Below are 71258 nucleotides of genomic sequence, written 5' to 3'. Positions count from 1 at the left end.
GCCCAAGGACTCAGGACCCTGGCCATGCGAGCACTCCTAGAAAAGAACTGATTTCTGCTTCCTAAAGGGGTGTAGTGGGGTTAATTTGGCATGAGGGACCCTGGAGAGTGGGGTCCAACTGTGCCCCTCTCAAGGCAGCAGAGCTGGGGAAATTCAGCTCTCCGAGTGGGGCTCAGACTGGGGCTACAGGGACATGGGCTTGCTGGGAGATGCTTGTCCCATTTTCAGGCTTGTGTCAACAGTGAGAACTGTTCTTTTTTTGTTGCATAAGATGGATGGGGGGTGGGAGGGGAGGGACAGGCTTCCTCAGGTTTAGTGAGAGCTTTCTTCCCAGGAGCCCCTATACTTTTTGAACAGGTGTCTTCTCTGCACCTCCCAGAAGTCTACCCCAGTGGTTCATCAGGTTTGCACAAAGCAAGCAGGGTGCCTGAGGGACAGATGGGGAGCAGGGCAGGTCAATCCCTTGTAGAATCACAGCATTCCCCCAACTCCAAACCCACTCTGTGCCCAGCACTGCAGCTGACACGCCAATTGCATGCTATCCTCATTTGGGGAAAGAAAAAAAATCACAGCTTGGAGAGGTTAAGAGAAATCACAAAACGTCTCCATATAGCTTGTATTCAGTAAGTGCGTGCGTGTGTTAAGTCACTTCAGTCATGTCTGACTCTTTGCGACCCTATGGACTGTAGCTTACCAGGCTCCTTTGTGCATGAGATTCTCCAGGTAAGAATACTGGAGTGGGTTGCCATGCCCTCCTCCAGGGGATCTTCCCAACCCAGGGATTGAACCCGCATCTCCTGCGACTCCTGTATTGCAGGTGGATTTTTTTTTAATCACTGAGCCATGGGGTGGCGGAGGGAGGGGAACTTTCTCCATTCATAGTGGGACCGAAATCTGAACTCCAGGAGCCTGACTCCACAGCGCCTGTACTTAAGCTCTGTGTTGTGTGCCTCCCTGGTCCTGGAGAAGGAAGGAGGTCAGGATAGGAAAAGAAGCAAGACCTCCTCTGACCACTCAGGGGCCAAGGGACTTGAGTCTGTGTACAGGGGCCATCTGCCCATCTGGGACTGCAGCTCTGTACTAGGGGACTGACTTATCCTTTTTTCTCTCTTCTGAACTATCCACTCCCCACCTCACCCCTACCCCCAGGAAGAGAACCGTCTACAAGAGCGTGTGCCTGTCCCTGGCCTTGCTCGTGGCCGTAACAGTATTCCAGCGCAGTCTGACTCCCAGCCAGTTTCTGCAGGAGCCCCCGCCAGCCTCCCTCAGGCAACAGAAGGCCCAGAAACCCAGCGGACTCCTGGTGAACCCTGACAGCTTCTGGAAGAGCGCGAAGGAGGTGGTCACCCCCACTCCCGTGGTTTCACGGAGGCCCCAGGCCTGGGACGTGAACACCACTAACTGCTCGGCCAATGTAAACTTAACCCACCAATCCTGGTTCCAGGGCCTGGAGCCACACTTCCAGCAGTTTCTATTGTATCGCCACTGCCGCTACTTTCCCATGCTGCTCAACCATCCGGAGAAGTGCAGTGGTGATGTGTACCTGCTGGTGGTCGTCAAGTCTATCATTGCGCAGCATGACCGCCGCGAGGCCATCCGCCAGACCTGGGGCCGCGAGCAGGAGTCGGCGGGCAGGGGCCGCGGCGCGGTGCGCACTCTCTTCCTGCTGGGCAAAGCCTCCAAGCCGGAGGAGCAATCCCACTACCAGCAGCTGCTAGCCTACGAGGACCGCATCTACGGGGACATCCTGCAATGGGACTTCCTCGACAGCTTCTTCAACCTGACCCTCAAGGAGATCCACTTCCTCAAGTGGCTCGACATCTACTGCCCTGATGTCCGCTTTGTCTTCAAGGGCGATGACGATGTCTTCGTCAACCCCACCAACCTGCTGGAATTTCTGGCCGACCGGCGGCCCCAGGAAGACCTGTTTGTGGGCGACATTCTGCATCACGCCCGACCCATCCGCCGGAAGGATAGCAAGTACTACATCCCCGGAATCTTGTACAACCAGAACAGTTACCCACCCTACGCAGGTGGAGGGGGCTTCCTTATGGCCGGGGGACTGGCCCAGCGCCTACACCACAGCTGCGATACCCTGGAGCTTTACCCCATCGACGATGTCTTCCTGGGCATGTGCCTGGAGGTGCTGGGCGTGCGGCCCATGGCCCACGAGGGCTTCAAGACTTTCGGCATCTCCAGGAATCGCAACAGCCGCATGAACAAGGAGCCCTGCTTCTTCCGCTCCATGCTTGTCGTGCACAAGCTGCTGCCCACCGAGCTGCTGGCCATGTGGGAGCTGGTGCATGGCAACCTCACCTGCTCCCGCAAGCTCCAGGTGCTCTGACCTGGCTCGGGCCATCAGGATTGACGAGAAACATGTGCCCCAGAGTCTCTGCAAGTCATGAGGCTGCAGCTGCAAGGCCAGGGCACTGCCTCTGGTCCCTGCAGGGAGGTGGAGGGGTGGGCCTTACGTGCCCCTGGGTGTGGTGGGGTGTGGGTGACCAAGACTGAGGCCTGGCCACGTTCCAAACGGCCCAGACTGGAGACTGGTTCTCTGGCAGCCCTCCTAGCCTGGGTCTGTGGTCTGGCTCCCTCTGACCGGGCGGGAGGCCCTGATGACCTCTGAAGGAACCCTGTGCTCAGGTACCCCGGCTCGACCTGCCCTCGAGGGGTCCAGGGCTGCCCTCTTGTCTTCACAGAGAAGATCCTCCGGCTTCTGTGAAATGCCTCAGTCTCCCCACAGGCTGCTTGGGCAGCCCTTTCAGGAGAAGCTCAACCCTGTGCAGGCTCACAGGCCTCCTCCTGTCAACACCTCCAGGGGCTCCTGGAGACCGAGCCTCAGAAGGCCCTCAGCATCCCCCTGCCCTCCGGCCCCTGACCTTCCTGGGGTTTGACTGCACAGTCTCTGCTTCCAGGTGGCTTCACTCCTGGCTGCGTCCGGCGCTGCTCCGTCCGGCTCCCGTCTGTCCGGAAGCTGGAGCAGCCGCTCTGACTACCTCAGTGATCCTCAGAACCTCTGGATGGGCTGCAGCCCCACCTCACCGCACGCCCCTGCCCCGCGACTCCTCTGCCCCCAGACGCAGGGCCAGAGAGCCGTGCTCCGGTCCCAGCAGTTCCCATGTTGCTCCGCAAGGCCTGGCTCCCTCATTGGGAAACCAGCTGGTCTGACCCTGGAAGGATATGCCTCCATTACTGTGAAGTTTTATTTATGAAGAATTCGGAGGGAGAAGGCGCCAGGCCTCAGAGGGTGGGGTGGGGTGGGGGGGGAGGTGGTATTCTTCCCTTCCCTTATTTCAGCAAGACACCGCCTGCCTCCACCACTCTTGCCCCTCAGCCCCGCCCCCACCCCAGACACCCCTGCCAACGCCCATCACAGCCCCCCCAACCCCCGCGCCTCCAGAGCCATGCCCACCTGCACGCCTACTTCTCCAGGCCCTGAGCAGACCAGCATTGGCCCCTGTGAAGGGATGGAGTGGACTTGGTGCCCACCCCACTCGGATTCAGGGGGTCCTGGGGGGTGGCTGAAGAAGATGTCACCTTGCATCAGGGTCAAGTCCCCTGGGAAAAGTGAGGGATTAACTCTTATTTTCTTAATAAAAGGGGATTGGTTTTTTTTCCCCCTCCCCGGTGTGAAAGTTCCTGTCGCCATTACTATTGGAGGGCCTGTCTGGGGCCAAGGTGGCTGGAGGTTTTTTGAAGACGCAGCTTGTTCCTTGTTGTTGGCTGGTGGGTACACAAGGACCTTCTGAAGGGCCTCTTCATCTCCAGGAGGGAAGCAGAGGCCACATGGGCCCCTGGGTGGGGGGTGGGGTGCAAGAGAGACCTGTAGCTCAGAGAGCATTTTCTGGTAAGGGCCGGGCCAGAGCTGCCCCTGAGGCTGGGGTGACAGTGAGCGGGATGCGGTGGGCGCCTGCAGGGGCTGGTGGGCTTCCTGACATTCCTGCAGTCAGCCTCGAGCCTAGATCAGGTTGATAAGCAGCACTGAAACAGTGGCTCCGTGGGGTCCAGTGATAGGGGGACTGCACTGCGCAGGGAACCTTGGCCGAAACTGCTTACCTCCAGGCTGGGAGGGCAGGCACCCCCAGGAGGAGGGACACTGGGACTGCAGTGGGCAAGCCAGCAGCCCCTGCCTGTGCTCAATGGGCCAGATGCCCTGAGAGAGTCACTTGCTTATTAATGTCCACACCAGGCCTCTCCCACAGATGAGTGAGAGCAAGGGCTGGGTCCTAATATAAAGCACCATCTTCGAATGTTAAGAATGTCACCACCAATCACAGGGCCCTTCTGAGGTGGGACCTGGTGACTGCACACGTCACCAGCTCTCTCTGTCTTTCACGCACCCTCTGAGGCTGGGGGCTGCAGACAGCAGGGTGGGGCTCTAGGGTCTCTGCCTTTCCAGAGCTCAGTCCAGCCAGGGCAGGAGCCATGGAGAGACAGCCAGGAGACAGAGGTGGAAGGGCCACTGGTCCCTGCGCGCAGGTTGGGGCCCAGAGACAGCATTTTTGCTCAGAAATGACCTGAAGGATGCTGAGCAGGTGCGTGTTGAAGCAGATAGCTGCTCCTCAACAGTGGGAGGATGGAGTGGGGGGATGGGGGGAGCTGGAGTGTGAGAAGGGGATCTCAGGGCCTCCTGGGTTGCAGGGGGGTGTTCAGACTTGATCCTGAGAGGCAGGGACCGGGAGTGGGGCCCTGGGTACACACCCCTGCCTCTAGGTTTGCCCTGTCTCCAGCTGAGCCGCAGGGACTCAGTGGAAGCAGCAAGTTTCCAGCATGGGAACGCCCTCAGCCTCCGCCCCAGGGGGACCCTTGTGTCTGACCCCGTTTCAGACCTCAGAGGCCCAGGCTGAGCTTGCAGAGAGGGCTGGGTAAGGGGTGGGGCGCCAGCGTTAGCACAGCAGGAGGAAGGGCAGGCAGCCCACCTGTGAGGGGACCAGTGGAATAGGAGCCCCCCAGCACAGGGTGGGGAGCGGGCTTCATCACCGGGCCTGCCAGTGCACCTGTGTCTTGAAGAAGGAGTAGGCCCTTGCCTGTGGTCGAAGGGGAAGGACAGTCCAGACAGGGGACACATGCAACAGCCCAGCAGTGCAAAAAAAGTGGGACATTGGAGCTGCCGGCTGCCCGGTGTGGACAGTGTTGGAGATGAGGCTGGATGGGGTGTGCTGGTGCTCCCCCCACCACAACATCTTGGCTGGAGGTGGTATTTAAGCTGGTGGCTTGGCCATTTTGGAGAGTTCCCTGATATCCTCCATGCATACAATAGGTATACATATCATTCTGTTTGTTTTTCTCTTCTTAACCGGTCTTTTATTATATAGAGAAGGGTCTCCACCAAGAACCTAGAAGGCTAGAGGGGGAAATTATCATTCCTCCTCACCAAATCCTACCTCTCCCTTTCGGAGCCCACTCAGTCCTTAATTGTCTGGAACCTCAAGGGCTTCCTTAGTCCTGAGTGTGTGTCCAGGAAAAGTCTGAGCCGCCCTCTGCAGCTGCTGCCTCTCATCCCACACGGTGACACCCTGGCCCATAGGCCCCCACAGTCCTGTGGACTCTGAGGCACAGTCTTCCTGACAGAGGCTGTAGTGGGCCCCACGATTCAGAGACAGAATGATTCTCTTAGTCACCCTCGCTTGCTCTTCTCCAAAGAGCAGAAGCAGCCAGCTAGGAGCGCTGGGTCCTGAGACTCCCAGTCAGTGACACAGAGTTTGGGGGGACCCTACAAATTCACTCAGGTTCTGTCACTGGGAAGCAACTTTCCAGGGCTGCTGGTAAATTTTAGTCAGTCTCAATCAAATCCTGGGGAACAGGTTGGGGGGAAGGGGAAGTAGGTCTCAAACGCTTTCCTCCCCAAAGACCCCCAGCTTGAAAGGCAAGACGCTTCCCCCCTGCTTTCCTGCCTCCAGTCCTGCATTCCTAAGGGGTCTGCGGAAGAGGTGGCTTTGTCAGGCCACAGAAGGTCTCCTGCCAGGCAATGGGTGCTGCTTGGCCACATTTACATAACTAAAGGAGACCACTCAAAGAACTCTACCCTTAACAAAGAAAGCCTGTTCTGGGGAGACTCGCTCTGTCCACCTCAGCAGGGAGGGAAGCTTCTGTGGAACCGGTTATAGACGAAGACGACTGTCAAGTGAAGAAATGGAGGCTCCCCAGAGTAGGGTCCCATGGCACTTGTGTGACCAAGCACTGTCTGAACGCAGTCTCTGCACCTAACCCCCCACCCTTTTGTCTCCCAGGAACCTCCATGTGTATTTGTGGGGTTTTGCCTGACAGTCCCCAAAGTAGAAAAATGTAGTGTCCCGTGAGTGACTGGAAATTGGGTATTTGGGGTTTGAGGAAGCCCAGCAGAACTAGCACTATAGGAGACCTTTCTTTCCACATAGTTTAAAAAAATATTGTGAAGACGAGCTTCTCTGTTTAGTGGAACACTATACATTGTTTAATACACAACCCCCAAGCTGTCTGCTTCTAGCCCAGTTCATGGTCTTGGAGCTATTCTGCACCTTTTTTAAAACCACAGAAAATAGGGGAGGGATAAATTGGGAGTTTTGGATTCATATACACACACTACTATATATAAAATAGATAAACAACAAGCACCTACTATATAGCACAGGGAAGTATATTCAATATCTTGCAATAATCAATAATGGAAAAGAATCTGAAAGAGAAGATTTATATTCAAAACTAAATCACTCGACTGTACACCTAAAACTAACACAGCTTTGTAAATCAACTGTACTTCAATTTTAAATTTTTCTAAAATAAAAAATTTTTAAGAAATATATTGTAAATATAATTTTTAAAAAAAAAAAACACAGAAAGGGAGAGATCCCATCAACTTCTCTCCCCACTGTGGAAAAACCAGTTTTGCCTCCGTTAGCAATTCAATTCCTTCATTCCATACAAATCTGTGCTTTTAGACAAGTCTCCTGTGAACCAGTTATAACATCAGCTTACCCTCTTACGAATAAAATAAATCTTTACCTCCTGTTAATTTTTATACCTGTAGGAGTTAGGCGTTTCTTTTTTCTGAAAAGTATCTTTTACCATCTTTTATATTAAAATGAACACAGACTCATTATGGTTGAGAATGCCATTTTTTGCATATATTTCTGATACCAAACTTGCATCTTGGAATAAATTTTACACCTTCAGGTGAGCCTAGAGCTCAGTCCCTTCCGAAGGGGCTCAGCCCCGCTGCTCGTCTGCAAAGCCCTCACTCCCCCCGGAACTTTGGGGAAAAAAATTGGCGTTCAGGCCCCAACCCAGGCGGGGCACCTCCGAACCTCGGAGGTGGGCGCTAGTCTAGGTATTTCAAACCCCCGCCCAGGTGACTCCGGCCGACGCCCGGGCGGGGATTAACTGACCCTGCAGGTGATGGGTCAGGAATCTGCTCTCGCTCTGTTTTTCTCTGGTGTCGAATCTAACAAGAATGCCCGGAATTCCTGCCCTCGCCCCAGGCAGGACTGAGGGTTCGGGCGCCGGAGGGTGGTCAGCGCAACCAGGAACCCAGAGGCCATCGCTGAACCACCTAGGCTTTGGTGGGGACCATCACGCTCTGCCATCGGAGGTGGGGGAGGCTGGTGGTGGAATCCACTGGACCCCGGGGGCCTGGACTAGAGGTGGAGAGTGCGGCATCTTCTAGTGAGACCTACCTGTTGGCCCACGCCGCGATCGCAGCGAGGCTGGGGGCGCCGGGCGCTGGGCAGACCCCTCTGCGCCGGCTCCGTAGAGGCGGCCCCGGGCAGGGCCCTTGAGAAGATCCAAGGGGCGGGGAGGGGCCGGAGGGCTGGAGTCATCCGCGGAGCCAGAACCATCCCAGGACAGGGCGGAGAGCGCCCCCAGCCGACCACGGTGGGCATAGTGACAAAGAGAAGGACGATTAGAGCTGTTATGTGAAATTGGTTAACTTGGAATCCTTGTACCCCAATTTATCCGCGGTCCCTAAGGGCATGTATGCCTCAAAAATACCAGAAATCTCCACGCCACTATTTAATAGGAATTCTTTCCTTGTAATGGGCTTCCCTAATAGCTAAGTTGGTAAAGAATCCGCCTGCAATGCAGGAGACCCCATTTCGATTCTTGGGTGGGAAAGATCCGCTGGAGAAGGCATAGGCTACTCACTCCAGTATTCTTGGCGTTTGCTTGTGGCTCAGCTGATAAAGAATCCGCCTGCAATGTGGAAGACCTCGGTTCAATCCCTGGGTTGGGAAGATCCCCTGGAGAAGGGAAAGGCTAGCCACTCCAGTATTCTGGCCTGGAGAATTCCATGGGGTCGCAAAGAGTTGGACAGGACTGAGCGATTTTCACTTTCATTGGAATTCCAGGGATTTTATTCTCTTCTTTCTGCCTATTTGTCTAAAGAAGGCTTTGTACCATGAGCAGTTACCACTTAGTAGAGGGATAAAATTTAGAACCTAGACAAGGTATTAAAAAGCAGAGAAGTCACTTTGCCAGCAAAGGTGGGTATAGTCAAACCTGTGGTTTTTCCAGTAGTCATGTAGGGATGTGAGAGTTGGATCATAAAGAAGGTTGAGCGCCAAAGAATTGATGCTTTTGAGCTGTAGTGCTGGAGAAGACTCTTGAGAGTCCCTTGGACAGCAAGGAGATCAAACCAGTCAATCCTAAAGGAAATCAATCCTGAATATTCATTGGAAAGACTGATGCTGAAGCTGAAGCTACCAATACTTTGGCCACCTGATTCGAAGAACTGACTCATTGAAAAAGACTCTGATGCTGGGAAAGATTGAAGGCAGGATGAGAAGGAGGCTACAGAGGATGAGATGGTTGGATGCTATCGTCAACTCAATGGACATGAGTTTGAGCAAACTCTGGGAGATAATGAAGGACAGGGAAGCCTGGCATACTGCAGTTCATGGGATCTCAAAGAGTCAGACATGACTTAGTGACTACACAACAAAAAGTTTAGAAGATAGACATGGGCCAATATTCAGACAGAACGGGTGGCCTTGGAGGGAGTGAAAGTGGCTTTGAGGCCCTCAGGGGGCTTCTTCCAGAAAAAGGAGGAATGATTACCCACCAAGGAGAGGAGTACAGTCTCTTGACAGAAATCACCTTGGCTGGCCCACCCTCAGAGGCCCTCTGAGGTCAGAGGAAGGAAATCTTAGAATCTGAAAACAATCCACTCTCCTTGTAAGAGTTTACTGTGTAAGCACTCCTACACAACCAACGCAACAATCCATTTGTTATAAAAGCTAATATATAACCAACACAAAATTGTAAAGCAATTAGCTTCCAATTAAAAATAAATATATATATTTTTAAAAAGCTATGTATAGCCAGCATTGCTTAGGGTAAGTTTGATTGCAAATGACATAAAATTCAGCTCAGGCTTTTTGAAACTTTAAAAGGGATTGCTGGCTCGCATGAGTGAAAGGTCAAGGGCCTAAGTGATGGATTGAGATCCACACTCAGGTAGCTAGTTTGCAAAACCTGCACATTGACCACCAACCGACCCCAGGCAGATGGCCTGAAAAACTTTGAGGCAGGTCTGAAAACAGCTGACCATCCATTATTCCTGCCTGTAGTTAGCTAGTACCAGCTGCTGGCTAAAAGGCCAGACTCGAATCAGGCAGCCCAATACACCCAGACCTAATCAAAGTTTTCTTGCTAGATTTGTTTTATGTAATTTGATCCAATGTTCTTTGGCACTTAAAAAATAGAGGTTACCGATAAAAATGTATCTTTTATAGTAAAGACTTACGAGCCATTGTTGATCACAGGATATTCATCCCCCAAAGATATCTTCCTTGCTCCCAGGAACTTTCACATTTGATGAGGTGTCATTCTTACAATTACAGTGCATTATGTGTTTCCCTTGACCCCTTGCACGCATGCTCAGTCGCTCAGTCATGTCTGACTCTTTGTGACCCCATGGACTGTAGCCCGCCAGGCTCCTCTATCCATGGAATTTTCCAGGCAAGAATACTGGAGTGGGTTGCCATGTTCTCCTCCAGGTGATCTTCCCGATACAGGGATTGAACCCAAGACTCTTGTGTCTCCTGCATTGGCAGACAGATTCTTTACACTGCCCCACCTGGGAAGCCCATTATATGTTACAATTGACCTAAAAATAGGGAGGTTATCTGCGTGGGCCTGAATGAATCCCAGAAGCCCTTAGAAGTGGAGAGTTTTCTCCTGTCATTTGAAGAAGTCAGAGAGATTCAAAGTAGAAAACAATTCCATATACAACATGGAACTGAAGATGAAGATTGGCCAAGTGATAAAGAGTGAGAGAAGCTTCTATTAATAGAAGCTGAGAGCAAGCCCCGGTTAGCAGCCAGCAAGGAAGTGGGACTGAATCAAAGATTCATATCAAACTCTGTACAATACTCAAGTCAGCACATACATCCTTTCTGCTCCTGAAACTTTTACCACCTATGTATATTAGGAAGAAAATATCAAGGGTCCCTCAAAGTGGAAATTGAGCAGACCAAACTCTGTGTGCATGAGACAGTAAACCAGAAATTACCCACAAAAGTAAACCAAATGACAGGAACAGTGACAACAATCCTAACCGCTTTCTTAAATACCTGTGCCTCAAAGAGAAAGTGAAAGGTACAGAGGCAGATTATTTTGAAATCAAGAATACCACATCATTATATTTATGTTGATAACACAAATTTGCATCATTATGACTTCAGAAGTGTCACATGTTAAACCTTGGGCCTAAAGCAGTTGAATATTGTGAAATTTAACAACTTTCAATGCATTCATTATCTATGAAAAAAAGAATACAAATAATCAAACTCATATTTCTACTCAAAATTTCAGGGAAAGAACTTTAAAACAGACTAACGCTGGAGTTCGTGACATTGTACAGGAGACAGGGAGCCAGACCATCCCGAAGAAAAAGAAATGCAAAAAAGCAAAGTGGCTGTCTGAGGAGGCCTTACAAATAGCTGTGAAAAGAAGAGAGGTGAAAGGCAAAGGAGAAAAGGAAAGATATAAGCATCTGAATGCAGAGTTCCAAAGAATGGCAAGGAGAGATGAGAAAGCCTTCCTCAGTGATCAATGCAAAGAAATAGAGGAAAACAATAGAATGAGAAAGACAAGAGATCTCTTCAAGAAAATTAGATACCAAGGGAACATTTCATGCAAAGATGGGCTCGATAAAGGACAGAAATGGTGTGGACCTAACAGAAGCAGAAGATATTAAGAAGAGGTGGCAAGAATACACAGAAGAACTGTACAAAAAAGATCTTCACGACCCAGATAATCATGATGGTGTGATCACTCACCTAGAGCCAGACATCCTGGGATGTGAAGTCAAGTGGACCTTAGAAAGCATCACTACAAACAAAGCTAGTGGAGGTGATGGAATTCCAGTGGAGCTATTTCAAATCCTAAAAGATGATGCTGTGAAAGTGCTGCACTCAATATGCCAGCGAATTTGGAAAACTCAGCAGTGGCCACAGGACTGGAAAAGGTCAGTTTTCATTCCAGTCTCAAAGAAAGACAATATCAAAGAATACTCAAACTACCACACAATTGTACTCATCTCCCACGCTAGTGAACTAATGCTCAAAATTCTCCAAGCCAGGCTTCAGCAATACATGAACCATGAAATTCCAGATGTTCAAGCTGGTTTTAGAAAAGGCAAAGGAACCAGAGATCAAATTGCCAACATCCGCTGGATCGTGGAAAAAGCAAGAGAGTTCCAGAAGAACATCTATTTCTGCTTTATTGACTATGCCAAAGCCTTTGACTGTGTGGATCACAATAAACTGTGGAAAATTCTGAAAGAAATGGGGATACCAGACCATCTGACCTGCCTCTTGAGAAACCTATATGCAGGTCAGGAAGCAACAGTTAGAACTGGACATGGAACAACAGACTGGTTCCAAATAGGAAAAGGAGTACGTCAAGGCTGTATGTTGTCACCCTGCTTATTTAACTTCTATGCAGAGTACATCATGAGAAACGCTGGGCTGGAAGAAGCACAAGCTGGAATCAAGATTGCTGGGAGAAATATCAATAACCTCAGATATGCAGATGACACCACCCTTATGGCAGAAAGTGAAGAAGAACTAAAGAGCCTCTTGATGAAAGTGAAAGAGGAGAGTGAAAAAGTTGGCTTAAAGCTCAACACTCAGAAAACTAAGATCATGGCGTCCGGTCCCATCACTTTATGGCAAATAGATGGGGAAACAGTGGCTGACTTAATTTTTCTGGGCTCCAAAATCACTGCAGATGGTGATTGTAGCCATGAAATTAAAAGACGCTTACTCCTTGGAAGGAAAGTTATGACCAACCTAGACAGCATATTAAAAAGCAGAGACATTACATTGTCAAGAAAGGTCCGTCTAGTCAAGGCTATGGTTTTCCCAGTGGTCATGTTTGGATGTGAGAGTTGGACTATAAAGAAAGCTGAGCTCCAAAGAATGGATACTTTTGAACTGTGGTGTTGGAGAAGACTCTTCAGAGTCCCTCGAACTGCGAGGAGATCCAACCAGTCCATCCTAAAGGAGATCAGTCCTGAATATTCATTGGAAGGACTGATATTGAAACTGAAACTCCAATACTTTGGCCACCTGATGTGATGAGCTGACTCATTCGAAAAGACCCTGATGCTGGGAAAGATTGAAGGCAGGAGGAGAAGGAGACAACGGAGGATGAGATGGTTGGATGGCATCACCAACACAATGCACATGGGTTTGGGTGGACTCCAGGAGTTGGTGATGGACAGGGAGGCCTGGCGTTCTGTAGGTCATGGGGTCACAAAGAGTCAGACACGACTGAGTGACTGAACTGAACTGAAAGCTGGAATTCCCTGATGGCCTAATGGTTAAGATGTGGTCCTCTCATCACCATGGCCTGGGTTCAATCCCTAGTCAGGGAGCATCCTGTAAGCCACGTGGTGTGGCCATAAATAAATAAAACAGACTAAAGCCAAGCCAGTAAAAAGGAAAGAATAAAGACATAATAAAGATGAAAGCTGAATCAATGAATTTGAAAGCAGTAGAACTGAAAAGAATCCAAAAATTGTTTCTTAAGAAAAAAAATTAACAAATCAAAAGTGGGGAGGGGTCTCAGCAGCCAGAAGAAGAGCAGGCATGGCTGAAGATGGCAGCAGCCAAGGCCTCAAATTGCATCCTGGAGAATTTTGTAGCCACCTTGGCTAATGGGATGAGCCTCCAGCTGCCTCTTGAAGAAGTAACCCCCCCACTTTTGTGCTTCCCTATGTCTGCCCCCACTTCTGCCTTCCCTTCCCTCCCCTCCCCAGCTGTGGGCTGAGCTAGAGACTGGGGCAGAGAGACTGGAGAGGTGGTCTCCTGTGGCTCAGCGAGAAGCCCAATGCTGAGGACGTGATGTCCAAAGATTGCTACTTTGACTACTATGCTCACTTCAGCACCCATGAGGAAGTGCCGAAAGGTCCGCACATTCATGTACAGCAACTCCATGTTTCATGGCCCACACCTTTTCAAAGACAAGATGGTGCTGGACGTTGGCTCAGGCACAAGGGTCCTCTGTATGTTTACTGCCAAGGCCAGGGCCCGCGTGGTCATTGGGATTGAGTGTTTCAGTAGCTCTGATTACTTCATGAAGATTGTGAAAGCTAACAAGTTAGACCATGTGGTGACTATCATCAAGGGGAAGGTGGAGGAGGTGGATTTCATCACCATAGATGGGCTACTACCTCTCCTATGAGTTGATGCTCAACACCGTGGTCTACGCCCGAGACAAGTGGCTGGTGCCCAATGGCCTCATCTTCCCAGACCGAGCCATGCTGGTATGTAAGAGCCATTGAGGACCAGCAGAACAAAGACTACATGGTCCACTGGCGGGAGAACATGTGCAGCTTTGACGTCTTGCATCAAAGATGTGGCCATCAAGGAGCCCCTGGTGGACATGGTGGACCCCAAGCAGCTGGTCATCAACCTGCCTCATAAAGGAAGTGGACATCTACACGGTCAAGGTGGAAGACCTGGCTTTCACTTCCCCCTTCTGCCTGCAAGTGAAGCCGAACGGCTGCATGCATGCTCTGGTGGCCGACTTCAACGTCAAGTTCACCTGCTGCCACAAGAGAACTGGCTTCTGCACAGCCCTGAGTCCCCATCCCCTCCCTGGAAGCAGACGGTGTTCTACCTGGAGGACTATCTGATAATGAAGACAGGCGAGGAGATCTTTGGCCCCACCGGCATGTGGCGCAATGCCAAGAACAACCGTGACCTGGACCTCACCATTGGCCTAGACTTCAGCCTAGAGCTGGCCTAGCCAGCTCTGTGAGCTCTCCTGCTCCACCGACTACTGGATGCACTAAGGCGGTGCCTGGGTTCTCCCACCCCAGTCCGGCTGGTCCTGCAAAGGCCCCAGGGGCTGCGGCGTTCTTAGGCAGTTTCGGGGCTCCTCGTACCCCTCACTCCCTCCCACAAAAGGGGGTTTTATGTGCCGGGGCATGGAGGGCACATCATGACTGTGTTTCATTACTTAGGTTTTTATATGGTTGCATTTATGCCAATAAATTCTCAGTTGGGATGGCAAAAAAAAATAACAAATCAAAACTATAATGAGATATCACCTATCAGAATGGCTCTTATTTAAAAAAAAAAAAGACAACAAATAACAAGTGTTGGGGAGGATGTGAAGAGGAGGGAACTTTTGTGTACTGTTTATGGGAATGTAAATTGAGGCCGTCACCATGAAAAATAGTATAGAGGTTTCTTGAAAAATTACAAATAGAACTACCATATGATCCAGCAATTCCACTTCTGGGTTTTTTCCCAAAGAAACCGATAATACTATATTGGAAAGATATATGTGTCCCTATGTACACTGCAACATTATTTACTATAGCCAAGATATGGAAGTAACCTAAGTGTCCATTGATATGAGTGATGGTGAAATGAGTGGAAAAAGAAGATGCAGTGTGTATACACACACACACACACAGTAGAATGTTACTCAACCATAAATAAGAATGAAATCTTGCCCTTTGCACCAACATGGATGGACCTAGAGGGTATTATGATAGTGAAATAAGGCAGACAGAGAAAGGCAAATACTGTATAATTTTGCTTATATATGGAATCTTACCAAAAAAAATAAATTAATAAACATAACAAAACAGAACAAACTCATTAATACAGAGAACAAACTGATGGTTGCCAGAGGGAGGGGGTTGGGGGAAGGAAAGAATCAGATGAAAAAAGACTAAGAGGTGCAAACTTCAGTTACAATATGCACCCAAAGCATGGGGGTGAGATGTCCAGCATGGGGAGTAGAGTCAATAACCTTGTAATATATTTGTATAATGGCAGACGCTTCCTAGATATATCGATGGTCTATAGCGATCACTTTGTAATGTTCACAAACATTGAATCACTATGTTGTGTACCTGGAACTGACATAGTGTTGTAGGTTAATTATACTTCAATAAAATAAATAAAGGAATTAAATAAAGCATTGAAATAGCTAGACCACGGCCAAATTTATTAAAAGACAAATATAATTAACAAGTTCATGTAATTAATGAAGACTAAAATGTAAGATTAGGACTTCTGTGGTGGTCCAGTAAGGCTAAGACTCTGTTCTCCCAATGCAGGGGGCCCAGATTCAACCCCTGGTCAGTGAACCAGATACTACATGTCACAGCAAAGATCAAAGATCTTGCATACTGCAACTAAGGCCTGGTGCAGCCAAATAAATTAATTAAATAACTAAGTATTTTAAAAATAGTAGAACGTAAAATTATAAGAGAAAGCTGGGAGTGGGAGTGGTAGGAGGGAGAGGAGGAAGAGGCACTTTCTCATTTAACTGAGATGCAATCTCCCCTTCTCATACCATGTTCCCTTACTAGGAGGGCGGATACTGAAGTATAGTTCCTTAGGGGAATCTGTTTCTTTCAATTTTGCCACAAAGCATTCTCCTATTCAGGTTTCAGTCACTGGTAACTGACAGAAACCCTACTCCAAACTAGCTCAGGGGAAAAATAAAGTTTTAGTAGATAAAAACAAATCACTAGGGCTTCAGGTATGGCTGGTCCAGGTGCTTAACATGTGATTGCTCTTCACTGGTTAGCTCTTCTTCATTCTGAGTTGACTTGATTCTCTAACAGGCTTTCTAGAGATGGGAGGAAAAAATGGTCCCAGGCTGCTTTAGATGTAGGTGATCTTTACAGCTCACTCCTAAAAGAAAAAAAAAAAAAAAGAGTGTATTTTCTGATATTTCTAGCAAATACCCAAAAATTAGGTTTGATTGTATCTTATGTCCAAGCTAGAACCAGTGTCTACAGTGAGGAGAATGGAATTCTCTAATCAGGACATCCCTGAGGCCAGGGATTGGCTTCATCCCACTTGATCCACATGACGTGAGCAGGATTACAATGGGAGAGGACCGAGAATTCCCTGGTGGTCCAGTGGTTAGGACTCCGCACTTTTACTGCTGAGGGTGTGACTGAGAAACTAATATCTCTCTCTCTCTCACACACACACTCACACACACAAGCAAACGGAAGACAGCAGTGAGGGGACGGTGTCTTCCCCCAAAGAAAAGGTTATTAGGAGATAAAAATTATGGATTCCGTCTACAAAACCTGAGTCTGGGATGGATGAAGTTGACCCTCACATTCTACTCAAGAGCTGGTGCTTCCTATGCTGGAGTCCCCAGAGAAGCCTTCACCCTCCATCAAACCCCGTCCTTACAAGATTTTTTTCCTCCTGGGTGCTGTTGCTCCTTCTTGCAATCTGGCTTCCATTCCCTACCCACCAAAATCCATCAGAATTGTTCTTTTGTGGCGGATCCCCCAATTTAAATAAAGTTCCCATCACTTTCCATGGGGCTTTCAAGTCTGAGAAGATCTGGCATAGTGGCTTAAAACCCACATTTGAAGTGAAGGAAAGAGGAATCCAAGACAGAAGAGAGGAAGTAGGAATTTCTATTTTCTTTTCTATCACGGGTTCAGGTCTGCTTTCCAGAACTGAACCTGTGAAAGTCACCTATTGCTGCATAACAAATTACACCAAAACGTAACAGTTATACCTAAACAACCTTTTTCAGGGTCAATTTGAAAAAATATATTGGACTTTCTCCCAGTGGTCCAGTGGTTGAGAATCACCTGCCACTGCAGGGAACACAGTTCAATCCCTGGTCCAGGAAGAGTCCACGTGCTGCGCGGCAACTAAGCTTGTGCACCACAACCACTTAGCCTGTGCTGCAGAGCCGTGTTCCACAGCGAGAGAAGCCCCACAATGAGACGCCCGCACACCACAGTTAGAAGGTAGCCCCCACTCACCACAACTAGAGAAAGCGCACGAGCAGCAATGAAGACCCAGTGGAGTCAAAAATAAATAAATTTATGTTTTATAAAAATTAAAACACACATTGGCAGTTTCTTTCCAAATTAAATATGAATCTATGACTCAGCCATTTCGATACTCAGTATTTATCCAAGAAAAAGCATGTTTCTACCTAAAACCTGTACACAAATATTCATGGAGCTTTATTTGTAATAGTCCAAAACTGGAAACTGGACTTCCCTGGTGGTGCAGCGGATAAGAATCTGCATGCCAGTGTAGGGGACATGGGTTCAATCCCTGGTCCGGGAATATTCCATATGCTGTGGAGCAACTATGCCCGTGTGCCACAGCTTCTGAGCCCATGCTCTAGGGCCCTTGAACCACAACTTCTGAGCCTATGTGCTGCAACCACTGAAGCCCGCAGGCCTAGAACCTGTGCTATGCAACAAGAGAAGCCACAAGAAGCCCACACACTTCAAGAGAGTAGCCCCCACTCACGACAGCTAGAGAGAGCCTGCACTCAGCAAGGAAGACCCAGTGCAACCAAAACTGATAATAAAAAAGAAAAACCAGAAACTAACCTGGTGTCCATCAACCAAATGGATGGACATTCGATGAATGGATAAACATCCAATGAATGGATAAACATCCGATGAATGGATAAATGAACCATGGGATATGCATGCCATGAAATGCTACTGAGAAATAAAAAGGATGTTCATACACAAAAGAATCAAAAGATGCAGTTCAACACTGCACAGGTGTGCTGATCATCTCAATATATAATGAAAAGATGCTTGATAAAATTTAATAGCCAGTATGGAATTGAATATTTATTGATATATGTAAAGGAAATTATTTTACAGCCATTTTCAATCATTAATGGACATGTGGGATTTCATTGAATGGCAGACCCTCATTCAGTAGGTCTGGTTATAAACCTGAGAGTCTGAAGTTCTACCAAAATTTCTAGTGATGCTGAGCTGCCAATCTAAGTGTGATTTATAGATCACCAGCTTCAGCATCCCTAGATGGATGTATTTTAATTGGAAAATCAAGGAAAGGAATCAAGTGTTTATTCCACCTATTCTGTATGAATTGTACCTCAAGATAACCAGTTTATGAGGACGTTATTTATAGAAGACTTCCAGCTTTTAAATGAGACAAGAATGCTAGACTTAGAATAGCACCATCTCCTAATGCCCCATGAAATAAAAGATCTAACTTTGGCTGCTTAAACTAGTGAGGAAAAGCTGATGGAAAGCTTGTGATGAATAGATGAAACTGGTAAGAACTGAACCCACTGATCAGCTGTAACATCATAAGAGAGGCAGCCAGAGACTACATGTCTCCCATCCCAGCCACCCCCATGCTCCCCATGTGAAGCAATAAGAAATATTGATTGGAACACCACTGAGGTGCCACCTCCAAGACTTTGGCAGGCATTCCCCCCAGCTGCCAGAGCGGTGTTCCTGCCTGTTGCTGACACTTGGGGTCCCCCCAGGGGTTGCTGCTGCTGCTGCTAAGTTAACAGTTTATTCTCCTGTCCTAAAGACACGCCCACTAGAGGGCACAAGAGCCCCACCCCTTGCCTCCAACCAGAACAATTCTGAAGGACTGTCCCAGCTCCAGAGCTCCCTGTGGTCAGCTGAGGCCTTGGTTTCCACCGCATCACAGGCCAACTACTCCTTCTGCCCCATTCCACCTCCCCCACTCCCCTAGGCCTCAATCCCGAGAGCCCTCCCCAGTAAAAACTTCCTTTGGCAAATCTCTCAGAGTCTAGGGTCCCAGCAACCCACCCCACGGCACCACCCTGACATATACTTGCCAAAAAACTGAGCCTCCATCTGATCAATTCTCTAGAAATACTGGGAGACAGAGGAACAAACACCACCACAAGGATATTCTCAACAAAACCAAGACTATGTAATCCTTGCAGGGCAAATTGCCCAGTGCCTTCAATGAACAGACAGCAAGAAAACTGAAAAGCAGGAAAGAGAATTTATAAATTGAAGGAGACTTCAGACCCATGTGTGGCTCTTCTTTGAATGCAGATTTGAATAAATCAAATGAAAAAAATAACAAGATAATCAGGAAAATAACACTGACAAAATATTTTATGCTATTAGGGAACTGATGTTTAAATTTTAAGATGTGATAATGGCATTACAATTTTCATCATTAACTTTTGTAAAGTATTTATTTATTTATTTGGCTGCATCAAGTCTTAGATGTGACATATGGGATCTAGTTCCCTGACCAGGGATCAAACCCAGGACCCCTGCATTGGGAGCTCAGAGTCTTAGACATTGAACCATCAGGGAAGTTCCTTCTATAAGTTTTAGTTTTAGGTTTTTATTTAGGTGTAATGATCCACTTTGAAGGTTTTTTTTTTTAGTGATTTGAGGTATGAATCTAAGTGTAATTTTTCTAAATCATTGTTTTTATGGCCTCTTCAAGAATAAAAATTCAATTAACTAAAATTTCAATGATTGATTTAAATTTAAACTTAATTTTTTCCTAATGAGAGAAATTAAATACTAAGGAATAAGATTTTTTTTCAGGTAGGGTTGAGCTATGGAGGGCTACAAGCCATTGTTAACAGGTAAGTTTTTTCACTCCCCTTCAGTTCAGTTCAGTCTCTCAGTCGTGTCCGACTCTTTGCGACCCCATGAATCACAGCACGCCAGGCCTCCCTGTCCATCACCAACTCTCAGAGTTCACTCAGACTCACGTCCATCAAGTCAGTGATGCCATCCAGCCATCTCATCCTCTGTCGTCCCCTTCTCCTCCTGCCCCCAATCCCTCCCAGCATCAGAGTCTTTTCCAATGAGTCAACTCTTCGCATGAGGTGGCCAAAGTACTGGAGTTTCAGCTTTAGCATCATTCCTTCCAAAGAAATCCCAGGGCTGATCTCCTTCAGAATGGACTGGTTGGATCTCCTTGCAGTCCAAGGGACTCTCAAGAGTCTTCTCCAACACCACGGTTCAAAAGCATCAACTCTTCGGCGCTCAGCTTTCTTCACAGTCCAACTCTCACATCCATACATGACCACTGGAAAAACCATAGCCTTGACTAGACGGACCTTTGTTGGCAAAGCAATGTCTCTGCTTTTCAATATGCTATCTAGGTTGGTCATAACTTTCCTTCCAAGGAGTAAGCGTCTTTTAATTTCATGGCTGCAGTCACCATTTGCAGTGATTTATAAGAACCCATTTCTGCCTCCTATAGGCAATACCACCTCTCCTGAGAATGCATGATCCAGGTTGAATTTTTAATTTTTCAGTTTTGGGGTTTTTACACATGGTTGTCAATTGTCTCAGTACTGTTTGTTGAAAGATTATGCTTTCTCCACCAAATGCTTTTCATTTTTATGAAAAATTAATTGACCATATGTATGGGAGTCTATTTTTGGACTTTATTCTTTTGATGCATTTGTGTATCTTTACACCAGTATATATTATCTTGACTTCTGTAGTTTTATGATATCAGGTAATATAAATCCTTGAACTTCATTCCTTTTTTTCCAAAGTTGCTTTGGTTTTTCTGAGTTATTTGCATTTCCATATAAACATTAGAATCAGCTTGTCAATTTCCACGGATAAACCTACTGAGATTTTGATTGGGATTACACTGCATGTGTATGTCAGTTTGGGGTAGAATTAACATCTTAATAATATTGAGCCATCTGATCCATCTATGAACACTATATAAATACATGTGCGTGCGTATATCTATTTAAGTTCTCTCAGCAATTTTTTTAGTACAGGTCTTACAAATCTTTTGTCAAATTAATATTTAAGCATTTTTAAATCTTTGATGCTATTGTAAATGGAATGGGGTTTTTTTGACAAGGCTTTTAAAATTGTAATTTCTGATTGTTGGTAGTATATAGAAAGATAACCACAAAAATTGTGACGAATATCCTGATAAATATGAGAGGTGTATGAAGAAACACAAAAATGTTTTCTTTGTAGTAAAGAATATTTAAAGAGCATGTGTTTCAAACTGGAAGTCTAAATATTAATGTTTAACTTTTTTTTTTTTTACTGCACAACATGTGGGATCTTAGTTCTCCCTTCAGGGATTGAACCTATGCCCTCGGCAGTGAAAGTACAGAGTCCTAACTCCTGGATCACCAGAGAATTCCCTAATGTTTAACATTTAACACAACTCCATCCAAAATTCTTTTTTATTTTTATTTTTTTCCCCAGAATTTGACAAAGCTTTTAAAAGTCATCTGAAAAGAGTAATCGAGGCTAGTTAAGAACATTTGAAAGGAAAGAAACTAGCTTTGCCAGATTGAAAACCCATTACAGATTAGCTGCTACAGCAGTTAATATTGTCTGGTACAAGACTACATTGGGCAGATTAATGATACTTAATAGCTCAGAAGCTGACCCTGGGACAGTCAAGATTGTCATATATAACAAAGCAGAGATTTTACTGAGGACGAATTGTTCTTTTAATAAGTGGCTCGAGGACACATAATAATTTGGAAGATAACAAAGAGAACATATAATAAAGTTCAGAGGATTAAAGGACAAAAAGTAAAAGATAATAATGATGTCACAAAAGCAGTGGGAACCGTCCTGAACAAGTCATTGTTTTCTGCATAAAGCAGCAGAGAAAGTTAAAGCAAGACACTAGATAGAGGAGTATCCCCGTTCAGTCTTTCGTGCTGCTGAAGCCTGTGGCCACCGCATAGGGAAGTGATGCGTATGTAGTCAGGGCTAGCTGGTGAGGGCCAGAAAAATCTGAGGAGTCAGAGGTGAGAGAGGTCAAGGGTAGGGTAGGAAGGGAAACTGCCTGTGCCTCCCGCCCCCAGGCCTGTGAGGCCAGGCCCTCCTCCCTGATATCAGGCTGGAGACTCGGAGTCCTTCCAGCCACACAGCGACCCCACGACTCTTGGCCCAGATGAGCAATTCAACATAGGAAACAAGATGGTCAGAAAAATAAAGGATAAATAATAACCAAACTACACAAGTGTTGAAAATATTAAAGGACATGCAAGATTCAACGAAAGAAGAAGATGTAAAAGTGAAATAATAAAGCAATTGGATACCCAAGAAAAAAGATAAACCAATTTAAAAGAAAAAACTCAGGGGAGTTTAGTCACTAAGTCGTGTCCGACGCTTGCAACCCCATGGACTGTACCCCTCCAGGCTCCTCTGTCCATAGAATTTTCCAGGCAAGAATACCAAAGTGGGTTGCCATTTCCTTCCCCAGGGGATCTTCCCAACTCAGCAATCAAACTCAGGTTTCCGGCATTGCTGGCGGATTCTTTACCTACTGAGCCACTTGGTAGACTAGAGGTTAGGATTCAGGGCCTTCATTACCATGGTTGAAGTTCAATTCCAGGTGGGGGAACTGGAATCCCGTAGCTGCACAGTGTGACCCAATAATAACAAGAAAAGAAAAACTCAGAATGATAGGTGTGCTAGACAGGTATGTCTAATCCTGAGACAGCAAAACCGTTTCCAGACTTGTTTTTTAAAATTAAAAAACAAAAGAAAAAAAAACAGGAAGAAGCAAGCCAAGAGTCTGAACCTGTAGAAGGACACTCAGACTGAGGGCCTGGGGTAGAGAGCCGGCCCTGGACTCAACACCCCTGCCGCTGGCCAGGCACTCCTGCCCCAGAGACCAGCAGCCGCCCTGTCAGATAATGGCTGCACGTCTGCACCGCGCTCCTGGGCCAGCAGAGGGCCAGACACACCTCACCTCGCCGGGGTTGCAGGAAAACCTGCAGCCTAGAGCGACCCCAAGCTCCAGCCTGGAACTACTCGCTTCAGACAGAGCTTCCCTGGGGGCTCGATTGGCGAACGCTGACATCTGTGCTCGAGACCCATCCTGGCTTCCTCAGATTCCCTGGGCGTCTTCTCTGGCCACTACTGCTGCTGACGGTCCCTGGGCAAGAAAAGCCACACAACCACACAGAGGGTACATTCATCAGGGGCTGGCTGGGGCTTTCAGGTTCCCATCTGCCCAGGCCTCCACTGTCACCTGGCTCTAGGGAAGCTTTTCAAGGTAATTTATGCAAACATATATGGAACTCTCACCCTCTTTTTATCTTTTACACAAACTGAAGCACATGAGGCTCGCCACATTTTGCTTTTTCGCTTAATAGTGAGCCTAAAAGATCATTCCACATCACCAATCCAGGTAGAATTGTCACAGTGCATTTGAAATGGCTCAGTGTTCCATTCTATGGATGAGCCCTGATGAGGAAAGTGCTAGATCAATTACTGTAATATGGCACCATCTCTGTCCCCTTGTATATATCCACTGCATTCCCAGAATCCCTTTCCAGTATGTTCTAGGCTGGATTCTGCCCAGGAGGGGCACTGTCACCAGATTCCAAAGGCTGAAGGAAGTAGGAGCCATTGCTCTCTACATGCAGCTATGGGTAAAAGCAGCAACAATCATTGCTGGGGTCTTTCTTGGCTTCTGGGGTCCCCCTTGCAAGACCCTCACTTTAGTGCTATGTGCAACTGAGATCCTTGGTGCCAGTTTCCAGAGGCTGCTGGTGTCCTCCTGGGGAACCCCTGCTTTGTCCTGCTGGCACCTGGGGTCACGGGTGGCACTTCCCTGCCACCCCCTCAGTCCCACTGTCTTTCTGTCCTTTCCTCTCCCAGCCCCTCCAGTGCTGCTGCAAGTCTCCACTTCCCTGTATTAACCTCTCTCTACTCGAAATACCTAGAATGGCTTCTGTCTTCCTGATTAAACCTTGAATGATACAAACAGGGCTGCTTGCATATCCTTGTGTGGGCTCATGAACCCACGGGCCGCTCTAACTGGAGCATAAATTCCTACGAGTAAAATTTCCACATCAATTTAAATTTTAGGTGTATTATTCAGCTAGTGCTGCCGTAACAAAATACCACAGACCGAGTGGCTTCAGCAATGGAAATTTATGTCCTTACAGTCTGTAGGCCCAGGGTCTGAGATGGTGTCTGCAGGGGTGGTTTCTTCTGAGGCTTCATAGGTGACCGTCTTCTTCCTGTGTCTTTACGTGTATGTGTGCATGTTCACATTTCCTCCTCTTATAAGGACACCAGTCATAGTGGACAGAGTCCACCCTAATGACCTCTTTTTAATGTTCCTAAATGTTCCTGAAGACCCTCTCTTCAAATACACTCATGTTCTGAAGTACTGGAGTTAGGATTTCAAACATATGAATTTGTGAGGGGGCCCACAACTCAGCCCATAAGAGAAAGCTATTACCAACTCGCTTTCTCCCCAGGATCTACCAACCTACATGCCTTATATCAACGCACAAGGGAGCCCAGTCTCCATACACTTGCCCCAAGAGTCTGAGGCAAACTCAGTGAGCTCTACTATCTAATAGGCAGGAAAGAGCACATGGTGTTGTTTTAACTTGCATTTCTCTTACTCTGAATGAGGTTAACAGCTATTTCATGAGTTTATGAGTAATCTGTGTTTCCTTTTCTGAGAAAGGTTTGTTCACAGTCTTTGTCCAGTTTTTAAAAAAATTTTTTGCAATTAAAAAAAATTTGTCTTTTATTGTATTTTATTTGGGGCCATGACAAGGCCAAGGACATGTGAGATCTTAGTTCCCCAACTAGGAATCCATCCTGCACCCCCTCCAGTGGAATCGAGGTCTTAACTGCTGGACCTGTCCATTTTTCTATTGGCTTATTTGTCTTTTTCTTATTGTTTTGTAGAAGGGCTTCACCAAAGACATTTACTCAATATACTGTGCAAATATTTGTCATTTATCTTTCAACTTTGTTCATAATTTTTCTATAATTCAGTGATATTTTATTTTTATGTAAATTACCCATCTTTTCTTTTATGGCTTCTAGGCTCTATGTCATTCTCAGAAAGTCCTTTCCAACTTTGAGGTTATAAAACAAATTTTCTTGTGTGTTTTCTTTTAGAACTTTATTGTATTTTTTTAGCCACACAGCATGTAGGATAGTTCCCTGACTAGGGGTCAAACCCATGCCCCCTGCAGTAGAAGCTCAGAGTCTTAACCACTGGACCACCAGGGAATTCCCTCTTCTACTTCTTTAGTATTTTACTTTTCACATCAATACCTCTGATGCACTTGAAACTTATTTTAATGTAAGGCATTAGGAACAATGTCTCTTTTGGTAGGTGTTTATCCAGCTGTCCCAACACCAGCCCCTCTTTCTTCCACCAATCTGAAGTGCTATATTTATTACCTACTGAGTTCTTCTGTGCATTTGGGTCTATTTTCATGCTTCCTATATACCAGCCTATTTGAGACCTTCTTCACTCTTCTCAAACCACTGACCACGACAACTACCCACTTCTTATCAGATGACCTTGCGTTTTAGTTCACAAGGAAATGAAAAGATTGATGGGAGATGGAAGACCCCTGGGACCTCCCTGGTGGTCCAGTGGTTAAGATTCTGTGCTTCCATCGCAGGGGGTGTGGGTTGGATCCCTGTTCGGGAAACTATAATCCTGCATGCCTCAAAGTGCAGCAAAATGAAAAAATATATAAAAATGAAATGGAAGGCCCACCCTCCCTCCTCTCTAAGGTAGCCACTCCATCCAAGTCTGAAAGCCTAGCCTCCCAAGCCCCAAAATCTCCCTCTTCTGTGTTCAACATCTATCTGTCGTTTCCCTACCCCTTCTCGATGTTCGTTTAAATGGACTCAAGTTTCTCACACATTAAAAACAAACAAAAAGCCTCCTTCAATTCTGTGATCCTCTGCAGCTACTACTGTCTTTACTCTGGCCTTCAGACCCCAAGCCTCTGAGAACATCATCTACTTCCTGTCTCTCATTCCTGTCTCTGGTGAACTCCTCAGTCCACTGACTCTGCTTCCACCCCCATCAGCCTCTGGTCCGGATGATGCGAAACTGAGCCGTGCTCAGTCCTCTACTCTGTCGTCCCAATTCTAAGCACTGCAGGCTCAGTCAACATGGAGCAGGACTCAGACTGGACAGGACGTGGCTCAGCGTAAGCATGTCCACAGAGTGCCCACAGGGGGAAGGCTAAGAGCAGGAGGTTGTGAAAGTGGCCACCTGTCGCCCTTCCACAGTGACCAGTCAGGATTCTGGGTCTCTTCACAGATGAACCAGAAGGGATGCAGGGGAAGAAATTGGTAGTTACTGGGAGAGAAGCAAATGTCACTTCCCATCAGCGGACCAGACCCTGAGTTCAGCCACCTGCTTCAACACTTCCCCCACTGCAAGCTCACAGCCTGGAGGAGACTTATGGGGTCACTTACCAAGCAGAATGTACAATGAGAATTGAGGCGAGGGGCTTCCCTGGAGGCTCAGTGGATAAGAATTGGCCTGCCAATGCAAGAGACACGGGTTCCATCCCCTGTCTGGGGAGATCCCACATGGTACAGAGCAATTGAGCCCATGTTCCACAACATTGAGCCTACGCTCTTAGAGCCCGAGAACCACAACTACTGAAACCCGTGTGCGCTAAGCCCATGCTCCACGACAAGAGAAGTCATCGCAACGAAGTGTAGCCCCAGCTCTCTGCAAGTAGAGAAAAGCCCACACAGCAATGAAGACCCAGCACAGCCAAAAATAAATAAATTAATTAAAAAATAATAATAATTAAACCACTCCTGGTGGCTCAGATGGTAAAGAATCTGCCCACAGTGCAGGAGACCCAGATTCAATCCTTGGGTCAGGAAGATGCCCTGGAGTAGGAAATGGCAACCCACTCCAGTTTTCTTGCCTGAAGAATTCTGTGGACAGAGGAACCTGGTGGGCCACAGGTCATGGGGTTGCAAAGAGTCAGACATGATTGAGTGATTAACATTTAAGAAAAAGAATTGAGGTGAGCAGCCAACTGAGGTGCAGAAGACTGAGGTCAGGAGCTGTGTGTTAAGAAATTTGGCCTCTCCCATGAGAAAGATCTGGCCTGGGTCCCTTTGTCCTGGATCCTGGGAGGGAAACTCCAAGCTCTTGGAATCTCCTAAGTAACATGAGATTATCTGTCATTCATGGTGGGACTCTGGACCACGGTATATACTTTATTCTAACAAAGTGACTTATTGTGTGATGTCAGCTCATCCTCCAGGGAAGGAGGTTGGGCTGGTGATAGCATCCAACCAAGCGGCCCCTGATTCGTGGCCTCCACAGTGAGACTCCCGTCTGAAGGCCGGACGCGGAGGCTTAGTGAGCTTTCCAGGTTGGCAATCCCCTGTGCGTTTCATCACACATGGCTGGGAGGGGCGATGCCACTCATGTCTCCACAGGGAAAGGAAGGGCCAAGCTCCACACTCAGACATCCCTGGATGCCACCATTCTACTCCGGTTCTAATTTGTATCCTTCCCTGTAATAAATGTGGCTGTTGAGTATAGTAGTTTTCAGCGAGTTCTATGAGTCATTCTAGCAAATCATCAGACCTGAGAGTGGTTGTGAGCATCATGAAATCTGTAGCCTTGAGGACCCTGAAATTTGTAGCCAGCTGATCTAAAGTAAAGGTGGTCCCAGGGCCCCTGAACGTGCAGCCGGTGCCTGCAGTAAGGGCAGTCTTGGTGTGGTGGGGGGGGTTGTCCCCTCAAATAGTACAGTTGGCTGAACTTGATGCCGCTGTTGTGAGAAGTCTCAGGCACATGTGATGGTCTGGAGGGCTCTGCCTTTAACCTTGGACCTTGGCTAACTCCCAGGCAGGACACTTCCATTCCTACCTTATCCCAGTGGGACCACTGCAAGTGGGCAACATGCTATCTGACCTTCTCCATGGCCAGGACTCTGCCCCTAGGTTCACAATCCTGATGTCTTAGAGCAATTGCAATACCTTTTACTTTTTGTCTTCACTTTGCCTGACTGAGTGATGCCTGAAATAGGAGATGAGATTGAAAGACTCGGGGCGGGGGTGCGGCGGGTTCCCGAGCCCCTTGAAGTTGCTGGCAGGATTCTATGTGTATGGACCTTCTGTATTGCACAGGGAACTCTGCTCAATATTCTGTAATAACCTAAACGGGGCAGAATTTGAAAAAGAATAGATGCATGTATATGTACAATGGAATCACTTTGCTCTACACCTGAAATGAATACATTGTTAATCAACAATACAAAAAAAAATCCAATATAAAATTAAAAAAATTTTTTTAAAATTCTATGTGTATGACTGTGGGTATTTCTAGAGAGGATCCGTGGATTCTCAAAGCAACACTGCAAGTGCCAAGACCTGAAGCTCACCCAGATCCACCTGAGACTTCCCCAGGCTCATGGACAGCTGTCTAGATGCTAACAAAGCCCCAAGAGCCTCCGGGAAAGAGCTCAGGTCACAGAGGAGCCCTTTGAAGACAATAGGTCCACCTGGGGTGAAGTATTTTCTCAAGCTTTCATCCATTCATTCCTGAGCCACGGGTCATGGGATGTGCATAGTTGTGACACTGGGAAGAGTGTGAGAAGGCAGTCTCCTGCAGGGGAGGAGCAGAAGTGGTCCCAACTGGGTGACAGCTCTTCCCCAGGTAGGAGCCTGAGGTGGGCACCGAGGATTTTAGGGGAAATGTGCAGACCCCCGACCTCACGCTGGGGGTTGGGGACGGGTCATTCAGGGACGGATCGCCACAGACCCGGGGTCAAAAGCAGAGCCACATCCTTACCCAACAGAGCAGATGTTGAGGTAAAGGTTCTGCCAAAGCTGTGATCTGACAGAGGGTGAGGTCAGATGGGGTCAGCTCGGTCAGCTAGTTACTCTGCAACTCTCAGTTCTTGGGTACAATAAGACCTAAATAGAGAGCGATACCCTGGGTCCACAGAGCTGTGCTTAAGGAAGCATCAACAACTGGAGGTAAATTCGAGCCCAGCCAAGAAGGACCAAGGTCCAGCTTCATGACCCAAGGATGCCAAAAGCAAGTCCTCATGTTCCCAGCACCTGAAGCTGCAGGGCACGGAGGCCTGCACAGGACGGATTACCAGCCCCTCTTTGTAATGAGCCTGGCCAAGCAGGCCCCCCTCACCTTCCAGGGTGGCAGAGAGGTCCTGTGTGCACAGGCGGCCAAAGGATACCCCCAATCTGATGAACCAGGGTTTACTGGTTAATTTCACAAAGAGACAAAAGGTCCACACAGAAGGAGGTTTAAAATCATAGGTAGAACAATAGATGAATCAAGACAAATAGTGTCTGGGACTTCTCTGGTGGTCTAATGATTAGGACTCTGCATTTCCATTGCAGGGGGCAAGGGTTCGATCCCTTGTGAGACTGAAGTCCCACAAGCCTTGCAGGGCAGCCAAAAATAAAAATAAAAAAGACAGATGGTGTCCAACCCCAAAGTGATCCCTATAAACTAGAAAATATCCTAAATTCTTCTAGCTTTCTCCAGAATTTGGCTACCACTCTTCCAACTCATGTTTCCAACTTCTCTCCCACTTTTGACTTGGCTTTTTTCATCCCACTTTTTTCATCAAAAACCCAAACTGTGGGACTTTCCTGATGGTCCAGTGGCTAAGACTCCATACTGCCAATGCAGGGGGTCCGGGTTTGATCCCTGGTCAGGGAACTAGATCCTGCATACCGCAGCTGAGGCTGAGTGCAGCCAAATAAATAAACATTAAACATTAAAAAAAAAAATCCCACATGCTGCAACTAAAGACCCTGAGTGCCTCAACTAAGACCCAGTGCAGCTAAATAAATTCATACATAAATAAATCAAAGCTGTCCTTTTCCTGAAGCCCTGAAAAGTTAAGTTGAACACCTAACATCCTCTGGAGAGAGATCACACAATTGCCCCTCTTTAAACCACCCTCATCCTCATGGCTGAACTCATCAGAGACAGTTCTGACTGCTCTAGATGCTTTGACCCTGACATTTAGAAATCTTCCCCGATGGCAGTGCTCAGGACTAAGAATCTGGATTTATCATGTGTTCTAACCATGAACCTTTGTTTTCCTTGGCCGACAGACCGGTTCCCTGAGATCAACTATCTACCAGCGCTACTTTTGGACCTTGAAACTTTGTACCAGAAGTTTTAAAGGTGGGAGCAGAGGGGACAAAATCTGCCGCCCTAAAATGTGGGGACAAAATCTGCCACCCTAAAATGTCTCTTGATCATGAGGATTACTTCCAGTTGAAAACAATCAAGGCTCACCCACCACCCAGTTGTATCTTCTGAGACTCCACCAGAGAGGGACCCCAGGGCTACACCAGCCAAACTCCCCTCCTTGAGGGCAGCTCCTCAGCACTGGAGGCAAACACTGCTCTTCCAGATGGGGTCACCCAACCATCCTTTGAAGAATAACCACAGGAGAGACTTCCCTGGTGGTCCAGGGGCTAACACTTCTACTGCTGCTGTTAAGTCGCTTCAGTCGTGTCCGACTCTGTGCGACCCCATAGACGGCAGCCCACCAGGCTCCCCCGTCCCTGCGGTTCTCCAGGCAAGAACACTGGAGTGGGTTGCCATTTCCTTCTCTAATGCATGAAAGTGAAAAGTGAAAGTGAGGTCGCTCAGTCATGTCCGACTCATAGCGACCCCATGGACTGCAGCCTACCAGGCTCCTCTGTCCATGGGATTTTCCAGGCAAGAGTACTGGAGTGGGGTGCCATTGCCTTCTCCAGGGGCTAACACTTTGTGCTCCCAATTCGAGGGGCCTGGATTCAATCCCTGGTCAGGGAACATAGACCCCACATACCTAACTAAGAGTTCCCATGCCACAATTGAAGATATTGTGTGTCCCAACTAAAATCCAGTGCAACTGAATAAATGTTTTTAAAAGTTCAGTTCAGTTCAGTCGCTCAGTCATGTCCAACTCTTTGTGACCCCATGGACTGCAGCACACCAGGCTTCCCTGTCCATCATCAACTCCCAGAGCTTGCTCAAACTCATGTCCATCGAGTCGGTGATGCCATCCAACCATCTCATCCTCTGTCCTCCCCTTCTCCTCTCGCCTTCAATCTTTCCCAGCATCAGGGTCTTTTCCAATGAGTTAGTTCTTCACTTCAGCTGGCCAAAGTATTGGAGTCTCAGCTTCGGCTTTAGTCCTTCCAATAAATATTCAGGACTGATTTCCTTTAGGGTCGACTGGTTTATATATATATGAAGCAAGAATAACCGCAGGCAACATGCTAGGGAGGGCTAAAGTAGCCCGACTGGGCCTTCTCTGCCTCACTGGCTTCTGCAGAGCCTGTGGGAACCTCCCCACCTCCAGCCCACACCACCTGACTGCCAGGATTGATGTGATCCTTCTCCATGACCCTCTATTTAGATGTGTCTTAACCTGGGGGCCATGAATTCAGGGGAGCCATAAACTTGGATGGGAATAAAACTTGCAACTTCACCTTCACTGACTTTTAAGTTTCCTTTGATTGCAAACATAAGCAACAAACCACAGTAATCTTAGAAGTTCTGTGACTGTCACTATCAATCAGGATTTTAAGCAGAGAAACTGTCAGCAGAAGATACAGTTAATGCTTCATCTTTGCAGTAGTTACGTTCTATAAAATCGGTGCACACACTGGATTAGTGAACACGAAAGCATTGCTCCTGGGGAAAATGTCATCAACCAATCAATACATAACCTTGCTTACATGTGTTTCTGTTTAAAGACACATGTACATATGTCTAATTTCACATATATGTTGATTCATTAACATTGAATTCAGAGCCAAGAGCACCATAACTCAGGCCTGAGTGAAGCTCATCTAACACATTTTCCCCTTAAGGCACACTGCACACAGCTTAGAACTGTATACACCACTTCAGCACTGCGTGGGGGACCATTTCAAATGGTAAAATCACCAGCAAGAAGGACAAAAATGCAAAACCATGGCACTAAATGGATTGTCAAAAGGACACTTGCTTACAGTGTGAGAGCTGCACCAAAAAGGCAGAGTCTGGACTTCCCTCTCAGTCCAGTGGTTAAGATGCCGCACTTCCACTGTGGAGGCTCAGGTTCAATCCCTGGTCAGGGAACTAAGAGCCCATAAGCCACGTGACATGGCAAAAAAGAAAAAAAGGCAGGGTCCCCTCCAAAAAAAAACCCACAAAGCAGGGTCACCTTATTCAACTTCACTAGATGAATGTTAGACATCTCACAAGTTCTGCGCGTGTCCTGGAGGACCATGTGAATGATCTTGTATGATCTCAAAAACACCATGTGCATGGATTTGGGGGTTACAAGTAGCCTTTAGCAAGTGGTTGAATTTACAAATACAAAAATCAAAAACTGATAATGAGAATCAGCTGTATATATCAAGAGATTTATTGCATTGTAAGTGTAAGGAACTGGCTTTCAGGCTTATGGGGGTGGGCATGTCCCGAATACATAGGGCAGGCTGTTGGGAAGGGACAGGGCTGGAAGTACATGGACAGAATTTCTTTGGGGAATCTAACACTTTGCTCTTAAAGCCTTTCAACTGTTTGAAATCAGTCCCACCCAGAGGATCTAGGATAATCTCCTTGACTTAAAATCAACTGTCTATGGACTTTCAGCCCATCTACCAAACATCTTCTCTGCAACACCCAGTTTATGCTTGACTAAAGAACTGGGGACTCTCACTTGGCCAGGCTGACACATCAGAAGACCAGCAAGGTCTCTGTAAGAAGTCACATTATAGGAGTAATACTGAAGTACAATACAGAGGATGTATTATCTGGTTTCACTTTTATTTATTTTTAACTGAAGGATAATTGCTTTACACTATTGCGTTGCTTTTTCCATACATCAACATGAATCGGTCATAACTGTTTCGCTTTTAGTAATGAACATGACAGGATACAAAAGCCTCAGTGTTTCCTGTACTGAAAAATTCTTGTGAATGGAAGAATGGGATCAGCAAAATGGAAAGGGCACGGCACATCTATCTGTCCTGAAAATCATTAAAAGATGTTGGGGTGGGGGTGGTGGTTATGTAAGGAAAACTCAATTCAGAAAAGCTGGAGCACTTCCAACACTTGGATTTGCTATGTCACAGTAAGCTTTTATTGGAGCATCCTCCAAACTGCTTACCAGGGGCCCAGAGGAAAAGCTCCCACGCCATCGGAGGGACATATTAGACTCCAATGGCACGTGCAGAAATTACCAGGCTGTTTTGGGGATTGGATCAGAAGGAAACACTGGAAGCAGTTACCCTGTCATGTGGTGTGATACGTTTTAGAATAGATGGCATGTCTTTCAACATTTTGAAGCAGATCTTTGAGGACAGAGCTGCCTCATCAATCCCAACAGAGGGGTCTTCTTGTTTGCCTCACTGTTGGCATGCTGACAGTACCAAAGAATCCTGACTTTCTGAGTGGCTTTTGCAAACTGTAAAGACTGTGGACATTTTGGAAGCAGTAAAAGGGGTCTTTGCCAAATAGAACTTTGCCTGGGAAGAAAAGCTTCATTCTCTGCCCAGATGGACCTCCTGCAAAGCTGATTTCATTTGGACTTAGTGATGAAACTCTCCATGTCGTCATCTCTCAATGCACAGGCAGTAAAGACTTTTCCGACGTCTCTGAAAGATGTTTTGTCAACATTCATAAAGTCAGCAACTTCTGAAGAATCAGGTCCCTCAATCACTCCATTTGCAAAAAGCTTGTCAGGAAATGTGAACAGACTCCAGAAAATGCTCCTCACTGGCTTTCAAAGGACAAGTGCTTTATCCAAACAAACAGCGGAAGTCTTACTGTCTTTTGAAAGAAAAAGAAAGGCACTTCTGGCAATGTTTTGAACAAAAAAAAATTTTATCCTTGAATTGGCTTACTTAGTTATATTTAGGAGAAGGCAATGGCAACCCACTCCAGTACTCTTGCCTGGAAAATCCCATGGACAGGGATGGAGGAGCCTGGTGGGCTGCAGTCCATGGGGTCACGAAGAGTCAGACGACTGAGCAACTTCAGTTTCACTTTTCACTTTCATGCATTGGAGAAGGAAACGGCAACCCACTCCAGTGTTCTTGCCTGGGATTCCCCAGGGACGGTGGAGCCTGGTGGCCTGCCATCTAAGGGGTCGCACAGAGTCGGACACGACTGAAGTGACTTAGCAGTAGTAGCAGATATATTTAACCATATGAATGAGACTTCTCTGAGGTCCCAAAGTCACCATTTATGATGCTCCTAAAAATCCACCTTTGCAAATGATCTGGGCTGGAAAAGTGCTCTCTTAGGATAGAGACCAGACACAAAACATCGACTTCTTTGCATAGAAAAATTTGCCAACACCTAGCAACAGTTCATACTTCTTTCAAAAGTTATTTCAGTCGTTGTTGTTGTTGTTTAGTCACTAAGTCTTGTCTAATTCTTGCTACTCCATGGACTATAGCCTGCCAGGCTCCTCTGTCCAGAGGAGATTTACCAGGCAAGAATACTGGAGTGGGTTGCCATTCCTTTAAAAACTGTGAGAGTATTTAAAAATTCCAGAGTATCTTCCCAACCCAGTGATTGAACCTGTGTCTCCTGTATTGCAGTGCTGATTCTCGGCACTGATCCTGGTGCTGAGCAACCAGGGAAGATTTCAATCTTTAGGGCATCAAAATTGAACCACGAATCCACAATCTTTTCTTTCTGAGATAGTGTGTTTCTGAATTGTGATCTAGCTAAAGAACTCATTTTTCTTAGAACAAATATACTTATGACAAGCAGAGTTAAACTAAAAGAGCCTTGAAGAATGCTGGTATTCTTTGAGAAAAGCCTATCTTCTTTTAGTAAAGAAAGCCCTGGAAGCTTAGATATTTATCTTTGAAAGTGACGATTTTCAAGACTTATACCATTGAACTGGAGAAGGAAATGGCAACCCACTCCAGTATTCTTGCCTAGAGAATCCCATGGACAGAGGAGCCTGGCAGGCTACAGTCCATGGTGTTGCAAGAGTCAGACACAACTCAGCAACTAAACCACCACCATACCATTGAAACAGAAAATTGAAATCAATTGGGTGTAAAAAATTGTGTGTGTATTGTCTTGTCAAAGGCCACCCTATAATTTTTTTAAGTTCATGTATTTACTTTTCTAATTGAAGTATAACTGACGTACAATATTACATAAGTTACAGGTATATAATATAGTGATTCACAATTTTTAAATGTTATGCTCCATTTATAGGTAAGATTAAACACTGGCTGTATTTCCTGTGTTGTACAATATATCCTTGTAGTTATATAATATAGTGCTTTATTTCAAACTAAATAACAACTTTAACACCAATATGTCTTTAAAAAATAAAATTTAACTTTAATTTGCTTGTACATTTTAAAAGTCAATGTATAATTTACATTCAATAAAATGCACAAATCATAATGTGCAGTTTTATGAGTTTTGACAATTGCTCAATCTGTAACCCCCACCGCAGTCAAGATTTAGACTATTTCCAACCCTAGAAATTCCCTTGAGGTTCTTTCCACTCAATCCCCTCCCAACCCCAGAGGCAACCACTGTTCCAATTTGTATTTAAAAGTGATGGGTTGTGCTTGTTCATTCTGCCTTCTCTCACTGGATATACTATTTTTAAGTCATCCATGTTGTTGAGTATTTAAGTCGTTTGTTCCCTTTTATTGCTGAGGAGCATTCCATTGCATTATACCACAGTTGATTCATCCATTCTCCTCTTGATGGACATTTGAGTGGTTTCCAGTTTTTGGCTATTATGAACAAAGCTGCTGCAAGCATTTTTGTACAAGATTTTTTTTGTGGATATATTATGTTTCCTCCTGAGTAAATATTTAGGAGTGGAATTGATGAGGCACCAGATAGGTATATCTTTAACTTCACCTTACTATAAACTTCCAGTGTAGGTGTACATTTAACTTTATAACAAACGGTCAAGCGCTTTCCAAAATGGCTATATAGGCACACCTTGGAGATATTGCAGGTTCGGTTCCAGATCGCTGTGATAAAGCAGATATCACAATAAAGTAAGTCATGTGAATTTTTTTGGTTTCCCAGTGCATATAGAAGTTGTGATAACCATCATCAGTGAGTTGTAATCTTTATCCTGGTGGAGGGTCTCGCCTCTGTGTTGATGCCTGGTGGTTGTTGCTGAAGGTGGGATGGTTGTGCAATTTCTTAAAATAAGACAACAATGAAGTGTGCCACATCAATTGACTCTTCCTTTCACTAATGATTTCTCGTAGCATGTGATACGGTTTGATAACATTTTATCAATGGTAAAACTTTCCACATTGGAGTCAGTCCTCCTGGACCGTGCTACTGCTTTATCAACCAAGTTTCTGTCATATCCTAAATCCTTTGTTGTAATTTCAACAATCTCCATAGCATCTTTACCAGGAGTAGATTCCATCTCAAGAAACCACTTTCTTTGCTCATCCATAAGAAGCAACTCCCCATCTATTAAAGTGTTATCATGAGACTGCAGCAACTCAGTCACATCTTCAGGCTCCACTTTAAAAAAAAAAAATTTATTTATTTATTTTTATTTTGGGCTGTGCTGGGTCTTTGTTGCTGTGTGGGTTTTCCTCTAGACTTCCCCAGTGGCTCAGCAGTAAAAAATCCACCTGCAGTGCAGGAGTTGCAGGAAATGCAGGTTTGATCCTTGGGTTGGGAAAACTCCCCTGGAGGAGGACATGGCAACCCACTCCAGTATTCTTGCCTGGATAATCCCACGGACAGAGGAGCTTGGAGTCCATGGGGTCAAAAAGAGTCAGACACAACTGAAGCGACTTAGCATGCACACACGGGCTTTTCTCTAGCTGTGACAAACAGAGGCTACTCTCTAATTGCAGTGTGGGAGCTTCTTATTATGGTGGCTTTTCATTGCAGAACATGGGCTCTAGAGCATGGGTTTCAGTAGCTGTGGCACGAAGGCTTAGTTGCTCCGTGACATGTGGGATCTTCCCAGACCAGGGATTGAACCTGTGTCCCTACATTGACAGGCAGATTCTTAACCACTGGATCGCCAGGCAAGTCTGAGGTTTTACTTCTAGTTCTCTTGCTATTTCCACCACATCTACAGTTACTTCCTCCACTGAAGTACTGAGATAGCACTACACAGATTTTCGACTGTAAGGAGGGTTGGAATCCCCAGTCCCTGTATTGTTCAAGGGTCAACTGTACGTTACCCAGGTCCATCAGAGGAATGGCAATCTATGGCAGCTATAGCATATGAAATGTATTTCTTAAACAATAAAACTCGAAAATTGAAATTACTCCTTAATCCATGTGTTGCAGAATGGATGCTGTGGGACTTCCCTGGTGGTACAATGGATAAGAAGCTGACTGCCAATGCAGGGGATATGGGTTTGATCCCTGGTCCGGGAAGATCCCACATGCTTCAGAGCAGCTAAACTCGTGCCTCTTAACTGATGAAGCCTGTGTGCCTAGAGCCTGTGCTCCACAAGAGAAGCCATTGCAATGAGAAGCCCGTGTGCAAATAGAGAAAGCCCACACGTGGATGAAAACCCAGTGCAATCAAAAATAAGTAAATAATTTTTTCAAAAAAAAAATGGCTGCTGCGTTAGCAGGCATGAAAACAACACAAATTTCATTGTACATCTTCATCCGTGCTCTTGGGTGACCAGGTATATCATCAGTGAGCAGTAATATTTTGAAAGGAATCTTTTTTTTTCTGGGCAGTAGTTTTCAGCAGTGGGATTAAAATACTCAGCAAACCATGTTGTAAGGTACTGTGCATCATCCAGACTTTGTCATTCCATTTATAAAGCATGGACAGAGTAGATTTAGCATAATTCTGAAGGGCCTCAGGGTTTTGGAAATGGTAAAAGAACTTCAGTTTCATCTTGAAGTCACCAGCTGCTTTAGCCCCTAACAAGAAAGTCTGCCTGTCCTCTGAGGCATTGACTTCTCGTCTCCAGCTCTGAAAGTCCTACGTGGCATCTTCTTCCATTATAAAGGTGTTCCCTGACAGTCCAGTGGTTAGGACTGGGCGTTTTCACTGCCAAGGGTTCAGGTTCAATCCCTCATCAGGGAGCTAAGACCCTGCAAACAATAACAAAAAAAAGTATATTTTTTTAAAAATTTGTTTTGTCTACGTTGAAAATCCATTGTTTGGTGTGCTGTGCTATGTCACTTCATTTCTTTCTCCAGGGGATCTTCCCAATCCAGGAACCAAACCCAGGTCTCCTGCACTGTTAGACAGACTTTTCACCACTAGCGCCACCTGGGAAGTCCCAGCAGGGACTTCGTTTAGTGTAGCCCTCCATTCAGGATCCTCGCTGGATCTCCCGGTAAACTTGCTACAGCTTCTACATCAGCACTTGCTGCTTCACCTTGCAGTTCTCTGTTGTGGAGAGACCGTCATTCCTTAAACCTCAGGAACCAACCTCTGCCGGCTTCACACTGTTCTTCTGCAGCTTTCTCACCTTCTTCAGGCTTCTCAGAAGTGAAGAGAGCTGGGGCTTTGATTAGGATTGGGCTTTGGCTTAAGGGAGGGCTTCCCTGGTGGATCAGATGGTAAAGAATCTGCCTGCAATGCAAGAGACTCAGGGTCAGTCCCTGGATTGGGAAGACCCCACTCCAGTATTCTTGCCTGGAGAACTATATGGACAGGGGCCTGGCAGGCCATAGTCCGTGGGGTCGCAAAGTTTACAACTGAGCAACTTTCACTTTTTGGCTTAAAGGGATGCTGTGGCTCATTTGGTCTTCTCTCCAGACCGCTGAGACATTCTCCATGTCAGCAGTAAGGCTGCTTCACTTTCTCATTACTCATGTGTCCATGAGTCACACTTTTAATTTCTTTCAGAAACTTTTCTTCTCAGTTCACAACTTGGCTAACTGTTCTGTGCCAGAGGCCTACTTTTCAGCCTGTCTGAGCTTTCCACATGCCTTTCTCACTAAGCTTAATCATTTCTAGTCTTGTATTTAAATTGAGGGACATGTGACTTCCTTTCACTTGAACACTTAGAGGTCGTTGTAGGGTTATCATTAATAATTGGCCTAATTTCAATATTGCATCCCAGGGAACAGGGAGGCCCGAGGAGAGGGAAAGACAGAAGGACAGTCCACAGGGGAAGCAGCCAGATTACACACACATTAAATTTGCAGTCTTATGTAGATCTGGTTCACTATGCCTCAAAACAATTATAATAGTAACATCAAAGGTCACTGATCACAGGGACTTCCATGGAAGTTCAGAGGTTAAGACTCTGGCTTCCACTGCGGGAGTTGCGGGAGTTCCAGTTGGGGAGCTGGGATCCCACATATCACACCATGCGAAGCAGCCAAAAAGTGAAAAGAAAAAAAAAAAATTAAAGCACAGTAAAACAAGGTGTACCTAGGGAGTTCCCTGGTCACCCAATGGTTAAGATTCCAGATTTTCACTGCTGAGGCCTGGGTTCAATCCCTGGTTGGGGAACTGAGATCCCACAAGCCAGGTGGCATGGCCCCCCCAAAATAAATAACAAGGGTGCCTATACATGTACATTCTGCCAGTAATTTCAGAGTTCTAGCTCTATATTCTTGACCACATTTAGCATTGTCAGTAGTTTTAACTATGGCCCCACTGCTGGGTGTGTAGTGGTATCTTGTTGCAGTTTTGTATTTCTCTGATGACGATGAATGTTGACCACTTTTTCATGTGTTTTTTTCCTAACCAGATAGCTTCTTTCTTAAAATATCTGTTCAAGACACTTGCTTTCTACTGTCCCATCTAACCCTTGTTCTTCTATCTTATTTTAGGTTATTTTTTCACATTTTGCCACCTAGAATTAGTATTCTATATTCTGTATTGAGTCTTCAGCTATCCCTCTTTGTATGATTTCATTTAATGGTTGCTCTGGGGATTACCATCTGAGCCACCAGGGAGGGCCAAGAAAAAGAAATGCGAGAAGATAGAGTGGCTGTCTGAGGAGGCTTTACAAGTAGCTGAAAAAAGAAGAGAAGTGAAACGCAAAGGAGAAAGGGGAAAATATACCCAACTGAATGCAGAGTTCCAGAGAATAGCAAGGAGAAATAAGAAAACCTTCTTAAGTGAACAATGCAAAGAAATAGAGGAAAACAATAGGATGGGAAAGACTAGAGATCTTTTCAAGAATATTAGATACTAAGGGAACATTTCAAGCAAAGATGGGCACAGTAAAGGGCAGAAACAGTAAGTATCTAACAGAAGCTGAAGAGATTAAGAAAAGGTGGCAAGAACACACAGAACTATACAAAAAAGATCTTAATGACCCGGATAATCATGGTGTGATCACTCACCTAGAGTCAGACATCCTGGAATGTGAAGTCAAGTGGGCCTTAGGAAGCATTACTACGAACAAAGCTAGTAGAGGTGATGGAATTCCAGCTGAGCTATTTCAAATCCTAAAAGATAATGCTGTGAAAGTGCTGCACTCAGTATGCCAGCAAATTTGGAAAACTCAGCAATGGCCACAGGACTGGAAAAGGTTTTTATTCCAATCCCAAAGAAAGGCAATGCCAAAGAATGTTCAAACTATCGCACAATTGCACTCATCTCACACACTAACAAAGTAATGCTCAAAATTCTCCAAGCCAGGCTTCAACAGTTCGTGAACTGAGAACTTCCAGATGTTCAAGCTGGTTTTAGAAAAGGCAGAGGAACCAGAGATCAAATTGCTAACATCTGTTGGATCATAGAAAAAGCAAGATAGTTCAAAAAAAACATCTACTTCTGCTTTATAGACTACGCCAAAGCCTTTGACTGTGTGGATCACAACAAATTGTGGAAAATTCTTCAAGAGGTGGAAATACCAGACCACCTTACCTGTCTCCTGAGAAACCTGTACACAGGCCAAGAAGCAACAGTTAGGATCGGACATGGAACAATGGCCTAGTTGGGGAAAGGAGTATGACAAGGCTCTATATTGTCACCCTGCTTGTTTTAAACTTATATGCAGAGTACCTCATGTAAAATGCCTGGCTGGATAAATCACAAGCTGGAATCAAGATTTCTGGGAGAAATATCAATAAACTCAGATATGCAGATGATACCATTCTAATGGCTGAAAGTGAAGAGAAACTAAAGAACCTGTTGAGGGTGAAAGAGGAGAGTGAAAAAACTGACTTAAACTCAACATTCAAAAAACTAAGGTCATAAAAAAAAAAAAACAAACTAAGGTCATGGCATCCAGTCCCATCACTTCATGCAAATAGATGAGGGATATGTGGAAATAGTGACAGATTTTATTTTCTTGGGCTCCAAAATCACTGAGAATGATGACTGCAGCCACAAAATTAAAATACACTTGCTCTTTGGAAGGAAAGCTATGACAAAACTAAATGCCATATTAAAAAGCAGAAACATCACTTGCCCGACAAAGGTCTGTATAGTTAAAGCTATGGTTTTTCTAGTAGTCATGTATGGATGTGAGAGTTGGACTATAAAGCCATAAAGAAGACTGAGCACCAAAGAATTGATGCATTCAATTTGTGGTTCTGGCGAAGACTTTTGAGAGTCCCTTGGACAGCAAGGAGATCAAGCCAGTTGATCCTAAAGGAAATCAACCCTGAATATTCACTGGAAGGACTGATGCTGAAGCTCCAATACTTTGGCCACTTGATGTGAAGAGCTGACTCATTGGAAAAGACCCCAAAGCTGGGAAAGATTCAGGGTAGGATGAGAGGGAGTGACAGAGGATGAGATGGTTGGATGGCATCACTGACTCGATAGACATGAGTTTGAGCAAGGTCCAGGAAAGAGTGAAGGACAGGGAAGCCTAGCGTAGCGTCCTGCAGTTCAGGGGGTCGCAAAGAGTTGGACACTACTGAGCGACTGAACAACCAGGGTTAAACATACACTATGTATTTTTAATTTATCACTGTTTACCCTGAATTAACTTTATACTAGCTTAAGTCTAATACAAGGATCTCAAAATCATACAACTTCATGGACCCACTTCCTTAGTTTGTGCTATTTTTGTCATGTATTTTACTTTTACATATATTATAAACCCCAGCAAATAGGTGTTAGGTTTTTGCTTTAGACCTTTCAAAGGGTATTATTTAGCATTTCTGGTGCTCTTTATTTCTTCTGGAGGACCCAGCTTTCCATTTGACATCATTCCCCTTCAGCATGAAAAACTTTCTTCAGCATTTCTCGAAACTCAAGTATACTTACTGATGAGCTCTCTCGGCTTCAGTTGTTTGAAAATGACTTATTTCCCTTTATTTTTGAAAAACACTTTGTAGATACAGAATTCTAGATTGATACTTTTCCTTTAACACTATCATCCATTATCTTGTCATTTTCCTGCGAGGCTTAGCCTTCATTCTTTTGCCTGGCTTTGTTTAAAAGTTTATTTTGTTTTTCAACAACTCAGTTATGCTATGCTGAGGTGTGTGTGACTTTCTTCTTGGCTCTGTAGGTTGTTTTTCATCAATTTAGATATTTTTCTGCCATTATTTTTCTAAGAGATTTATTTGTGCCTATTCCTTCTTTCCTCTCCTTCTTGGACTCAATTCCACATATGACAGACAATTTGATATTGCCATTGAGGCTCTGTTTCTTTTTCTCTCATCTTTTTCTCTTAGACCTTTAGTTTGGATCATGTTGGGGAGGAAAAGTATCTTTTTCCTTTATATGTCTAAGTTCTTGGCTAGAGCCCTGTAACAATAGATTAAAAAAAAAAAAAAAGATTTAAAAAGAGAAAAGCAGGTGGATTCTTTACCAGCTGAACCACAAGGAAAGCCAGAAAGAGAAAGACAAATATTGTATTCTAACACATATATACCAAATCTAGGAGAATGGTACTGAAGAACTTATTTACAGGGAGGGCAGCAATGGAGAAACAGAGATAGAGAACGGACTTATGGACATGGGGAGAGGGGAGGAGAGGGTGAGATGTATGGAAAGAGTAACACGGAAACTTACATCATCATATGTAAAATAGATAGCCAATGGGAATTTGCTGTATGGCTCAGGAAACTCAAACAGGGGCTCTGTATCAACCTAGAGGGGTGGGGTGGGAAGGGAGATAGGAAGGAGGTTCAACACTTCATGGGAAATAGATGGGGAAACAGTGGAAACAGTGTCAGACTTTATTTTTCTGGGCTCCAAAATCACTGCAGATGGTGACTGCAGCCATGAAATTAAAAGACCCTTGCTCCTTGGAAGGAAAGTTATGACCAACCTAGATAGCATATTCATTATGCTAGAGACATTACTTTGCCAACAAAGGTCCATCTAGTCAAGGCTATGGTTTTTCCTGTGGTCATGTATGGATGTGAGAGTTGGACTGTGAAGAAGGCTGAGTGCCGAAGAATTGATGCTTTTGAACTGTGGTGTTGGAGAAGACTCTTGACAGTCCCTTGGACTGCAAGGAGATCCAACCAGTCCATTCTGAAGATCAGCCCTGGGATTTCTTTGGAAGGAATGATGCTAAAGCTGAAACTCCAGTACTTTGGCCACCTCATGCAAAGAGTTGACTCATTGGAAAAGACTCTGATGCTGGGAGGGATTGGGGGCAGGAGGAGAAGGGGACGACAGAGGATGAGATGGCTGGATGGCATCACTGACTTGGTGGACGTGAGTTTGAGTGAACTCTGTGAGTTGGTGATGGACAGGGAGGCCTGGCGTGCTGCGATTCATGGGGTTGCAAGGAGTCGGACACGACTGAGCGACTGATCTGATCTGATCTGATCTGATGGCTGATTCATGTTAAGGTTTGGCAGAAAACAACAAAATTTTGTAAAGCAATTATCCTGCAATTAAAAAATTTAACGAGACAGAGAGAAAAGCAGGCCTTCCCTGGTGATCCAATGGTTAAGAATCTGCCTTCTTATGCAGGGGACTTGCGTTCAGTCCCTGGTGGGGGAAACTGAGATCCCACATAACACAGAGCAAACCTGTGCACCACCAACAAAGAGCTGATGTAGCCAAATAAATAAAAAGAGAAAGCAGACAGATTTATGTAAGTCTTACGAGACATGGAAGCCTTTATAAGGAAATGAAGACTTGAAGAAGTGGTTAAACCTGAGTATTTTTATGTTAGGTTTGATGAATAATGGAGAGTTGTGGAAAAATAAGGACCAAAAAAAAAAAAAGGATATAAACTGAGTGTAGTAAACGGGGAAAACAGCAGGCCTATTCCTTAAAATTCCCTTTTGGTGTCCCTCTGTCTTCAGAGACAGAAAGTGAAGTCGCTCAGTCGTGTCCGGACTCTGCGACCCCGTGGACTGTAGCCTACCAGGCTCTTCCATCCATGGGATTTTCCAGGCAAGAATACTGGAGTGGGTTGCCATTTCCTTCTCCAGGAGATCTTCCCAACCCAGGGATTGAACCTGGGTCTCCCGCATTGTAGGCAGACGCTTTACCATCAGAGCCACCAGGGAAGTCCTTCTTCTGGGTATAACGAGGGTACATTCATATGAGGGTTTTATGAGCTGCTTCAGGGGACACTCCAAAAATCCTTCATGCACTTGCTGTTTCTCAAGTTCCTTCAGCTTGAAATATTTAATATCTTTTGATATCATATTTAGGAGTAGCATGTTTTGAACTCTATACTGCTATTGGTCTATTTTCTAGACCAATCCTTTTGGATCCTTATGGATCCTTTTTCCTGCTACTAAGCCTTTCTAGCTAAATCTTTAACATAGTACTTTCACTTCTAGGATTTCCATTCAGTTCTTAGAGTTTCCATTCTCTCCAGAAATTCCTCATTTCTTCATTCAATATACTTATCTTTTCCTGTAGATTAACATGTTTACAATGATTAAAGTGCTTGCTTACAAATTTCAACATGAGTTGTTTGCCTTTTTCCCTTGATTGTGGACAGTCATGGTTCATTGCACGTCTGTTAATCTTTTTGCTTACTGGACAATATGAATGACATATTGCAGAGTCTGGATTGTTATCTTCCCCTGAACACTGTTAGATTTTGTTCTAGTATGCAGTTAAATTCAAAGCAGACTCCCCCACTGATTGTTTTAGGTTTTACTGTTAGGGTGAGTCTACTTCAGTTTCGTATATTTGCCCTTAGTCTTAGTCCTTAGTCCTTAGGCCTGGAATGTGCTATTCTGTATGTCTAATGTATGACCCTTCTGAGTTTCAAAGAAACACTTGAAGTGTTTATCAAACCCTTCTAACTGGGAAAAATTTGAACTCCAAACTTCCCTCCAGCACCAGGTATCTGCTGGAATCTATAGCCAGCTCTTTCTCACCTTTCCTGTTTTCCCCTGGGAGGAGAGTGAAAAAGCTGACTTAAAACTCAACATTAAAAAAACAAAGATCATGGTGTCCAGCCCCATCACTTCATGGCAAAAAGATGGGGAAAAAACGGAAACAATGAGAGACTTTATTTTCTGGGGCTCTAAAATCACTGTGGATAGTGACTGCAGCCATGAAATTAGCTTGGAAGAAAAGCTATGACAAACCTAGACAGTATATTTAAAAGCAGAGACATCACTTTCCCGACAAAGGTCCGTCTAGTCAAAGCTATGGTTTTTCCAGTAGATGTGTATGGATGTGAGTTAGACCATAAAGAAGACTGAAGAATTGATGCTTTTGAACTGTGGTGTTGGAGAAGACTCTTGAGAGTCCCTTGGACTGCAAGGAGATCTAACCAGTCAATCCTAAAGGAAATCAACCCTGAAAATCAATTGGAAGGACTGATGCTGAAGCTGAAGTTTCAGTACTTTGGCCACCTGATGAGAAGAACTAACTGGAAAAGACCTTGATGCTGTGAGAGATTGAAGGCAGGAGAGGAAGGGGATGACACAGGATGAGATGGCTGGATGGCATCACCAATTCAACGGACATGAGTTTGAGCAAGCTCCGGGAGACTGTGAAGGACAGGGAAGCCTGGCATGCTGCAGTCCATGGGATCACAAAGAGTCAGACACAACTGAGCAATTGAACAGCAACAACATGAGAGTCTTGTGCTGCTCATAAATATGGGACTCAATCAAGAATTTGAAGGCAATTAGTTATCTCTTATCTTCAGGTAGGTTGCCAGATTCATGTTTGCTCCAACCTGACTTCTCAGTTTAGTAAGACTCCCTTTCTGCTTAAAGTCTATGTCCAAAGATTCATGCCAATCCGTAGGGGATGGGGGGCATATCCTCAAGGGAAAAGCTGGTTAAACATGTATCTCCCCCAGTGTCTTTAGCTTCTTTCAAGGATGGTACCTGTTTCAGCTTCTATTGTTTGGTCTTCAACACCTCAGAAGTTGATTTTTATATTTTGTCAAGTTTATAATTCCCAACAGGAGGGTTAATCTGTTAAAAGTCACTCCACCATCACCAGAACCAAACTCTCTAACTATATTTTGGGCTTCTCAGGTGGTGCAATGGTAAAGAATCCGCCTGCCAATGCAAGAGATGAAAGAGACACAGGTTCACTCCCTGGGCAGGAAGATCCCCTGGGGGAGGAAATGGCAACCCGCTCCAGCATTCTTGCCTGGAAAATCCCATGGACAGAGGAGTCTGGCGGGGGGGGGGGTCAGAGAGAGTCAAACAGGACTGAGCACGCATGCAACAGGAACTGTATTTTAAACATAAATACATCTTACCTGGGGCTTTCCTGGTGGCTCAGATGGTAAAGAATCTGCCTGCAATGTAGGAGACCCAGGTTCGAACCCAGGGTTCAAAAACCCTGGGTTGGGAAAATCCCCTGGAAAAGAAAATGGCAACCCACTCCAGTATTCTTGCCTGGAGAATCCCATGGACAGAGGAGCCTGGTGGGTTACAGTCCATAGGGTGGCACAGAGTTGGACACGACTGAAGCGACTTAGCATGCACGCACACCTACCTAATGCATTAGTGAACACGTAATTCTATCACAAATTATGAATATTAATATTTTGAAAACTTTTTTCAGTATACTTATTTCCCTTATAATCCTTTTTTTTTTAATGGGAAACATTATTCTGAAAAGTTTTCAAAGGCTTTACCCAAGAATTTCCAACACAAAAAGATTAAGAACTTCAAAAATATATGTTAAGAATTCCTGGCCTTAGAGACTCCTTCCTGCTGCTGCCATAGGTTTCCTGCAGTTGAGGGAAGACGTTTCTCCAGGATTTCTTCATTCATTATCTACTGAGGACCTAGCATGTGTCATGGACTATCCTAGGGCCATGAGACAGGACAGTAAATAAAACCAAGTCCCTCCACTCAGAAGTCAGCAGTTATACAAGTGTTCTTTTCACATTTCCAAGTAGAAGGATCATTAAGTCTTTCTCCTCTAATTACGGGGTTACCTGACATGGAGGAACAGCCACTAGCTCACACATATTAATTGGGTAAAATTCTGAGAGGTTCTACTCCCAGGGGTATTTGTTCTTGTCCCTCTTCACACTGGTCTACTGTTAGAGCCACCACCCCTTTCTTAAGTGGAAGAAAAGGAAGTTTCAAACAGAAAGGAATTGTCAGATGCTACAGGGAAGCCAAAACCGAAGGGAAGACCAACCACTGGATTTACAGCCTTTGGTCATGAGAACCCATTAACGAACTCAATGCTGGTGTGGGGACAGCAGCCACCCTACTGGAGGCAAAGAAGTGGGAAGCAGCAGCGTGACCCTTCTTGAAGTTTGGCAGTAAAGTTTAGAGGGAACAGCTAGGCAGGGAGGTAGGGTGAAGAGACAAACTCTTTTTGGGTGAGAAAAGCTTTGCACTTTTTAAGGCTGAGGGGAGACAAAGACTGAGTTACAATGAAGTTATTAGTGGGCCAAGTATGGGTAAGTGACAACTCAGATAAACAGCATAGAACAACCATTCAACAAAATTTAGTTCTTGGGCCCAATTAGTATCCACTTTTTTGTGGGGATTCCATAGCACTCCTGTGCTCTGAGTGGACTTTCTGCGGATTCCTAAGCCCGGGGTTTCTCTAGTGGTTCAGTGGTAAAGAATCCACCTACCGATGAAGGACTTCTTGGACTTGCCTGGTGGCTCAGACAGCAAAGCATCTGCCTACAGTGTGGGAGACCTGGGTTCGATCCCTGGGTTAGGAAGATCCTCTGGAGAAGGAAATGGCAACCCACTTCAGTACTCTTGCCTGGAAAATCCCATGGACGGAGGAGCATAGTAGGCTACAGTCCATGGGGTCGCAGAGTCAGACACCACTGAGCAACTTCACTTTATCAACGCAGGAGATGCGGGTTCGGTCCCTGGATCAGGAAGATCCTCTGGAGAAGGAAATAGCAACCCACTCCAGTATTCTTATCTGGGAAATCCTGTGGCTAGAGGAGCCTGGAGGGCTATAGTCCATGGGGTCACAAAGAGTTGGACACGGCTGAATGACTAACACCACCACTACTTAAACTGAATTGGAAGACGAATTGACCTGAAACTAAACTTAAGGCTTCCCCCCCGACTCCTCCCTGTCAGGTGTCCACATCTTTGGGGGTGTGCTGCCACCTACTGGAAGAGTGATGAAAGTGGTGACAACCATTTGCTGTAGGGAGCTGCTTTTCTAAAATGGCTGCAAAACCCTCACCAAGAGACCAGACAGGCGCTGAGAAGGCCTAGGATTAAGAGGTTTGTTGGACTCCCTAAATCCAAGTGCTACAGGGTAACCACCCTTCATCTTCATCCCAGTGGAAATCACCATAATATCCCTGACTGGAATAACTGTAGTATATAGGGCTTGACAATCTCCTTCCCTTGATGGGAAGGAAGAACAGTTAGGATTAAAGAACTGTTTTTCTGCTCATCCTGACCCACAGCAGGTTAGAGACACCGAGATCAAAGCCTGGCACACCATGGATACAGCATAAGCAGCATTAGCTGCTAGTGGGTTAGCAAGCCAGCAAATGCTAATTCATGTTTCTAGGTGGCCAAGTTGTTTATTACACCTTCAGGTTTAAACCCAGAAACTTGTCTAAAGTTGAGCTAAGCAGTCAGGGGTGGTACCCACAAGACAGCTGCTGGATAATGGAAAAGGCCCTGGAGACCTAGAGACCAATCATACAGGCCCTTCCTAAATGTCCAGTTTGTGACAGACTGAGCTGCCATTGATGCAAATTTCCACACGTCCAGTCAAAAATTCTACACGTTTGCTTCAAGAGGTAACAGACAACATGAGCCATCCCAGATGGCTCAGTGGTAAAGTATTCACCTCCCGATGCTGGAGACACAGAAGATGGAGGTTTGATCTCTGCATTTCCCATGGAGTAGGAAATGGCAACGCACTCTAGCATTCTTGCCTGGATAATCCCATGGACAGACGAGCCTGGTGGGCTACAGTCCATGGGGTCACAGGGTCTGACACGACTGAAGTGACTCAGCCAGCATGCACTAGCACAAATGGCTCCAACTAATTAGATCTTTTAAATCTAGAAAATATAGGTCACAAAGGGTTCATTTTAGTTTTTAGGTTTCGTTAATCAGATGATGTCCCTATGCTGGCTTTTCTTTCTAGCAGAACCAAATTTTCAATCTTCCCTGCTTCAAAGTAGGTATTTATCCTGACCTGTTGTACAACAGACTTGGCAGATAGTGAAGTGACACTAATAAAGAATCCACCTGCCATGGAGATGTGAGACTAAGGTTCAATGCTGGGTTGGGAAAATTCCCTGGAGTAGGAAATGGCAACTCATTCTAGTATCCATCCTTGCCTGTAATACTAGAGCCGCCTAGTAGGCTACTGTCCATGGGTCACAAAGAGTGTACCAGAGTGACCGAGACATGGTGCATCACATGTCAAGGTTTAGACACCCTCACTCCACCAGCAACTCAGAGCCAGAAATCTGCACCAAGGACTGGTAGTTTTTCCCCATGGGGTGGGGACAGGTTGGGGGTGATTCAAGTGACATTATTTATGCCACTGTTGACCTGACTGGAGGCAGAGCTCAGCTGGTAATTCTGTGATGGCACTGGATCACCTATTTTCAGCCCGGTTCCTAACAAGGTTGGTGACCCCTGGTTTCTATCTTTCAGCTGGCCTTCTATTCCACTAGTATCTTTCATTCTTTCTATCACCTAGGGCACTGTTTTTCAACTAAAATGTTAATCCCTTGACCTAGGTCTCTCATGTGACCTTTATTTGGAAGTGGGGTGGGCAGGGAATACTTGCACAATGTCTGAATTAACCCAGTGCAAAACTGAAGGCCTTTCTTGTCAGTTTTAACCAAAGTTGTTGGAAGCTTTCATTTTGGCCCATTCACCCCAGAAGAATTCTCATCAGGCACTGCTCTTGTATGCTTATCTAAGAGGCTCAACCAAAGCGTTCCTAGCCCTCTTTCCAGAGCACTTTTTCAGGACACCTGACCCTCAGGACTTTTTGTAATTGGGATAAGATCATAGCAGGCTTTCATATGAAGACACACAAGGCTGCAGTTGTTACTTCAGTAGCCATTTCACCAAAACTTATGGCTGGGACACTCAAAACCAAAGCAGAAACATCTTCATCAGGGGTGGAACAGATATGGAATGGTAGAACTTGGCTCCACCATGCTCTACTCTCAGTGATATTCCAGGAGAAACACTCTAAGACAGGAAGTACAAGGCTGGCACCAGAGTTCTAGGACTTTTAATCTGTCCCAAAATTGCTGAAGCAAAAATCATGATAAAACGTTCTGCTTTCCTTTACACCCCCCAACGCAAAAAAAAAACCAAAAAAACAAAAAAACAAACTCTGTAGGAAAAAAATGGTTTTGTACATGGGAAGAAACAATATAAATTCAAAACTTACAGATAAGGGTTAGCTCTATCACTCTTTAAAAAGTTTATACGAATATCCAGTCAACACCAACAGGGTTACCTCCCTTGAAATGTTATCTATACGGATTTCCAAGTAGACCACAGAGCTGTATACTGTCTTGGAATGTCCTCAGAAGGCTCTGTCATTGATCAGTTAACAGAGTAAAAACCCCAGAGTCCTTTCTTTCAAATGGAAGAGGAAGAGACAGAGATAGAAGAAACTATTCAAACTTCGTCTTCTTTCCTTGTGGCTTGTGGTCTCCTCCTCCTCCTCTGCCTCCTCGGAAGCCTCCTCGCCCTGCAGAAAAGCAAGGCATCATTAAACAGGCTCTAAAAGCCAGTCATCCCTCCCCAGCAGGGTGAGTAAGGACTTGGGGACTGATGCGGAAACATGGATCTGCAGGTTGGGAAGTGCATGGCCACATAAACCAGTGAACACAGCAGGGTGGCCCTCCACGCTTCTTACCTCCAAAGCCTCCCCGGCCTCTGCCACCAAAGCCACCTCGGCCACCTCTGCCACCACCTCGGCCTCCAAAGCCACCTCTGCCTCCTCCTCGGCCACCAAAGCCACCTTCACCCTTAGGTTTGGCCCAGTCCAAAGTGACTTTGTTTCCATCGATTTCACCATCTTCCATGGCCTCCTTGGCAGCTTTGGCATCTTCCTCGCTGTTGAAGTCTACAAAACCAAACCTAAAACACCAAATGAAATTGCCTGTTATAAAGCACACATATGCCAAGTTTAATCTCACATGTTTCATAGCGATCCCATAAGCCTTAAACTGAGAAGACCCAGGTGAGAGCACTTCCCTACAGAAAGCTGAAACAGAATGTCTCACAAAACAGCTTAATAGGCCTCTGTGAAGACAGAAGGCAACAACGCTAGCTCCGTGAATTATCTCTTCTTCTCGTGCGAATCCTCAACTGTCACTGATTGACAGAAAGGAGCTCAGTGAGAAGACTCAAGGTGGGAGAGCCGCACATTTCCTGCCTCTTACCCTTTGGAGGATCCAGTCTCCCGGTCAGTGACTATCCTTGCTCGAATAGAGCCATCAAACGACTCTTTTAACGTCTCTTCTGTGGTATCCTCAGAGAGACCTTTGACAAAGAGAGTTTTGGATGGCTCTGGGAAATAAAAATAAAAACTGTATCAGTCACAATCCATGAAAACACTGGATTTACGTTACAGTCTAGCATCTGACTACTGGCTAAGAATGCTTCCCTTAGCAAATGCTAGCCTTTCAACTTAAGAGTGTCTATATGAGAAAAAGCAGGTTAAAGCAACTTGGGTCAATTAATGCTTAATTCAGCAAACGGTTTGGACCAAATTCCACGTAATGTTTACACTGATCACCAGAGCAGTTAAGAATCTTTTTATGGAAAACAGAAGCAGCAGCAACCCAAATAAGTGACAGTAGTCCTAAAATAGGCAGCTATAAACACAAGACAGTGAACCACAGGGCAATGTGCTGCTCAGTGTTGACTTAGCTGGATCAGAACTTGACTATCTAGAGGAATTTTCTTGAGATTTCATCAGTTACTTCTCAGATAATCAGTCATCATATCCAGTATCATTTACTCAGCAGCAACAGAAAGAAGCAAATGTTCTTCTGTAGATCTCAGGACCCAACCACAAATTCCTGTTAACAAAGTGACTTACGGCTTCTTGCATTAGGTGATCCCCTGGGTCCTTGCAACTCCAGTCTGATGGCTCTGCCCTCAATTTCCCTTTTATTACATGAATTTAAAGCTTCTTTAGCATCTTCAAATGAAGCAAATTCTATAAATGCATACCTGAGGATTAAGTCAATACTTAGAGTAAGTTACTAAGCACATGACTCTGCTGCTGCCACCAAGCCTTTTTCCTCAAGCAAATCCTTAAACAATGCAGCTTCTGCTAAATGTGAGAACATGATTTCACTTCCACAAGACAACTCTTAAAAAGCCTGTTAACTGGTGACATAAATATACTTTACCCTTTAGATTTGCCATTTTGGTTCTGGGGCACCTTGATATGAGTTGCCTTCTCAAATACTTCCTGAAGAGTTTCTTCCGTTGCACTATAGGAGAGGTTGCTTAAAACCAGGGTTTTTGATTCACCTATAAATAAAGAGATGTCAAGTTAAGACTCTGAAGCAGTACATCCCAACTTAAGTCACAGTTGTACCGTGTTCTCCAAGAACTTCTGTGCTTCAGAGAGGTAACACACCAATGTTAATATAGGTGGAATCCTACTTGCTGCTGCTAAGTCGCTTCAGTTATGTCCGACTGTGCAACCCCATAGACAAGCAGCCCAGCAGGCTCCCGTCCCTGGAATTCTCCAGGCAAGAACACTGGAGTGGGTTGCCATTTCCTTCTCCAATGCATCAAAGTGAAGTGAAAGTTGCTCAGTCATGTCCAACTCTTCGCGATCCCATGGATTACAGCCTACCAAGCTCCTCTGCCCATGGGATTTTCCAGGCAAGAGTACTGGAGTGGGGTGCCATTGCCTTCTCCATCCTACTTGCTACTCAACATCAAATACCTGTTAAGTACTTACATGCTGGTTCCTTCCATTCCTACTGTGCAGATGTGCAAGCTGACTATAGCCCTGTGTTTTCCTAGAACAATATTCTAATTTAAATGCACACAATCTAAGTTCTTTACAGTATAAAACATACAAAGGAAGCTAGATTTATCTATGTTCTAGCACAAATATTTCATATAGCTCTCATTCAAGACAATTACAAATAGACGTATAGCATGCTGATCTACATCCAGTTTATCCACTATATAAAGTACAAAGATGCAAAGGATTTCTTTTCTCTCCTAAATTTCAGAACCCAGAAGGAAACTTAAATTCTTACCACTCCAAGTGCTGTTCTTTCCACCTCTATGGTCTTGACTTTGACCTTTCTCTCCGGTGTAGTACAGAGAAATGGATCGCCCATCTATCTCTGTTCCCTGCTTTTCTTCCAAGGTTTTTTCTGCATCAGCTTCTGTCTTAAATTCAATATAAGCAATCCTACAATAGGGGGAAAAAAAGTAAAGAACTCACTTGGTTTTAAAAACCATATTAATTCTCTCTTAATCTCAGCAATATGACTATTTCAGACAAGTAAAATAAAAATGCCGTTTTATACTAATTGAAATGGTCAAGGTTTCTGCCATTTTCCACTTTTCAACTAAAACTTTCCTCCCACTACAGAAAGCTTACCCGATACTTCTAGAAAGCTAGGCCTTAGGTAGTACTTTTATGTTAGTTTATAATAAAATTATTCTGAATTAGGTACATTATCCTCACTGTACAGATAGGAAACTGAGGTTATAGAATAATTTGCCCAAAATCACAAACATAGGAACGTTAAATAAACATTTCTTCTATAAATTAAAGTGCATTAATTTTAATGAAACATTTCAGTAGACACAAAACATACCCTTTACTCTTTCCATCCTTGCTGACTAATCTGATCTCCACAGCATCTTCAAACACTTCTTTTAATTCATCCTGAGTAACTTTGTAAGGCAGATTTTTAGCCAGAAGTGTTCTTGCATCTCGATCTAGATTAAAAAAAAAAAAACATAAAAATGAACTGAATGGCTTAAAAGACCCTTCTTGTCCCAAAGATCAAAGACTGACCAATGTACAAGTTCTTGCTAAAATTTTTATGGACTTTTCTGGTAGTCCAGTGGTGAAGACTGAGCTCCTAATGCAGGAGCACAGGTTTGATCCTTGGTTGGGGAATTAAGACCCTGCTTGCAACAGGGCACAACCAAAAAAATTATAATTTTTAGATTTCATAATGTAAAAGGCACTCTGCTATTATATATTATGGAGATACAGCAATGGAAAAACAAACTGTTTTCACAGCTGACAGCTAACTATGTGCTGAACACTTAAAAAGAGAGCTAAATATCATATGCTATGTATGTAAAGTGTTCAGTATGTTTTAATTTAAAAGACTATGGGAAAAAATACTGTAGATAATTCCCTCATGGTCCAATGGTTGGGGCTCTTGTGCTTCCACTGCTGCATGGGGCACGGTTTGATTCCTGGTCAGGGAACTAGGATTTCATAAGGTATACAATGCAGGTGCCCCAAATAAAAAGGTGATGAACACACACTTGAAAAGTGACAAGTGTCTAGAAAAGGGTAAAAGATGCAGAGAGAGTAGTTAAGAGATCTGCTCTAGTCCAGTGAGGAAAAGACTATTAATTTAGATATACTGAACCAATTATTTTTTAAGTCTAGCAAGCAGTGCCAAGCACTGATGTAAACATTTAACATTCTAATTCATTTAATCCTCAACATATGAGGAAGCCAAAAGAAAAAGGTTAAACTACTTACCCCAGCTTGTCTACATTAAATTAGATACATAGCTATGAACAAGCTATCAGTATCAGCGTTACCTAAAGCTTTACATACCTTTCTTACTGTCTTTTCCCTTTGGTTTTTCTAGTTTAATTTCATTGCCAAAGACTTTTAAACCAGTGAGTTCCAAGGCTTTTTCCAGGTCTTCAGCAGATTCAAAATCCACATAGCCAAACTTCCTTTAAAGTGAAGAGACAAAAATTTTAAAAATTACAGGTCAGGAGGTGGTGGGACAAACCCACAAAAGTCACAGCTACCAAGTACTCTGGACAAGCAGTAACACTAACATAATAGTGCAAACCAAGATTAAGAAGCACCTGTACTATTAACAAAATTAAGTTAAGCCCTTTAAGATGGGGCTACAGAACAAGGTCTATAAGTATCAAGACCTAATGATGCAAGTTCTTCTCTGAGATCTTCATTAGCTACACTGCTGCTTAACAACTAATAGCACATGATAAAAGAACCTGTTTAAGCACTAAGAGAATCCTGTTTAAAAGCATTCACTATTATGGCTTTTCAGGTCTAAGAAATGTTTAGTTTGTGTAATATCAAAAATTAAGGGGAATTATGAAAATTTCAATTTGGGGGTTTCACAATTTGATAATCAGATTATTTAATTCAATAATATCTAATTTTTGAAGACTTTTAGATATTCTTGTTTAAGAATAATGAGCTACGGTCCTAAAATTGAAAGGAAAAAGCAACAGCAGACCCACAAACAATGTGTGATGTTATGACACAGGCCCCCTATACTTACCTAGACACACCAATTCTGACATCAACAACAGCAAGATCATTTTTAGCAAAAAGATCACTGATACCCGTTTTCAATTCAGGAGCAGATTTATTGAAGTTCAGATTTCCAACAAAGAGATTGAAAGACGTAGTTGGTTCTGTGCCTATACAAAAATTTTCTCAAATTAGTCAATTTTCCAGTATACTTAAATATTAATCAAATTATTTCTGTACACAGCACATCAGCACATTGAAATATAACATCAGGTTTCAGTATTAAGTCCCTTTATTGTTCATCACTTGTGCTATGTGGTATCATTTCCCAATCCCCCAATTCTCTAAGTTACCTTCCACTTTTTGTTTCTTGGCTTCAGGAGCTGCTTTTTGTTTGGCCATTTCCTTCTTTCGTTTTCCAGGTGCTTCTTTGACAGGCTCTGGACAAGAGTTCAAACAATCTATGTCATCCACACATACTCAAGTACCTCCTTTTAAACAAAACTCATATCAATGTACTTGAGAATCCAACTCATTACCTTCTTCCTCTTCCTCCTCTTCCTCCTCCTCCTCCTCTTCCTCATCGTCGTCGTCTTCATCATCGTCATCCTCTTCCTCCTCCTCTTCATCATCATCATCATCATCCTCCTCTTCATCTTCATCTTCAGCAGTGCTCTTAGCCTTCACAGGAACAGCTTTTACTGGAGCTTTCTTTCCTTTGGCTGGTACAATCTCCATAGGTTCTTCTTCAGAGTCTGAAAGAGAAACCACCTAGTCAAAAACTGAGTTCTATCCCAGTTCATGAAGACCTAAAGGAAAATAAATGTAATCTTATTCATGCCACTGTGCTTAGAGCTATGATAAGTAAAACACAGAATGAGCTGTTTGAAGCATTTTACTCAGGAGCAGCTATAGTCTGTGGGGTTGCAAAGCATAAAAAGGACTCAGCAACACAAGCAGGCAATCTTTCATGGGTCCCAATCTAGTGCATCACAATCAGCCCAGAGAATCCCTGGGATGATTCTTATCTAACCCCCCAGGTTTTCAGTAATATGTAGTTCTACCACCCGCACCTCATCCCTAATGTACCTTGCAAACAGGAGTCCAGGAACTACCAATACAATGCCTTACCATCTTCGTCCTCCTCATCCTCCTCATCCTCCTCCTCCTCCTCATCGTCGTCATCATCGTCATCCTCGTCATCCTCATCATCTGTGGCAGGAGCAGCACCAAAAGCAGCAGCTGCCTTCCTCACTGCTGGCTCATCCTCCTCTTCATCATCATCGTCTTCCTCTTCACTGTCATCTTCATCTTCTTCATCACTGTCTTCCTTCTTGGCATTCTTGCCGTTCTTTGCTCCCTTGCCTGGGGTGGCTGCTCCCTTCTTACCAGAGGTTGCTACCACTGCTTTGCCTGGGGTGGCTCCCTTTTTGCCAGGTGTAACCACTGCTTTGACAGGTGTAACTGTCTTCTTGGCTGGCATAGCTGCTGCCTTTTTGCCAGGGGTGACAACTGCTTTCTTTGCTGGTGTGGCAACTGCAACCTTTTTTGTTGGGGAAACCACCATCTTCTTTGCTGGAGTTGTGGCAGCCTTCTTGCCTTTTTTCTGAGGGATAACAACCTTTAAGAATAAACAAAAAACAACATAAGCTTGTTTTCAAACTCAAGGAGTTGTCCCATAAATGAATGCTCAACTCTAGCACTGCCTCAGTTCACCACCACATGCACCAGATGTAAACAAGTTAAAAGGTAGGGTCAAATTAACATGTTCTGTACACTTGAGTCACAGTCTTAATCTTGCAGGAAACTCTAACACAGACCCTGAAAATAGACTAGATGCCACTGCATGGGCTTAGACAAAGTTTTAAAACTTAATTTTAAGCCTCTATAGTTTTCACATCTGAAAATAACTGTTGTTCAGTCACTAAATCACATCCAACTCTGGACTGCAGCCAGCCGTCCCTGTCCTCACCATCTCCTGGAGTTTGCTCAAATCCACGTCCACTGGGTCAGTGATGTTACCTAACCATCTCATCCTCTTCTGTCTGCCCTATTCTCCTTTTGCCATCAACCTTTCCCAGCATTAGGGTCTTTTCCACTGAGTTGGCTCTTTATACACTGCTTTAAGGATTATGACTTGACACATAAAGCCTTAACACATAGAGAAGACAACCTGTTAAATGTTATTAAGTCATTTGGGGCTCTCACAGTGGGTGGAGGTAGGAAGTTCAATGAATGCTCATTCTTAGAACCAAAGAGAAAATGAACATCAAAAAAGGCCAGTGGGATAATCAATAGTGGCAAAGTTAGTAAAGACCACATTAGCTTGATAAAAACCATCACTTGTCTATATTTAAAGTTAGACTCAAAACTACTTTTTGTTAACTATTGGTTTTATCAGGTAACATGTGCCAAAATAAAACCTTCATTAAATTCTAAATAAGAAATATGAACAAATAAAGCAATGAGTCTTCTTTACAGTGAATCAACAGTAGCTGGGAGTTCTAAATAAGTGCTAATACAATGAAAGGCGGCAACTCTCAATCCACACCACTGTAACAGTGATTAGTATTATCAAACTCATACAGGGTAACAGAGACCAACTGATCCTACTGGGAAGCTAGAAGAATCTGATAAGGCTAACCTCAGACCTGAATATAATGCTCAGAGCTGCCATTCGCAGGACAGTTAACTGTCCACCCTGTTTATCTGGTATGTAGAACTCACTGTTTATCTGGTATGTGGAATTAACATGTTGAAAGTGGAAAACTAGTGATTTACTACAATATATCACACCAAGTCCTGCAGAAGGTGTGCACGCATGTGCATGCACATACACACACCTACAGATCTTTGCTCTCAAGTTCATTCAAATATTCTTGTGCCATCATGACAGGTCAATACAACTTTGTGAAATGCTCGACCATTACAACAGGTCCTATGTGAATTAACAGAATCCTGGTTTTTCTGCCAATATTTTCAGACATCCAATACCACCTGCTTTAAGTCTCCATTTTGTAGTTTAAGGCAATTCAACATTGAACTATATACAATTACCTCTTCTCCACTGCTCTCATCGTCTTCATCTTCTGACATTTCCTCATCTTCACTATCTTCTTCTACCTCCTTTGGGGGAGGAGCCATTTTCTTGGAGTCACCTTGATTTTTACCGGCCTAAAACAGACGTGACACATTACACCCTCCCTCATTTCAAGCCATTCTTCATAGCAAAACGGCACTAATGTCCCTTAGAACTCCCTCTTCATACTGTTAACTACAATTTACATAAAAATTATCCTTCATACCAATGTTAACACAGGGCTTCCCAGGTGGCGCTAGTGATAAAAGAACCCGGCTGTAGGAAACATAAGAGACGGAGGTTCAAACCCTGGATCGGGAAGATCCCCTGGAGGGTATGGCAACCCACTCCAGTATTCTTGCCTAGAGAATTCCATGGACAGAGAAGCCTGACGGGCTACAGTCCATGGAGTCGCAAAGAAATGGATACGACCAAAGCGACTTAGCACTCAATTTCCTACGTATTTTCTCTCAAGTTCTTTAAAAAAAAAAAAAACTTTTGCTTTGGATAAAAAGGCTACTCTCTTCTTGCTACGTTCTTTAAGCACACCCCTTTTTAAAAATTACACCTCCAACCCGAATCGAACCTTGCTTCACCGCACCGTTTCTCAATGCGGACTACAACTGGACCAATGTAACTGCCAACAATTCGAGGCCCTTCACGTGAGGAAAACCACCTTGAAAAAGCCTTTGAGGTAAACTGTGGCACCAAATCCCACCACCCTATTCTGAAGGCAGCTTTAAAAAAAAAACAAAAAAAAAACACGTCTAACCCGTAGTCTTCTATTAAGACTTCCTTTCCCAGGTTACCAACCCCGCCCCTTTCAGCCCTGGAACGGCCACGTGGGACAAGTCGCAGGCCACCACGTGCGCGCAGCCTGGCGCAGAAAGCATGCGGCAGGGCCTCCTACCGGAGCCCCGCTCCCGTCCACCCGCCCCGCTCCCGTCCACCCACCCCACTCCCGTCCACCCACTCCGCTGGACCGGGACCGGAGACGAGGTGCACCGCCGCCCTCCCCACAAGGCCAGGTCCCTCCGCAGGCCGCCGGCCCTACACGGCACGGCCCACGTGGCGAGCCCCGCGCCGCGGCACGTGCGTCAGTAGGCGGGGCCCCGCTCCGGCCCGTCACAGGAGTTTCGCCTCATCAGTCCGAGGCCCTTCTCCCCCTCCCCGCTCCCAGCCCTGAAGTCCTTCCCCGCCGCATTCACTACCAGCGCGGCACCTGCCGAAGCTCTTCACTTCGCTACGAAGCAGCTAAAAACGCGAGACCTCCCAGCTAATCGCGCGAGACTTCCCACAGCATGGCGCCCTCGAACGCGCCCGGGACGGCGCGCAGGCCCTCCTCCTGGCGGCGCAGGGCGCGCGCTCCTCGAAAAACGGGCCTTGATGTCCGTGCTCGCGCGGGCAAGGCCTCTTACCTTTGCGAGCTTTACCATGATGGCGGCTTATGACGGCGGAGTGTGTGGCGAGCGAGTGGCGCAGACGAGTCCAGAGGAACCTAAGCACCGTCGATGGCGGCCGCTAATCCCTGAGCGCGTACGCTTGGCTGCCAGCTAGCGCTCGAGACTGAGGCGAAAGACTGAGCCTGCCCAGTAATCGCCTCTGGAAAGGCGACGACGGCACCCTCGTGACTCCGCCTCGACCAACCAGATTTCGCGTCCCTCTCATGAGCCAATCGCGAGCCTCTAGCTGAGAACGGCGCGGGGCGGGGCGCGGGCCGGAGTGGGCGGGCCGACGCGGCCAAGGAAGGGGGAGGGGATTCGTGGCGGCGGCCTGGGGCGGGACTCGCTTTGTGCAAAGCCAGCTCTGATTGGGCTATTGGCGCGCGGTATCCGGAGTGCCCATCCACGGCCCGCGCTCTCGGCGCCTGCGCTTTGGGACGGACATTTTGGCGCCGCGTGTTCCTTAACTCCCGGGCGGTGGATACCAGTTGTCTCTGATTTTTCAGTCAGGGAGGGTCTTGTCTGCCTCGGAGGGCTTGGGTTTCCTGAGAGGCTTCACGGGCGGCCCCGGCCCACATTCTACACAAAGCCTCCTGGAGGCAGTGCAGAAAAGAGTTTGTCCGGTTTCCTCTCTAAAGAGCCCAAGACTTTCGGGAATTCAGACTCCACCACGTTGAGCGCCCACCTTAGTTCCCCCTGCTAATGAACCGCGCCAGAAAGTACCCCTGTCTGCTGGTGATTCCCCCGGTGTCCCATCTCAGAAACTGCCTCCTGAGAACTGCTGATACAATCTAGTATGTGAGGTTTACAGTGAGCAGCGCACAAATAATATTTAATTTCAAGAAACCTCATGTGCTAGGTATTTTTCACAGTAGGCAACACCCTGGTGGTCACGGGATAACTGCGGGCTGAGGAGAACTTGGTCAGGCCAACCACAAAGCAGGGCCTTTGACCACTTAAAAGTTCCCTCTTTGTTATTTGGAACTAAAGCACCTCCTTTTTAAAAACGTTGGCTGCTAAGTCAGTGTCAGATGGTCCAGGAGTTAGTCAAAAGAGTCTAAAGGAAGGTTCCCTGGACGGAATAGAAGATTGCCTTTGCGTTGTGCTTTTGCCAGTTGTTCAGATGGATCATTGGCAAAACTTAATTGGTGTAAAACAACCCAGAGCACTTTCTTCAGTTTAGAGCTGCCCAGGTAGTAAGTTATATCTGGCATCTGGTACCTGAAACAAAACCAAGGTATCTTCAGCTATGACGATGTTTCCCCAAATGAACTAATGTTCAGAATCACCTCTGGGGTTCCTAATTAAGGAGATGTGGGGCTGGGCCCAGGGTTTTGTATTTTAACAAGGGCTGATGGGTATTCTCTGAGCCATCAAATTATTTTGCAGTTCTTACTAAAACACTCCTGTGACTAAGTGAATAGGAAGCCCACAGCTACCCACTGGGGCTGTCTGATCAGGGAGGAGACGGGCCCATGCTCTGGTCTGCACCCTGCTTTCTGATATCTGGTGAGCATCCTAAGGAGGTTTTCATTTTGAACTCTGGGATGGAGCCAAGTGGACACGTACTGGGTGACTAGGGACAGAAAAAACAGCATAAGCCAAGGCGTGGTAGAATAAAACCCCAGTGTTTGCAAGCAGTTTGGCACAGAGCAAGCTTTGGACACTCGTGGGAAGAGGCTAGGGAGATAAGCAGGGAACATGCTCAAGTGACAAGGATGAGTTATAGAAATATTGGCATGGCTGACTTGTCAGTTCAGATCTCAGCTTATATCACCTCTTAAGAGGCCTTCCCCCACCCTCCAGTGAAAAGTGCCACGCAGAGGCTTCCTACCACACCACCCTAATGGAGGCAGGTTCTTAACCACTACCTAGCATTTTTTGTCTGTTTACTGCCCATTTGCTCTTTCCCCAGCCTCAAAGAATACAACCTTTGTTCTCTGCTGTATTCCTGGTGCCTTAAGCATTGCTTGATACAAGTAGTGGTGAAAATTTGTTGAATGAATGAAGTATTTAGGTAAAGGGAGCACTGGAGAAAGTCTGAGTATATGAGTGTTCAAGTGCTTTGCTTTGGAGTCAGCCTGAGATTAAAAAAAAAAAAAAAGTAATCACTGATACTTCTATAATAATTATGAATTTCTAAGCACTATTCCAGTTCTTTATACCTCTAAAAATAAATTACCACTGTTTTACAGAAACTGAGGCAGAGAGATAGATTAACTTGTCCAGGGTCACATAGCTAGGAACTAGAATTTATTTTTTTGAGCATTTATTTGACCACTTTTACGTAGTCAAAGGCTCTGGTTTGTGGCTGGCCTGACAAGTTCTTCTCCTCAGCCCACAGTTACAATATCCTGTGACCACCAGGGTGGTTCCTACTGTGAACAATTCCTAGTACTAGAGGTTTCTTGAGATTAAATATTGTTTGTGTGCTGCTTACAGTAAACCAAATAAATTTTAATATTTTTATGTATTTATTAAATAAATACCTATTAACATAAAATAAATAATATCTATTAATAAATAGAATGCTCAAACTACCGCACAATTGCACTCATCTCACACACTAGTAAAGTAATGCTCAAAATTCTCCAAGCCAGGCTTCAGCAATATGTGAACCATGAACTTCCAGATGTTCAAGCTGGTTTTAGAAAAGGCAGAGGAACCAGAGATCAAATTGCCAACATCCGCTGGATCATGGAAAAAGCAAGAGAGTTCCAGAAAAACATCTATTTCTGCTTTATTGACTATGCCAAAGCCTTTAACTGTGTGGATCACAATAAACTGTGGAAAATTCTTCAAGAGATGGGCATACCAGACCACCTGACCTGCCTCTTGAGAAACCTATATGCAGGTCAGGAAGCAACAGGTAGAACTGGACATGGAACAACAGACTGGTTCCAAATAGGAAAAGGAGTATGTCAAGGCTGTGTATTGTCACCCTGCTTATTTAACTTCTGTGCAGAGTACATCATGAGAAACGCTGGGCTGGAAGAAGCACAAGCTGGAATCAAGATTGCTGGGAGAAATATCAATAACCTCAGATATGCAGATGACACCACCCTTATGGCAGAAAGTGAAGAGGAACTAAAAAGCCTCTTGATGAAAGTGGAGATCAGCCCTGGGATTTCTTTGGAAGAAATGATGCTAAAGCTGAAACTCCAGTACTTTGGCCACCTCATGCGAAGAGTTGACTCATTGAAAAAGACTCTGAAGCTGGGAGGGATTGGGGGCAGGAGGAGAAGGGGACGACAGAGGATGAGATGGCTGGATGGCATCACTGACTTGATGGACGTGAGTCTGAGTGAACTCCGGGAGTTGGTGATGGACAGGGAGGCCTGGCTTGCTGCGATTCATGGGGTCGCTAAGAGTCAGACATGACTGAGCAACTTGACTTTCACTTTTCACTTTCACCCATTGGAGAAGGAAATGGCAGCCTACTCCAGTGTTCTTGCCTGGAGAGTCCCAGGGACGGGGGAGCCTGGTGGGCTGCCGTCTATGGGGTCACACAGAGTCGGACACAACTGAAGTGACTTAGCAGCTTAGCAGCTTCCAAAGAAATCCCAGGGCTAATCTCCTTCTGGACTGGTTGGATCTCGTTGAAGTCCAAGGGACTCTCAAGAGTCTCCTCCAACACCACAGTTCAAAAGCATCAATTCTTCGGCGCTCAGCTTTCTTCACAGTCCAACTCTCACATCCATACATGACCACTGGAAAAACCATAGCCTTGACTAGTCGGACCTTTGTTGGCAAAGTAATGTCTCTGCTTTTCAATATGCTATCTAGGTTGGTCATAACTTTCCTTCCAAGGAGTAAGCGTCTTTTAATTTCATGGCTACAATCACCATCTGCAGTGATTTTGGAGCCCAGAAAAATGAAGTCTGACACTGTTTCCACTGTTTCCCCATCTATTTCCCATGAAGTGGTGGGTCCGGATGCCATGATCTTCGTTTTCTGAATGTTGTGCTTTAAGCCAACTGTTTCACTCTCCTCTTTCACTTTCATCAAGAGGCTTTTTAGTTCCTCTTCACTTTCTGCCATAAGGGTGGTGTCATCTGCATATCTGAGGTTATTGATATTTCTCCCAGCAATCTTGATTCCAGCTTGTGCTTCTTCCAGCCCAGCGTTTCTCATGATGTACTCTGCACAGAAGTTAAATAAGCAGGGTGACAATACACAGCCTTGACGAACTCCTTTTCCTATTTGGAACCAGTCGGTTGTTCCATGTCCAGTTCTAACTGTTGCTTCCTGACCTGCATAAGGTCTTAGTTGCAGCATGCAAACTTTATTTGTGGCAGGGGGATCTAGTACCCTGACCAGGGATCAAACCTGGGCCCTCTGCATTGAGAGCGTGGAGTCAGCCACTGGACCACCAGGGAATCCTGGAACTAGGATTGAAATAGACCCTACTCTGTCATCCCAGTTTCTTTATAAAATGGGGATATTAATAGCACCTGACTTTGGGGTTGTAACAAGTATTAAATGAGATGTATAATAAGCCCTCAATACTAGTTAGTGTTATTATTAACAGACTTGGTGACTTGAATTATGGGCTTCCATGATAGTTCAGTTGGTAAAGAATCCACCTGCAATGAAGGAGACCCCAGTTCGATTCCTGGGTCAAGAAGATCCACTGGAGAAGGGATTGGCTACCCATTCCAGTATTCTTGGGCTTCCCTTGTGGCTCAGCTGGTAAAGAATCTGCCTGCAATGCAGGAGACCTGGGTTTGATGCCTGGGTTGGGAAGATCCCATGGAGAAGGGAAAGGCTACCCACTCCAGTATTCCGGCCTGGAGAATTCCGTGGACTGTATAGTCCATGGGGTCGCAAAGAGTCGGACACAACTGAGCGACTTTCACTTCACTTCATGGAGAGGGATAAAGGATCATTTATTGCCATTATCTGTTGAATGTGTGTATGTAAGTGGAGTGACGCCAACAGGGCTGCAGGTTTGGGGGGAAGCTCCTGAATTCAGTGTTGGACATGCTGCGTGCATGAGAAATACCAGTCACTTTAGGCAATTGGCTCTGAGAAGGTGGCCGCCTGGCTGCAGACAGATGACAGAAGGGACCAGCCTAGAATAGCAGACGGAATGAGAGGAGAAGGCTGGGCAGACCCAGGTCCAGTGGTGGGAAAAGGCCCGGAGTCAGAAGCCAAGATAGGAAAGGGGAATTTTGGAAGCCAAGGGAAGAAAGAATTTAAGAAAAAGGGAAGCAAAGAACAGTGTCCAGTGCCTCCAGAAAAGTCAAATAAGGTAAGGCCTGAGAGGGTCTACTGGATTTGGTACTAAAAGATATCAGAGGTTTTGGCAAGTGTGATGGATAGCAGCCACACTGCTGTGGATAGAGAAGTTGTAAGGCCCCTGTGGGAAGTGCCCCTGGGAGAGGGAGTAGTCACAAGTTTCTCCGTGGCTTATAGCCTATGGGAAAGGAGCCAGTAAAGGGGGACTTGGAAGCTCAGGAAAGAACCATGAGAAGACAAGACTGACTGAGGATTGTCAAACCAAGGGGCTTCCCCTTGGTCCAGACCAATTTGACGCTAAAGGTAAGTGTACCTGTGTAACTGATGCAGATGGCTTAATGCCTCTTAAGTGTCCAGACAGTTCCCAGTGCATAAAAGTGCATAAAATGGACATTAATAAGTGTCCATTCAGTGAATGGAGTATGGGCATGAAAATTAGGATAATTCCTGTCTGCTGCTGTCTTCTTTGGGAAGAATCGGAGGCTGGATGGGCAGTTGTGCAGGTGCTTAGTCACTCAGTCGTGTCTGACCTCTTTGGGACCCCATGGACTGTAGCCACCAGGATCCTCTATCCATGGGGGTTCTCCAGGCAAGACTACTGGAGTGGGTTGCCATGCCCTCCAGGGGATCTTCCCAACCCAGGGATCAAACCCAGGTCTCCCACATTGCAGACGGATTCTTTACCTTCTGAGCCACCAGGGAAGCCCATGAGTACTGGAGTGGGTAACCTATCCCTTCTCCAGGGAATCTTCCCAACCCAGGAATCAAACAAGGGTCTCCTGTATTGCAGGCAGATTCTTTACCAGCTAAGCTACCAGGGAACCCCAGATGGGCATTTACAAGGCATCAACTGGCTGGAGAAAAGGAGGGAACACTTTCTTAAATGCCACAAGATTGATTTATAAGTAATGGAATGTAAATTGTTGCAGCCACTATGGAAAATAATATGGAGGTTCCTCAAAATATTAAAATAGTATTGCTGAAAGATATCTGCACTCTCATGTTCATTAAAACACTATTGCAATAGCTAGGAGGTGGAGGCTATGGGGAGAAGTTGGTAAAAGGGTACTAACTTTCAGTTATAAGATGAATAAGGTCTGGACTTCCCTGGTGGTACAGTGGATAGGAATCCACCTGCCAGTGTTGGAGACAGTTTGATCCTTAGTTTGGGAAGATTCCACGTGCCGAGGAGCACCTAAGTTCATGCACCACGATGACTGAGCCCACATGCTGCAACTACTGAAGCCCTCACACTTAGAGCCTGTGCAACAACAGAAGCCACTACGATGAGAAGCCAGTGCACCACAATGAAGAGTAGCGCTAGCCTGCTACAACTGGAGAAAGCTCGGATGCAGCAATGAAGACCCACTGCAGCCAAAAAAATAATAATAATAATGAATTTTTCGAAAAGATGAATAAGGTCTGAGGACCTCATGTAAAACATGGTGACTATGATTGATAACACTGTATGCTGCAGCTGCTGCTGCTGCGTCGCTTCAGTCGTGTCCAACTCTGTGTGACCCATAGACGGCAACCGACCAGGCTCCCCCGTCCCTGGGATTCTCCAGGCAAGAAGACTGGAGTGGGTTGCCATTTCCTTCTCCAATGCATGAAAGTGAAAAGTGAAAGTGAAGTCGCTCAGTCGTGTCCGACTCTTAGCGACCCCATGGACTGCAGCCTACCAGGCTCCTCCGTCCATGGGATTTTCCAGGCAAGAGTACTGGAATGGGGTGCCATTGCCTTAAATATTTAAGTTGTACTATTTTAGCAAATTTCAGTTATAACACTGTATAGTATAACTGAAATTTGCTAAAATAGTACAACTTAAATATTCTCACACACAAAAAAAGGATAAAAATGTGAGGTGTTGGATGTGTTAATTAACTACTTGGGAAATCCTTTCACAGTATATAGATCTATCAAATCACTACAATGTACACTTTAAATATCTTAAAATATTGTATGTCAATTATACCTCAAAGCTGAAATTTAAGCAAAAAACTAGAGCATCTAAAATTTTAAAAATAAAAGTATATAAACATCAAATGAAGTAAATTGCCTACAGTCATAACAGGGAAGAACAGAATATTGTTTAGAATGAAATGATGTCCCTAGCAAATGCACAAGACTTTGCAGGAGTAGAAATGGTAAGATGTGAACCTCCCTGACATGCAGTGGGTGGGAGAATGAAATGAAATGTTGCTTCTTCACTGTGTGGATTTCTGCCTCCCTATTTTTCATCTATTAAATGAAGGCAGGAATGCCTGTTCCCTTTTGCAAGGGTATGCTCATGTACTAGGAATAAGGCAGAGTTGGTTCAATCCACATCCTCAAGCGACCTGAGTCTGAGAGTCTGGAAGGGAAACAGGTGGCTACCCAAATGCTCAGATGTGTAATTAAAGCTTCTCATTGTTCAGTCACTAAGTCGTGTCTGAATCTTTACCACCCCATGGACTATAGCACAACCAAGCTTCTCTGTCTTCCATCTCCCGGAGTTTGCTCAAATTCATGTTCATTGAGTCAGTGATGCTATCTTACCTATCTCATCCTCTGCCGTCCCCTTCTCCTTTTCCCTTCAAACTTTCCCAGCATCGGGGTCTTTTCTGATGAGTTGGTTCTTCGCAGGTGGACAAAGTATTTGAACTTCAGCTTTCGTATCAGTCCTTCCAAGGAATATTCAGGGTTGATGTCCTTTAGGATTGACTGGTTTGATCTCCTTACAGTGTAAGGGACTCTCAAGAGTCTTCTCTAGCACCACAATTCAAAAGCATCAATTCTTCAGTGCTCAGCCTTCTTTATGGTCCAACTCTCACATCCATACGTGACTACTGGGAAAACCATAGCTTTGACTATATGGACCTTTTTCAGCAAAGTGATGTCTCTGCTTTTTAATATGCTCTCTAAGTTGGTCCTGGTCAGCAACATGATGTCTGCTTTTTAATATGCTGTCTCAGTTCAGTTCAGTCGCTCAATCGTTTCCAACTCTTTGCTACCCAATGGACTGCAGCATGCCAGGCCTCCCTGTCCATCGCCAACTCCTGGAGTTTACTCAAACTCACATCCATTGAGTAGGTGATGCCATCCAACCATCTCATCCTCTGTCATCCCCTTCTCCTCTCACCTTCAATTTTTCCCAGCATCAAGGTCTTTTCAAATGAGTCAGTTCTTCACATCAGGTGGCCAAAGTATTGGAGTTTCAGCTTCAGCATCAGCCCTTCCAGTGAATATTCAGGACTGATTTCCTTTAGGATGGACTGGTTGGATCTCCTTGTAGTCCAAGGGACTCTCAAGAGTCTTCTCCAACACCACAGTTCAAAAGCATCAATTCTTCAGTGCTCAGCTCTCTTTATAGTCCAACTCGCATATCCATACATGACTACTAGAAAAACCATAGCTTTGATTAGATGGACCTTTATTGGCAAAGTAATGTCTCTGCTTTTTAATATGCTGTCTAGTTTGGTCATAGCTTTCCTTCCAAGGAGCAAGCATCTTTTATTTTCATGGCTGCAGTTACCACCCACAGTGATTTTGGAACCTAAGAAAAGAAAATCTGTCACTGTTTCCACTTGCTCCCCATCTATTTGCCATGAAATGATGGGACTGGTTGCCATGATCTTAGTTGTCTTAATGCTGAGTTTCAAGCCAGCTTTTTCATTCTCCTCTTTCACCTTCATCAAGAGGCTCTTTAGTTACCTCCAGCTTTATTCTGTGGCCAGCAGAGTCCTCCCAACCCCTCATCTCCAACCCGTAACCAGGACCACAGTACCTGTGCAGAGTAAAGGCAGGGGTGTAGGAGGTTTGTTTCCAAATCTGCCTTTTTTATTTTTTAGTTTTATAAAAGTGAATTATTTGTTGAGTTTTAAAGCACACCAATGGCACAAAGTTCAGAAAGTTCAAGAAAATACACAATGAACTGTCTCCTCCCTCCCTGTCCTCTAGCCACTCTGTCCTAGGACAGGGCCAGCAGCAGTCTCTCTATCCTTTCAGATTCACCAGTGTGTTTACAATTAGATATATGTATTATATTTCATACAAATGCAGTCATACTATATACACTGTGCTGAACTCTCCTTTCTTCTTCAGTAACTAAGTTTATGTCCTAACTCATTCCGCATCAATGCATGCAGAGCTGCCTCGTTCTTCTCAATAGCTACAGAGTGTTCCTTGAGTGGAAGGGTCATTTATTTAACCAGTCTCCATGCTGGACATTTAGGGTTGTTTCCTATGTTTTGTTATTATAAGTTTAACAGTAAATAATCTTAAAAAAATTTTTTAATCATTTATTTTGTTGTGGCTCATGGGCTTTCTCTAGTTAGTGGCACACAGGTACCAGTTCCCTGACCAGGGATCAAACCTACGTCCCCTGCATTGCAAGGCAGATTCGTAACCACTGGACCACCAGGGAAGTCTCCTCTTTTATTAATACTTTTTTTTTTTGGCACTCCATGTAGCATGTGAGATCTTAGTTCCCTGACTAGAGATGGAACCCGTGCCCCCTGCACAAAGTCATAATCACTGGATCACCAGGGAAGGCCAATAAACCTTCCTACATACTTCATTTTGCACATGTGCAAATTACACTTGTAGAATACTTAATTGTAGGACAGTTGGGTCAAAGAGGATGGCCTTTCATATTTTGATAGATGCTTTCTTAAATGCTGCCTTTGGCTGGTTTTGGGGGCTTCCTTGGTAGCTCAGATGGTAAAGCGTCTGCCAGCAATGTGGGAGACCTGGGTTCAATCCCTGGGTCGGGAAGATCCCTGAGTTGGGAAGATCTTCTGAAGGAACTGGCAACTGACTCCAGTATTCTTGCCTGGGAAATCCCATGGACGGAAGAGCCTGGTGGGTTACAGTCAATGGGGTCACAAAGAGCTGGACACAACTGAGTGACCAACACTTTCACTTTCACTTTGGCTGGGTTTTTGGTGGCAGTTCCACCTGAGAGCGATCCCACCTGCCCTGGCCGGCTGGGGTTATCTATGGCCCAGAGCACTATACCCCTTGATAGAGGAGGGACTGGGTGGGGGAGAGGTGGGAGGCTACCATACCCCCTAGAGGCATCGTTTTAGTTCTTTTCCCTGAATTTTCACAGTGGAGACTTTGACCAGCTTCTGACACCAGCCCAGAGCCCCAGAGGTACTTGAGTAGCTGTGGGCCACCTCTTCGGCTTGTGGCCTGGCACAGCCACACTGCCGTGGCCTGGCCAGCCCCCAGTACCCACTGCCCCTGTCTGCCCTGAGGCTCCCACTCTGGGCATCCGTGGGCAGTTCTGGACTCTTCTGACCCACCCAACCACAATGGGCTTCATGTGAATGTGAGGGTCTCCCAGGCCCTTGGAGGAAGTCTGCTGATCTTCAGAAGGGTTAGTGCCAGTTCCCAGTTCCTGGTCTCCAGAAGCCAAATGCCTCCATTAGGCTCCAACCAGCAAAGAAAAGTCACATCAGATATTTACTTATTTTTAAATATTTATCTGGCTGCTTTAGTTGCAGCACACGGGATCTTCCTTGCATCATGTGGGCTCTAGAGCACTTGGGATTAGTTGCCCCACAGCATGTGGAGTCTTATTTCCCCAACCAGTGATCAAACCCCCATCTTCTGCATTGCATGGCATATTCTTCACCACTGGATCACCACGAAAGTCCACATCAGGTATTTAAAACAGAAGGAGTTTGGGAACTCCCTGGCAGTCCAGTGATTAGGACTGTGCT

The 71258-nt window shown here is 45.2% G+C and overlaps 2 protein-coding genes, 3 non-coding genes and 1 pseudogene across 5 annotated transcripts in view; 2 read left to right on the top strand and 4 right to left on the bottom strand.

Annotated features, from left to right (window-relative positions):
• Positions 1 to 3623, top strand: part of B3GNT7 (UDP-GlcNAc:betaGal beta-1,3-N-acetylglucosaminyltransferase 7) — a 4749-nt gene extending 1126 nt beyond the window's left edge. Inside the window, exon 2 of the mRNA XM_086335585.1 lies at positions 1150 to 3623. Within this exon, the coding sequence (XP_086191711.1) occupies positions 1150 to 2344 (1195 nt within the window). The 3' untranslated portion in view covers positions 2345 to 3623. The remainder of the gene's footprint in view (positions 1 to 1149) is intronic.
• Positions 3624 to 13083: 9460 nt separating this feature from the next.
• LOC147377687 (protein arginine N-methyltransferase 1 pseudogene) lies at positions 13084 to 14281 on the top strand (annotated as a pseudogene).
• A 36240-nt stretch (positions 14282 to 50521) lies between these two features.
• On the bottom strand, positions 50522 to 60435 carry NUCLEOLIN (nucleolin multifunctional protein). The gene is made up of 14 exons (XM_086335574.1): positions 60286 to 60435; positions 58846 to 58962; positions 56920 to 57409; positions 56328 to 56543; positions 56142 to 56228; positions 55817 to 55958; positions 55111 to 55235; positions 54122 to 54245; positions 53552 to 53709; positions 52682 to 52805; positions 52366 to 52499; positions 51704 to 51830; positions 51175 to 51398; positions 50522 to 51006 (listed from the first exon to the last, which is right to left on the bottom strand). Exons 1-14 carry the CDS (start codon positions 60301 to 60303, stop codon positions 50930 to 50932), a joined length of 2163 nt encoding a protein of 720 aa, XP_086191700.1. The 5' UTR covers positions 60304 to 60435; the 3' UTR covers positions 50522 to 50929.
• Positions 51534 to 51667, bottom strand: LOC147377686 (small nucleolar RNA SNORA75). Its single transcript, XR_015153707.1, has one exon. It is a non-coding gene; the product is annotated as a small nucleolar RNA SNORA75 (small nucleolar RNA).
• Positions 52194 to 52273, bottom strand: LOC147377685 (small nucleolar RNA SNORD20). The gene has a single exon (XR_015153865.1). It is a non-coding gene; the product is annotated as a small nucleolar RNA SNORD20 (small nucleolar RNA).
• Positions 56032 to 56101, bottom strand: LOC147377684 (small nucleolar RNA SNORD82). The gene has a single exon (XR_015153716.1). It is a non-coding gene; the product is annotated as a small nucleolar RNA SNORD82 (small nucleolar RNA).
• Positions 60436 to 71258: the final 10823 nt, after the last annotated feature.

This window comes from Bos grunniens, chromosome 2 (assembly GCF_055505025.1).
Source record: "Bos grunniens cultivar Pamir isolate PY7600 chromosome 2, Bosgru_T2T1.0, whole genome shotgun sequence".
Taxonomy (NCBI): Eukaryota; Metazoa; Chordata; class Mammalia; order Artiodactyla; family Bovidae; genus Bos; species Bos grunniens.
Note: the sequence above shows the minus strand (reverse complement) of the source record. Positions and strands in the feature narration are given on the sequence as shown.

Excerpts from the sequence above, each read along its gene's own strand:
- NUCLEOLIN (XM_086335574.1), bottom strand. Across the intron at positions 52,806-53,551 it reads AAAGAACAGCACTTGGAGTG|GTGAATCAAAAACCCTGGTT; the intron begins GTAAGAATTTAA and ends CTTTATTTATAG. Across the intron at positions 52,500-52,681 it reads CAAAATGGCAAATCTAAAGG|GTATGCATTTATAGAATTTG; the intron begins GTAAAGTATATT and ends CTTAATCCTCAG.